Here is a 72089-nt window from a genome sequence, read left to right on the forward strand (position 1 = left end):
TACCATGGACTGCCAGCTAGAATGTGGTTGGTGTCTTGCATAAACCAAATGGTAATACCCTATATGCATAGGTACCCCATGGACATGTGAATGTAGTGATTTCCTGGTCCTCTGGAGCTATCCTAATCTGATTGTACCTATTGAACCCATCTAGGAAGGAAAATTATTTTTTTTCCTACTAAAGTGTCCAGCACTTGGTCTATAAAAGGAAAGGGAAAGTGATCTTTCAAGGTAGCCTTATTTAGTTCCATGTAATCCACACACACTCACCATTTACCATTCTTTTTGGGAACAATAACCAATGGATATACCCACTGGTTATCCGAGCTAGGATAGATGAACCCTACATTTAAAATTTTTTTGTAATTCATCTTTCACAATTTCCTTTAAGGTGGGGTTCATCCTCCTTCGTGGTTGTCTCATAGGCCTAGCTTTCTCTTCTATTTAAATATGATGAATGCATGTGTCTGGGTGAATGCCTCTCATATATGTGTATTCCCAAGCAAAAGTGTCTGAAAAGTTTTTCAATGCTTGAACTAACTATTTTTCATGTTCAGAGGGAAGGAAGAATTAATATTCAAGAATTTTCCAGGAAATATCTCAACTACCTTACTCCCCCATTCAGTCATGGAATATGTAGGAAATGCAGATAATAGGGTTGAATGTAATTCGACTGTTGTACTATGCTCATGAAAATCCTGTAGATTAGTAATGATATATAAATTATGACTAGACTTCCCCTTTTCTTGCTTTAAAAAGTTAGGATTAGAAATAGAACAATTTATCAAATTCTCTTCTGAATTTTCTTTAAGGCTCATAGCTTGGGCTATTCTCAAAACTAGTTGGGTACATTTTGAATCATGGTCTTCTTCTTCAACCCAATATGTATCTTTTGATCTTAAGAAAGGTTCAGCAGGGGGATACAAATTAATGTGCTTTGTTTCAGCTCCATGAGTGATGGTCATGTTTCCAGACCTACACCCTATATAAGCATCTACCGTGGCTAACCATGGTCCCCCCAAGATCAAAGGATGCCCTCCTAAGTTCGTTTTGGGTTGAAGAATGTAAATTTTTTTAGGGTACTTCCAAGAATCTAATGAGATGACAATGACTTCTAATACCCCCTCTACATTTATCTTAGACCTATCAGCTAGCTTTAACATGGTAGGAGTAGGCAATAAGTCAAAGGTTCCTACTCGAGATAAGGTCTCCATAGTCATCACATTAATGGTCTGCATATTTTTTAGTAACAAATCTAGTAGGCATTAAATTTGCAATATTTCCACCTACTTGAACTGTTGAGAGTTCTCTCTTTTGTCTTCCTGGTCTCTTGGTACATAGCTCCCTTACTATTTTGGCATAGATTGGAATATCCTTAATTGCTTGTAGCAACAAGATCTTAGTGCATAAATTTCTCAGTTCAGACATAAGATCAAACTCAAGTTGTTTTAGTTTCATTTCCAACCTCTCTGGAAAAGGAGGTGGGACCGTATGGGATGAGGAAGGTTCTTGTCACCTTGAAGTAGGTTGTTCTACTAGTTCAGGTGTGGTTTCAACTTCAGGAATTTCTAGAGTGTCTTCCTCCACAATCTCTTCAATTCTTCCAGGTTGAGTCACCACTTTTCTGGATCTAACCTGGATTTCCTACAATGACACAGGAAATTCCTGTAACACAGGAACAAAAATTTCCTGTAGCGACTATGGTGCAATACAATAGGTAGGAAAATTGGGATAAGTGACCAATCCAATGTTGTGAGCGGATTTGATGGTTTTATTATTGGGTTTAGACACTGGCTGGGCAGGAAGTTGCATAGGACGAGGTTGATTCGGTGGGGCAGGTAACTGAAGTTGCCGCTGTTGTGGTTGAACCATTTTCTGTTGTGTGTGCTATGGTGGATAATGTTATACAACAAAATGACCTCCTCATCAACTCAGAGGTGAAAGACATGATGACTGAAGCAAAGACCACAATTGCAGGCCTTGATTCCACACTAACGCTGGTTGCACACTGAAAACCTGCTTTATAAAGCTTGTTACCAAGCCTAAGGGAGTGTTAGTGACCCCACTAACTCATGTTACTAGTGAAGGGGCAGCGTTAGTGAAACTAAGGGAAGTTCAATGGGTCAAGCCAACGAATTGACTCACAAATATCTAGATATTTATCCCTAAATTTGCTCAAGAAAAGCAAGGAAACATCCAAAATCAAGATATTTGGAGGATTTCTAATCTAAGAAAAGAAGGCAAATGGGAAAGAGCTGAAAAGTAGAGCAAGTTCATTACTTTTTCCCTAGTGAACTCTAGGAGGAGCTTGGCAACCCTAACTTGATTGCTATATAAGCAAAGTGAGGGTTATTGTGAAAGAGGTCAAAGCATTTGAAAGGATAGCCCACTAAGTTTTTGTGAACTGTCATACACTTGAAGAAGCGAGCTGAAAGAGAGAGAGAGATAAGAAGAAGAAGAAGGGGCAAGGGAAGACTAATACAATGGATGGTTGTAATCACTCTTTGATTATTAATATAGAACTGCAGTCGTGTTCCCTACTCCATAGTGTCGGTAACATTGTTCATTGAGTTGTTCATTTTGATACTTGTTTAGATGAGTGGTTTAGTTGTATGCAAATAGATGTTCATTGTGCATTCTTATATTAGTTTTCAAGGTTGTATGCTGTGATTGTGTTTGCCTTTCCTTTGTGCAAGAATTGATTTGGAGCGGGCTTTGAGGGAGTTCTTCTTGGCTGCATAGCGATCTCCAAACAAATCTAGAAGGAGACTTGAGGTAATCCTCTTCCCATACTTTGTTAACTTATATTTGATAGATGAATATGTGTATAAATTGGTAGCTTCTGTAGATAATCTGTCTATCGAAGGTCTCGGGAAGGCCTTTGAGGGTAGTTTTCATTCTCCATACACCGTGCATTTTACCGCATGGCAGAATTGGTGACTCCACTAGGGATTATACATCTAGTTCCCGGTTTACCCAAAATCTTCTTTGTTCTCTCTTCCTTCTAAGAGCTCCCTATTCTTCAGAAATCCTTTTCTGATCCACCAAATAACTTGCTGCATCCTACTAGTATAGATTCATCTCAGAAACTGATCTTGGAAACCCTTGTTGTGAAATATTTCCCACACTAACGCATGTTACCAGGCTACACAAAGCTTTATGAAGCACTGTGCCTATGTACAGGGAGCGTTAGTGACCCTACTAACTCTCTGTAACCATTGTTACAGAGCATTAGTCTCCCTTTTCCTTCATTTCCAGTATTATCTGTGGACCAAAAGGGATGGAAAATCTTCTCATGGGCTGAAATAAGATCTATAACTATATTATTTCAGCAAAATTGGTGTCCTAGAAATTTATTTTTAGGAAAAAGTTTTGGTTTTTCTCTCTTAAAAAACATTTTTCCTGAAAGAAAGACTGATATTTTGTATTCATCCTTCTATTTTAAATATTCGTGAGTTGCTTCATTTTGGTTTTCAGTAGTTGTTAGGAAATATTGGAAAAGAATCTTTTGGTTATGCATGTGTTGAAAGACTATAGATGCACAGACAAAACTATGAATATGTGAAAAATATGAATATGTAGAATAAAAGCTTTTTTGCATCAAATTGAAAAAATTTTGAGATATTTTATTGCTCTTTAAAAAATATAAACATCTCCGAGTATTTATTGTTGAGCTCGTTAAATCTATGCGACGATAGTTAGAGAACTTTTTGTGATATTTTATTGCTCTTTAAAAAATAGAAACATCTCCGAGATTTCATCGTTGCACGAAGTTAAATCCATACAAAAATGCTTTGAGCAACTCTTTTTTGATCTTTTTCTAGCTCATAAACTAAAAAAGACCAAAAGAACATTCTTTTTAGGCGCTTTTTTCTCGCTCTTTAAACTGAACAAAAAAAAAAAAATCCCGAGCTTAGTCTTTCTACTCGTTAAACTTGATGAAGATGACCTGAGCATTATTTTAGGTACTTTTCTCGCTCATTAAAACCGAAAAATCCTGATTTTTTGTTACCGGGCTCGTTAAAAATATACGGCAGCAGTAAGAGCACTTTCTTTTTTGGGACCGTTTCTCTCTCTTAAATCGAAAAATCCCCAAGTTTTTCCCCTCCTTCAAGCTTGTAAAACTATGAAGAAGGGATGAGCCATTCTTTTCCCTCTTTTTATCACTCACTAAACTGAAAAAGATACCCTACGTTTTCTTCATTTGAATCATTAAAAATTTTGATGAAGGTATTGAGTTTGTCGTCGTGTGACTCATTAAAAATTCACGACGAAAAACGAGTTTAGTCCGTCGCTTCGTACTCACAACAAAATGAGGTCAACATCTATTGAAAATAGGTTTCTCTTTATCCAAGTTCAATAGATTAACTTACAGAAAAGTAACTGATCTGGGTATACTATTAACCTTTTGTCACACCTGGTTAACAACTATGACAAAGGGACCACCATGGAGTCTCTCTTTATTATATTTTCAGACTCTCTAAATTTTGATGAAGGTATCGAGTTTGTCATTGTGTGACTCATTAAAATTCACGATGAAAAATGAGTTTAGTCCATCGCTTCGTACTCATAACAAAATGAGGTCAACATCTATCGAAAATAGGTTTCTCTTTATCCGGGTTCAATAGATTAACTTACAGAAAAGTAATCGATCCGGGTATACTATTAACCTTTTGTCACACCCGGTTAACAACTATGACAAAGGGACCACCATGGAGTCCCTCTTTACGATCTTTTCAGATTCTCTAAATATAAATATGAATATGCATGTGTTGAAAGACTATAGATGCACAAACGAAACTATGAATATGTGAAAAATATGAATATGTAGAATAAAAGCTTGTTTGCATCAAATTGAAAAAAAATTTCAAAGCATTGTTTTTGCATGATTTATTGAGTCAAGAGTCTCACCATATTTCATACATCAACACCCCTACCGAAGAAAAATAATCAAGTACACATAAAATTTACATTAAAATCAATCAGTTACTCTTTTGAGCAAACCAACATTAGCTAGGCTAGGATCTTGGGATAAGCATGTGAGTGAACTACCCAAGGTTGAAAACCAAAACTAATGTCGTTAATGAGCGAAAAATTCCTTCTGCACTCATATTACTTGGACCACTCCACTAACAACGGAGCAAAATATGAGACAACATCAGACTGTAATTGAAGGTAGCCCGCCTTGTCTTACAAATCCTTGGGCATTTTGTGTACTGGGGGTCCCTTCAAGGATTTCGAAACTGAATTGGGGACTCAGGTATCCTGCCCACACAGCATGCTGTCTACGACTATGTCCCCCTCGGTGATGTCTGTGATCTAAGGTATCTCTAGTGGCCAAACTTATAGGGACTTACACAAGGTGACTGGGACGGGCTGTCCTGGTACCTAACATAGACAAACCTACTTTATCTTCAGTTTTTTGGAGGGTGCTTGTCTTCACGAGAGTACTTGGCCCCTCAATCTGAGGTTTGGGCGAAGCTCTAAAGTAACTATAACTGTACATCTAGCCATCCTTCTTTGTTATTCATTAAAATACCAGGTTTCATCTCTGGTGATCGGTGCTTATCAGATGAGGTATTTTCCCTCTGATTGCTAATTGATAGACTTAGTGTATTTTTTATATTAGGTACCTAAGCGTTATCATTTTGAGACTTTAATGAACATCACGATAAAATTTATTGATAAAATTAATAGTCACCGTGACTACATCCGGCCCTCGTCGTCACTCTAGATGATTGTTAGGACTTCCTCCACTCATTGTGGAGAATCCGCTGAGCTTCAGTGAACCGAATTCCCCATCTTTGGGGAATCAGTCTCCCAGATCTCACACGAGATCTATTTGGACAACTGACAATTCAAGTTTGCCAGAGGATTTCTTCATGAAAGGATTTCTTCCTCATTTTAACCCTCCACTCACAAGTTAGTTGGACCCACTCTTGATTCTAGTGGCACCAGTACTTCCTGCTTCGATAGTTGGAACATTTCCATCTATCCAGTTGACGACTAATGGGTTGTGGAACTTTAGGGGCACTTTTGGTCCCTCACCACTCCCCCAGTCGACAGTCTCCACAACACTGGTAATGGCAAATCCCACTATCCTGTTTGTCCCAGGTATAACCACTCACATGACACCCTCTATGAGTGGAACCCAGTAGATGCCAGGTTCCACCCCTATGGTGCCACACTGCATACCTTCGACAAGTGCCACATATAGTGCTCCTTATAACACTCAATGCGGCACTATGGGCATGGTTCCTATTTACCAACAATATGGTCAGCCGCCAATGTATAGTTCAAACCCCCAGACTCATATACCTGGGTGGGTTCCCAATATGCACATGCCAGTAGCAAACGTAACAGTTCCCCCTTCGTTCTCAAGCATGCATGGTCAGTCACTAATTGACATGAGCATTTCCTCTGTCAATCAAGGACAAATGGGGGGCACCCTACTCACATACTCAAGGGGTTCCCAACCAGTCCATGGGGACACCCTACTCACATACTAAAATGGGTTAAGGGGGCACCACTTATACTGGGGGAAATTTCATACCCCAGTATCAAAATCCTCATGGAAGTCCACTCTACAACACCATACTGCAAAGCAACTGCTACACCATGCAACCCATGTACACTATGGGGAACCAAACGATGGGAGAAGCGCAAAGCTCGTCAAGTCATCTGTCATCACCATGGTCCGAGTCAGGGGCACCTAACTCTTTGCCTTTATTGGCAACGTTGGATATACCTAACTTATACAAGTTGACAAACGACCCCATCTATCACAACTTACAATGGCCACCGATCCTGCATAAAATACTAATGGACATCCAAAAGTTCGATGGAAAACAAGTGGAGGATCTGGGCACCCACATCACCACCTACCATCTCTAGTGTTTTTCAAACTCTATGGTGGATGATAGTGTCTGGTTACATGTTTTTCCCTACACCCTCACTGGCAACACAATGAAATGGTATATTGAGTTACCATGCACGTCAGTAAACACCTTTGACAATTTAGCGATGGAATTCCTAAAGCACTTCCAGTTACCTATCCACTATGAGATTGGGACAGAGCTCCTCACTTCATTTCATCAAGATACTGCCACCCACATCTCCAATCATATACATGAATGGAGACATAGGTGGAGGTTAGTCAAAGCTCCCCTCCCAGACTTTCTCTTAACGGACTGGTTCTGCAGGTCCTTACTTCCTCAAATCGCTAGATATGTCGCTCTAGGTGGTGCGGTCACAAAAGACCAATCCATACATCATGCCCAACACTTAGATTTGATATATTCATAGTCTGGCACTCTTTACGACATAATCCCCAATGCTCCTAGTAACCCCAATGCTTCCGCCACTCAGCACCCCGGAGTGCATGCCGACGAGATTGTCGACGCAACCTCTAGGGCCACTATAAAACAACTCAATGGTTCCATTGCCAAGATGGTAGTGGACCCCTCTACCAATACGACTTCTCTTCCTGCCACTATGATGAACTCTGTGCAGTCTACACAAAATCCCAGTGGTAAGAAAAACAAGAATAAGAAAAAGACCGCTCCTTCTGAGGAGCAATCAACAAAGCAGCCCAACCCAAAACAGAAGGTCGTTGTGCCTACTGCTGATGAAAAGGATACACCTACCAGATTTCCTTGCAAACTCTATGTTGAAGACCATGTAATCTGGCATTGTCCATGGCTTCAGGAATGCATAGATTACCTTGCAAGAAGGGATACTGGTAAGAACCCTTGCTGTCCTTAGGAATCCTTTTCCCACTCAGCAGCAGCAAAATCTTATTGAAAACGAACAACAACCCATGCCAGGGGGCAATGATGGTTCACAACATCCTTCAGCTGGTGAAGGATCTTCTACCATTTACACATTTGAAACGGTAGATCTCACCACAAGAACCAAATCTTATGGAGCTCCTGTCGCTCATGCAGTAGAACCATCCTCAGGTCAAAGCCCACCGCCACCTAACGATTTTCATATCGAAAGGTCGGTTGAGGACTTTGTAATTCAACCCCCAAAAGGGGCACTTCGATGCACAATGCACAATACAACTACACATGCAGCCCAACACTACAACATTGTAGAATATTTGGCACAAGTGCCATCGGCTATGTCGGTGCTCGATGTATTACAAACACGCCCAACACAATGAAAGGCTTTTCTTTTGGCCATTGGTGGTATCAACCCAAAGGATTCCACGCTTGCTATTTTTGACATGGACAAGTGTAAACCTCCCCTTTCTGACCAGCTTGAATTCCAGGTGCATATAACTTCGAAAGGTAAAGGTATACACAGAACTGTCATCGACGAAGGTACTTCGACCTACGTCATGTCAGCTTCATGTTGGCTCGCCCTGGGTTCTCCAACCCTAACCCCACTGTCGAACTCCCTGAAAGCTTTTGAAAGCCACACCTTTATCCCAAAAGGATACCTAGCCAGTTTCCCCATCAATGTTTGTGGGAAAACCGTAATGGTGGACGTAGAAGTCGTAGACAAAAAACTTGACTATAATCTCTTGCTGGGTCACAGTTGGACATATGCCATGGTGGTTGTCGTATCTACTGTCTTTCACATCATCCAATTCCCAGCGGATGGAAAGGTAGTTACAGTAGATTAGTTTTCTTTCTGCACCCATGATTATTCACCATTACCAAGTGGCTTCGTACCCATAGTAGGAGGTGGAACTGACTCTTATGTCAGTTTAGGTATCGGCCTACTAAAGGATTCTTCCCTCATGGGTTGTTTTCCTCTTCAGCTGCCGAAGGTTTCATAGATGGTCAATATGCTTTCATCTATTCCTCATGAATAGACCGATCCATGGATCCTACCAGCTCCTTCAGACATTGACACATACGGAGAGAAAATGTCACTGTCACCAGCTGAATTGGCTTACCAAGCCATTCAATTTGCATTTGAATCTCCAGTCACTTTGGTTTCAGCCAACAGTACCACTACCCCTCCCATAACCGCTCCTTCTTTCGATCCACTCAATCATGTCCTACCTAAGGATGAAGCTATTAAAGAGATCATGAGTTTAGAAGAGCGACCTTGGGAGGACTCGCACCATCATGTTTCGATATCTGATTCAGACATGATGCCTAATCAAATCATGTTACCCAATGCACATGAAATTGTTTCCTCAACCTATACGATCCTCCGAACTTTGGAGGTGGAAGGAAACATGGGAACTATTTCAAAAACATTGCTCACTAATATTTCCATCATGACAGGCATCATGGAAAACATACAGATTGGAGCCACTCACAATCCTGAGGAAACTGTGAGCTTCACCTACCTGTTTAGGGACTTCCGTGATGTTTTTCCTTGGTCTTATGAGGAAATGCATGGCATATACCCTTCTATTGTCAAGCATGAGATCAAGGAAGGTCGAGTGTTCTTTTTATGGTATTCTTGCTCATTAATCCGAAAAATCCTTAAGTCTTCTTCTTTAGGCTCGTTAAACTACCATGAAGAAGATTGAGTGTTCTTTTTATGGTATTTTTCTTGCTCGTCAATCTGAAAAACCCCAAGTCTCCTTCTTTGGGCTCGTTAAACTACTACAATGAAGAATAGAATAGAACACTTTTTGAGATATTTTATTGCTCTTTAAAAAATATAAACATCTACGATTTTTTATCGTTGAGCTCGTTAAATCTATGCGATGATAGTTAGAGCACTTTTTGTGATATTTTATTTCTCTTTAAAAAATATAAACATCTCCAAGTTTTCATTGTTGTGCTCGTTAAATCCATACAATGATGCTATGAGCAACTCTTTTTTGATCTTTTTCCAACTCATAAACTAAAAAAGACCAAAGGAGCATTCTTTTTAAGCGCTTTTTTCTCGCTCTATAAACTAAAAAAATCTTGAGCTTAGTCTTTCTGCTCGTCAAAATTGATGAAAATGACCCGAGCATTCTTTTAGGTACTTTTCTCACTCGTTAAAACCAAAAAATCCTAAGTTTTTGTTACCGGGCTCGTTAAAAATATATGGCAGCAACAAGAGCACTTTCTTTTTTGGGACCGTTTCTCGCTCTTAAATCGAAAAATTCCCGAGTTTTTCCCCTCCTTCGAGCTCATAAAACTATGAAGAAGGGATGAGCCGTTCTTTTCCCTCTTTTTCTCGCTCACTAAACTGAATAAGATACCATGAGTTTTCTTCATTTGACTCATTAAAAATTTTGATGAAGATATTGAGTTTGTCATCGCGTGACTCATTAAAAATTCACGATGCAAAACGAGTTTAGTCCATCGCTTCGTACTCATAACAAAATGAGGTCAACATATATTGAAAATAGGTTTCTCTTTATCCGGACTCAATAGATTAACTTACGGAAAAGTAACTGATCCGGGTATACTATTAACCTTTTGTCGCACCCCGTTAACAACTATGACAAAGGGACCACCACGTAGTCTCTCTTTATGATCTTTTCACACTCTCTAAATATGAAAAGACCACTGAGTTTTCTAGTTTGGACTCTTTAAATTACACAGACAAGATATAGAGTCGTTCTTTTTATGATACTTTTTAGACTCGTAAAACATGAAAAAATCGACGAGTTTGCCTGTCTGGACTCATTAAACTAATCAGATAGGGAAAAGAGTTGTTCATTTTGCGATCCTTTTCAGACTCTTTAAACATTAAAAGATCAATGATTTTACCTGTCTAGACTCATTAAATTAATCAGAAGGGGAAAGTGGACAATACAACTATATTTTGTATTAGAAAGAGTGGTTTGGCAACAGTGGTTCCCTTGAACATGGCACTCCCTCAGATAAACCTTCCTTTTGATGGCCTCTCAATATGAACCCTAAAATTCTATGAGTTTTAGCCTATATACCTTGATGTAATTGTGTCTCTGTATCCTAACACTCTGTAGTGTTCATGAGTCTAGTGATTTCTAGTTAAAACCGTTGTCGTGCCTTCTATTGTTCAAGGGTTACCCATTTGTTTCCTCCATCAACCGATCAAACATATCCTTTCATCATGCCCTTCATTGTTTAGACCCAAATGCTCAAAAGATTCCTAAAAAAGAAATCGTTCTTGTTTTGTTTCGTGTTGATTGATGTAGGACACATCATTGCCTACCTTTCGACAGGTTGCTTCCTATCGACTTCAACACTCTATCTAGGAAGATAACCCAGAAACACATTCAGTGCCTTGGTACTTGCAGCCATTAGTGGCAGGTTACCTTGTGTTTGATCAAGGGTTCTCATTATTGGCTCCTGGTTAAGCAATTCTACAGGTGTTCGATGACAAAGGAATATTTCACACTCACTAGTTTGTACTGTGCATCTTGGAGACCATCACCATTATCGGTGGCCTTCCTTGCATCTGTTAATGGTCACCATTATTGACTGGTAATCAGATGATTTCGTGCATGTTCGACATCAACACATATTTTTCACATGTATCGATCTAGGCTATTCATTGAAGCGGAAATCAAGACCTTGCCTAGAGGCTTGCATCATTCAGCCTTGTTTCCTCTCCCAAGCTGCGGATATAGTTTTATGGAGACAATTGTTTCAAGATGATTCTATTATGACACTGGATCTGCATTGTTCTTATCGGTGGCCAGCCTTGTTATATCTCTTTGGAGAAAATTACTCTAACAGAGCTACTGAGCATGGGAATGCCCAACTCGGGACATGATTTTAGCAGTTTTACATATATGTTTTGTATCAGGTTTTCCTTGCCACCCGAAGCTTCTTTGATAGGAAAAATTACAGTTTTGGTAAATTATTTCGGCCATCATCTATACCTCTGATCTCATACTTTAGGGGGCATCTATTATACAACAAAATGACCTCCTCATCAACTCAGAGGTGAAAGACATGATGACTGAAGCAAAGACCACAATTGCAAGCTTTGATTCCACACTAACGTTGGTTGCACACTAAAAACCTGCTTTATAAAGCTTGTTACCAAGCCTAAGGGAGTGTTAGTGATCCCACTAACTCATGTTACTAGTGAAGGGGCAGTGTTAGTGAATGTAAGGGAAGTTAAATGGGTCAAGCCAATGAATTGACTCACAAATATCTAGATATTTATCCCTAAATTTTCTCAATAAAAGCAAGGAAACATCAAAAATCAAGATATTTGGAGGATTTCTAATCTAATAAAAGAAGGCAAATGGGAAAGAGCTGAAAAGTGGAGCAAGTTCATTGCTTTTTCCCTAGTGAACTCTAGGAGGAGCTTGGAAACCCTAACTCGATTGCTATATAAGCAAAGTGAGGGTTATTGTGAAAGAGGTCAGAGCATTTGAAAGGATAGCCCACTAAGTTGTTGTGAATTGTCATACACTTGAAGAAGCAAGCTAAAGGAGAGAGAGAGAGAGAGAGAGAAGAAGAAGGGGCAAGGGAAGACTGATACAATGGATGGTTGTAATCACTCTTCCATTATTAATATAGAACTGCAGTTGTGTTCCCTACTCCATAGTGTCGGTAACATTGTTCATTGAGTTGTTCATTTCGATACTTGTTTAGATGAGTGGTTTAGTTGTATGCAAATAGATGTTCATTGTGCATTCTTATATTAGTTTTCAAGATTGTATGTTGTGATTGTGTTTGCCTTTCCTTTTCGGAGGAATTGATTTGGAGCTGGCTTTAAGGGAGTTCTTCTTGGATGCATAGCGATCTCCAAACAAATCTAGAAGGAGACTTGAGGTAATCCTCTTTCCATACTTTGTTAACTTATATTTGATAGATGAACATGTGTATAACTTGGTAGCCTCTGCAGATAATCTTACAGTTTGTCAAAGGTCCTGGGAAGGCCTTTGAGGGTATTTTTCATTCTCCATACATCGTGCATTTTACCCCATAGCAGATAAAAGTTTTGAGAAGGAAAATTATGTATGGTAGGGTAAGAAAAGTTCCCCTACCAAGGCTGTTGTGGAAGCCAAGACTGCCAAGGCATTGGAATATTCCACATCTGATTTTGAGTATAAGGAAATTGATAATGCAACTGAGACATACCTATAGCACGTGGTTTCCATGGTCTTTGAGGTGCCATTGAGTAAAGTGCATTGTCAACTCCTTGATATACTAGATATGTTGCTTGAATTTTAGGAAGTCAAAGACATTGAACAGTGGAATTCTTAGCTTCACAAATTTAGCATACCTCTATACTATCTGTAGGACATTCCCTAAAGGCATGCTTCTTCCTGAATTTCGAAGAGAACAGGGCCAGGGCTTTCTCTAGTTCCTCCTATTTTTCCTATTTTTTCTTAGCCTGCAAAGCATCTAATTGTGAAGATAACGTGCTAATAATATCAGTTTTAAAATTTTTAAATAAATTACCCATTTCAACTTTGGTTACTCCAGCTCCAGCAACTAACTTGACAAGCCTGGAAGAAGTATCTCTTGTTCCTCCTCCAACTTTAGAATTTCCTCTTGAATATCGTCAACATATCTCACATACCTCATCATAGCCCAACTTTGATATGTCACCTCCTCCCATTAAGTTCAAAATATCCAGAGATTCTAGTCTGATTTCTCTGAGAAAAAATGTTCTTTTAGTATTCTTGCTCAGTTGATTCATATTGGATATCTATATATTATACTAAAATATCTCCACCAAGTCCTCAAGACTCTCCCCCTCCTTCTGAGTCATGCCAAATATTTCTTCTCTGAGGTCCCTAGTCTTGCAATAATCTTGATATTTCTTCAAGAATACCTTTTTCATTTCATCCCAAGTTGTAATGGAGTTTGAAGCTAACCCCATAAATGACCTAAGAGTTGCATCCTTCAATGCTGCAGGAAACAACTTCAGCTTCTAAGCATTAGAAGAATAGTCATAGCTCCTGTATAACACATCGAACTCGAACAAAAAGGCATCAGGATCTTAATTGGGAACCCCACGAAAGTTAGGCAAGGCTTAGGGAGTAATATTCTTCATCTGAGTAGCTCCACCAGCCACCCTGATAGGGAATTTGAATGTAACCGGTTCTTCTTCCTTCGCATCATATCCATCTATGTCACCAATCCCCTCCTCATGAGCCATTCTAGACTAAAAGGAAATGGGGCTTTTGTAAACTACAAATTCTGTGGAATCAATGGTTTGAAATTCTAGTTCTTGAATAGGATTGACAAGGAATTCGTTTTCAGGCTGACCACTGAGAAAAGATGTTGTCTTTCTTGTGAGAGGATATTCAAAATGGGCAACAACATAATACTTTCCTGCAGAAGTTTCTCCTGTAGAAGTAGGAATATCTTCTGGCCTCTTTTCAGGACCACAGACCTCCTGTCCGGACTCTTCTTCCCTTGTTACCTTATATCTTGCAGACTTCTTTTTCCTTGCCAGTGTATTAGTAAGTGAAGTGGTGCTCACACCACCACAAAATACATTTGTAGATGTTGGACCCTATCATCTACTATACCAACAAATTCAAAGAAAATTACTTACCAAACAACCAGGACATGGCTTTGGCGAATTTTTGACCTCCACAGGTGCGTAGGCTTTGCCCTTCATCTTACCGCTTCGACTCCCCCAATCCTGAAAATTCCAAACAATACATGTGATACAAAAACACTTCAGTATTATCCCTTAGCACACCCCCAGAAACAATGCCAAAATGTTGAGTCAAATTATAGACTTATAATTTGATTAACATAAATCATCAACCTAAGGCAGGTAAGCTTGTGAGATGTTGCACAAAATATATGTAGGCTTAACATTGTGAGTGATGATTAATCTAACTAGTCAATCATACAAACTAATGCCTCTTTTTTGCATCAACATTTAGAAGCAAAGGCTATGGAGTGGATTGAAACATCCCTCTATAGCTCTTAGTATTGCTGATGTTGATTAGGAAAAGATAGAAAAATAAAACTTACAACAAATTAAGAAATTTACTCAACATTATAAATAAAATCTTGATTAAATGAAATCCACACATTCATATGAAATTTATTCATTCAATCATTTGCTCTTGATATATTAGAAAGATTATATTAGCTGTAAGAATAGGTTATTACTACATAATAGAAATAAAATTCATAAACACTAAACTACGGGAGTTGTGAGCAAAGGGGACCCTCCCTTACTCACAACCCCTTCAAATTAAAAGAGCTTGGACAGAACATATAATATTGTATTAATCTGAAAATGTAACAGTCAAGTACAATCTGATATACAATATCAGCTGAAGCCAACCCAACAACCCCCTACCATATAAACTAGAACCGAGTTTATACAAATATAAAGGCCCATATGTGGCTCAAAGTAAGGAAAACTGCTAATCTGAGCCATTGGCTAACAATCCTGTTACAAAATATCAAATTTAGTTATACTGAGTCTAATCCATGACTGAAAGCATGCATTAGATGAAATTCATTACATGGATGCAGCTTTCCTCCATACGGCCAATGAGAGGAGGTCTGCAAATATGGGCAGTTTCGTTGGCGGATTTGAAATGGCCAATAGGATAACATCCATATGTGATATATTCCCCACAAAACCCATGTTCTCATTTGATTTAGGAATTGATGGAACATAGTTAACCACCGATTTTGCTATAGGAAATCTGGGTGATTGTAGGAAATCCGCATCTGCAGGAATTCCGGAGCATCTACAGGAAATAGGATCACACAAGTTGTCTACAAGAAATGCGGCCCTGTTTCGAATCAAAACAAATCTACATAAGAAATCTAGATTAGTTGGCATGATAATTCAACAAATAACAACTAGCTTTAAGGAATGCTTAAGGTTAGGGTAAAATAGGCTTTTTCATGTTAATTTACAGACCTTCAGCATATGGTACACTTTTGGAAAAAAACCTAGGTATTATAACTGAAATAGGCATAATAGGGGTTAAAGATAGTTCAAAATGGGAGAGGTAAAGTCTAGAAAGGGTGTCAAAATTGGGCAAAACCAAGCCCCAACAATAACCAACTGAAAAATGAGGTTGAGAAGCTATAAGGTTTTCCAACACTTTCGAGGCTTCATCCATATAATGAAAAAGGTGAATAAGATGATTCCCTTCACATAGCTTACAGGGAAACTTTACTTTACCCTTTTTCCCATGGACCTTACTATCACTAGTGGATGTTTTATCACCAACATGATCTCTAGAGGCTGATGACAAAGGCCGAAGTGAGCCTGTGGGCCACACTTCTAATACCTTGGGAATACTAGGACAATATCTAAAAAGGAGATCACCCTTACAAAACATGAAAAGGAATTTAGCTTTGCAGGGCTAATTGGAAGGTTCCTCCATCCTAGTTGCATTCATAACAATGGTTTCTTGGTTGCTCCCCTGCTTATTTTTCTTCTTCTTAATCTTCCTTGTCTTCTTCTTCTTATCCAACTCGTTACTAACCTTGAGGATTTCACTAGAAAAAGAGGAAAACGAGGAACAAGAATGAACAGGTAAAGAAGGCAAAGGGTCAATTTTAGGATAAACTTGAGGTTGATGTTGTTCAGGTGGAGAAAAACTTTGTTGAGAAGCATTTTGGACATTTAGAACCAAATAGGTCAAAAATAACCAAACTGGTAAACCAATGGTAAATCCAGGAAGGGACAATGTTGCCATATAAGGGGGCAACAATATTTCCAAAAGAAGGAAAAGGGCTAGGATTCCCATCAGAGGGGTTTCCATGACTAGTAGAGTTTGGAAATGTTGCCATTAGTCTCAACCTAAGATCTACTAAGGAGTTGTTAGGTCCCTATAATACTAGTGATTACCCCATTACTATTGTAGTTATATCCCTTATTAATATTGTTGTACCCCTATTGTCCCCATATTGTTATTACCATGCCCCATAGAATCCCTCTATTGTTATTTTTGTGCCTTTATATTATTATTGTTAGGTCGACTAGGTTATATTGTGACTCCTTAGACTCTTGTATATAGTAAGGAGGTTTTGTCATTTGAATCATCAAAGAATCATTCATTTGTGTAATGTAAAGGAGGTTGCCCCTTCGCAGAGGCTGAATTCTAAGGCGTTGATCTATCTTTTCTATATTTTTGTGAGTTGGTTTCATAACATTTGGTATCAGAGCTTTGGATTCTAGGGTTTCGCTGCTCCAAATAGGTCATCGTGTCATTTTCACTATAACTTGTTTTATGTGATGTTTCAGAAGTGAAAAAAAAAAACCCCATTTGAGACAAAATTGCACTAAACCCTGGATCCAAATTTTAGAGCTTTTCGCGCTATATTTGCAAAGATATGATCTGAAGAAGTTGGTCTTTTTGCAAACTCCTGAATTACATTCCAAACAGGTGACCTGGGGAAGATCGTCGTAACTTTCACTCTGAGCATCAGATTGAAGTTTCGTAAAAAGGTACAAAAAAAAGATGGACTGTAGTTTCTTGTATATATTTGTTAGAGCCAAAGGTGGAAACAGGGACACGTGGCATGTCATACAAGTTCGCTCTACTGAACTAGTCTATAATCAGGTCACTGTGGGAGATTTGGCATAACTCTTCCTTGGAGAATACAATTTGGATCAGAATAGCGGTATTGGAAAGAGGACACAGAGCGCTACTGCAGGTGACAATTTTAGAACTAGATGATCTGAAATTACAGAGATACATCAAAGGCAATATCGAGCTCCTACAAAGTGAAAAAAGGTGTGTAGATTTTTTTAAATTTTTTCTTAAGCTTGGTTTGAAAAATTATTTTGAAGGAATTCAAAGGCAATAGTAAAGAATTATTATCGATAACTAATGCCCTGAGGAAAGAAAATGCAAACACCTAGTAAGCAACCTAAAAGCTCTAGCATGATTCATGAAGAAGAGGAAGAAATGCTACATGATATATCAAAATTACAAGACCAAGTGCAACAAATGTCACTCTCACAAAAGCTAATAGAAGCTAAGATAAATGGCATGGAATCTAAGATAAATGCCATGGAAGCAAAGATGAATGGCGTGGAAGCTAAGATTGATGATTTGAGGATAGATTTGAAGACAGATTTGAAGAGAGACATGGCAGATTTGAAGAGAGACATGGCAGATTTGAAGATAGATTTGACAAATTTTCTACAAGAAATACTTAGAAATGGTGAAAGGGTAGTAAAGGAAACTCATGATGCGAACAAAAGAAATGTTAATCATGATTTCATAGACTCTAATGCTAGATCAAAGACCCACCATATTCCAAACATCGATATGAGGAAGTTTGATGGCAAGGATCCCGCAACATGGATATTACAGATGGAGCAATTTTTCGATCTCAATAATGTGAAAAACTCACAAAAGGTACGTATTGCAACTTTATATTTGGAACCAAATCAATTTGTATGGTATCAATGACTTTGTTCTCGTAAAAAAATTATAACTTGGGCAATTTTTATGGAAGAATTGACAACACATTATGAGGATACAAAAAGCAACACTTTTTTTAGCCAATTGATAAGTCTCAAACAAAAGGGTTCAATAATGGAGCACATTGAAGAGTTCCAAAAATTGAACATAAGGGTAAATAATATTCCAGAGGAGCATAGGATTGATGTGTTCATAGGGACTTTAAAGGATAATATCCAACATGATGTTCACATTTGGGAACCTAATTCATTAGAGAAGGCATTTAGGTTAGCAAGAAAAATGGAAAGCAAAATTATGGAAACCAAGAAGCATACCACTCACAACTATAAAGATGGAAGTGTTGTTGCCCCTACTCTTCCACAACCTACAAGGTTGACACCACAATAATTGGAAGAAAAAAGAGCAAAAGGGCCTTGTTACAGTTGTGATAGCAAATACAATAAAGGTCATAAGTGTGCTGAGAAGAAATTATTCTACATAGATTGTGAAGAGGAAGAAGAAAAGGAGCAAGAAAGGTCAAAAGAAGAGGATATACTCCAGGAACAAAGCCTAGATAAAGAAGAGATGAATCCGACCATATCTTGTAATGCATTGGAGAGAATTACCACTCCTCAAACCATCAAGATAGAAGGACAAATCAAGAAGAAAAAGGTAATAGTGTTGATTGATTCAGGAAGTACCCACAATTTTATTCATTGTAAGGTAGCAAAAGAATTGAATTGCTTCCTATATCCAGCACTAGAGTGTCAAGTGATGGTTGCAAATGGAGGAACAATAAATTGCTCTGGAAAGTACCATAATATCAAGTTATCCATAGGAGAATATGTATTGACTAGCCCAATGCTTTCCATTCCAATGGGAGGTGCTGATGTTGTACTAGGAGTCCAATGGCTACAATCCTTGGGTACAATAGCTTTTAATTTTCACGAACTTTTCATGAAATTTTTTGTAGAAGGAAAGGAAGTTGAATTAAGGGGTATTGCAGGGAAACCGGGAAAGATAATCAGCTCTAAGGGTATGACAAAGCTTCTAAAAAAGGAACAAAGAGGTGTAATTGCACAATTATGGTCGCTAGATGTTTCCACATTGAAATCATCTATTTCTCCAGATCTCCAAAAAGTTTTGGACAATCATTCCAAGGTATTTGAGACTCCCAAAGGTCTCCCACCTATTCATGATCATGATCATGCTATTCATCTGATTCTAGGAAGTGTTCCTCCAAGGATCAGGCCGTACAGATATCCCTATGCCCAAAAGAGTGAAATTGAACGTATGGTTGCAGAAATGCTAGAGGCTAGTATAATTCAACCTAGTCAAAGTTCTTTCTCTGCTCCATTAGTATTGGTGCACAAGAAGGATGGATCATGGCGCATGTGTCCAGATTATAGGGAGCTAAACAAGCTCACTATTAAAGATAAGTTTCCCATTCCTGTCATTGATGAATTACTAGATGAATGGCATAGATCAATTTACTTCACCAAGTTGTATCTTCGTTCAGGATATCATCAAATCAGAATGAAGACTGAAGACATTCCAAAAATAGCATTTAGAACTCATGAGGGTCATTATGAATTTTTGGTCATGCTTTGGCCTTACCAATGCACCTTCTACATTTCAAGGTTTGATGAATTCCATTTTCAAACCCTTCCTTAGAAAATTTGTGTTAGTATTTTTTAATGATATACTAATCTACAGCAAGTCTTGGAAGGATCATGTTGAACATGTTGACAGGGTGCTACAACTATTGGAGGAGAAACAATTATATGCAAAAGGATCCAAATTTTTCTTTGGAGTACAAGAGGTGGAATATCTGGGTCATATTGTATCTCATGAAGGAGTTAAGGTAGACCCTAGCAAAATTAAAGCCATTAAGGAATGGAAAATCCCCACATCCATAAAGCATCTGCGAGGATTTCTCGGGTTGACAGGGTATTATTGCAAGTTTGTTAAAAATTATGGGAGAATAGCAGCACCTCTAACAACATTATTGAAGAAAGATGCATTTTCATGGACTCTGGAAGCAACAAAGGCCTTCGAACATATTAAAGAGGCAATGTGCCAAGCACCGGTCTTAGCTACACCAGACTTCACAAAACCCTTTATTTTGGAATGTGATGCTTCAGGAAATGGAATTGGTGCTATTTTAATGCAAGATGAAAGACCCATTGCTTTTGAAAGTCGTCCAATCAAGGGAAAGTTTTTACACAACGCCATTTATGAGAAGGAAATGTTGACAATACTACATGCACTTAAGAAATGGCGACCCTACCTAATGGGAAGACACTTCAAGGTTAAAACGGATCATGATAGCCTTAAATACTTTTTAGAACAAATATTATCCTCTGAAGAGAAACAAAAGTGGGTCACAAAGATGTTGGGTTATGACTTTGAAATCATCTACAAAAAAGGGAAGCAAAATGTGGTGGCAGATGCACTCTCAAGAAAGGATGAGGATGTGGAAGCATTGTTGTGTGCCATTTCTATTATCCAACCAGATTGGATAAATGAAGCAAGGGAGGAATGGAAGAATGATGAAGAAGTGTGGGCACTTATTCAAAAGTTACAACAAGATTCCAGTACATCTGATACATTTAGCTGGAAAAATGATTCGTTATGGTACAAAGATCTCTTATACCTCTGTAAGAATTCCCAACTCAAACAAAGTATTCTTATGGAATTGTGCACTTCTCCCTTAGGAGGGCACTCAGGATTTTTAAAAACTTACCACAGGGTTAAGAAGGAATTTTTCTGGGATGGCCTTAAATCGGATATTCAAAATTTTGTGGCAGAATGTTTGGTTTTCCAACAAAATAAAGTTGAAACAATTAAGACCCCGGGTCTATTACAAGCTTTATCCATTCCAAGCCAACATTGGGAGGAGGTTTCAATGGATTTTATCATAAGTTTACCTAAGTCTGAGGGAAAGAGTGTCATCATGGTGGTAGTTGACAGACTTACCAAGTATGCATTCTTTTGTGCATTATCACATCCATTTAAAGCCAGTACAGTTTCTGCTGCATTTATGGAAACAATTCAAAAGCTACATGGAAACCCAGAGATTATTGTAAGTGACAGAGGTCCCATTTTCACTGGAAATTTTTGGACATAATTACTTTCTTGTCTCGGTACTCAGTTAGCTCATATCTCATCTTATCATTCTCAATCTGATGGGAAAACTAAGATAGTAAGCAAATGTTTGGAAGGATATCTTCGTTTCTTTGTATCTGATAAACAGACACAATGGGTCAAATGGTTGCCTCTGGCTGAATGGTGGTATAACACATCCTTCCATACAGCAACAAAAATGACCCAATTTATGGCACTTTATGGATATCAGCCACCATCCATTACATCATATTTAAGAGAAAATTCTCAGGTTCAAGTAGTGGAACATCACATCGAGCATCAACAACAAGTCCTCCAACTCTTAAAGGATAACCTTGTGTTGGCGTAGAATAGAATGAAGCAACAGGAAAATCAACATCGTAGCAAAAGAAGTTTTAATGTAGGTGATTGGGTATTCCTACGGCTACAACCATATAAACAAATGTCCCTCAAGCAAGCTAAGAAGGATAGTAAATTATCACCAAAGTATTACGGTCCGTACAAGGTGTTGCAAAAGATTGGTACTATGGCATACAAATTGGAGCTTCTTGTAGCTTCTCGAGTGCACCCAGTTTTCCATGTTTCATGTTTAAAGAAGGTTATAGGTGACAAGCTCCTAGTTCAAACAATATTGCTAGAACTTGACGAGGAAGGAAAAATTTCATTGGATCCGGAAGTAGTCACAGAAACAAGAACTCCACAGCTACGAAATTGATCAATTTCAGAGTATCTCATCAAGTGGAAGAACTTATTCGCTGAAGATTCCACATGGGAGGATAAGAATTTTATACAGAAGCATCCAGAACTACTCAAGCGTTGAGGACAACACTTTTTTGAAGCAGAGGGGCATGTTAGGTCCCTATAATACTAGTGATTACCCCATTACTATTGTAGTTATATCCCTTATTAATATTGTTGTGCCCCTATTGTCCCCATATTGTTATTACTCTGCCCCATAGAATCCCTCTATTGTTATGTTAGTGCCTTTATATTACTATTGTTAGGTCGGCTAGGTTATATTGTGACTCCTTAGACTCCTATATATAGTAAGGAGGTTTTGTCATTTGAATCATCAAAGAATCATTCGTTTGTGTAATGTAAAGGAGGTTGCCCCCTCGAAGAGGCTGAATTCTATGACGTTGATCTATCTTTTCTATCTTTTTGTGAGCTGGTTTCATAACAACTAACCTTGGGGATTTCACTAGACAAAGAGGAAAAACAGGAACAAGATCGAACAGGTGAAGAAGGCAAAGGGTCAATTTTAGGATAATCTTAAGGTTGATGTTGGTTAGGTGGAGAAAAACTTTGTTGAGAAGCATTTTGGACATTCAGAACCAAAGAGGTCAAAAATAACCAAACTGGTAAACCAATGGTAAATCCAGGAAGGGACAACGTTGCCATATAAGGGGAAACAGTATTTCCAAAAGAAGGAAAAGGGCTAGGATTCCCATCAGAGGGTTTTCCATGACCAGTAGAGTTTGGAAATGTTTCCATTAGTCTCAACCTAAGATCTACTAAGGAGTTGTTCCATGGGGAGGATGTTGTTCTATGATCAATTAATTGATTTAGAAATTAATAACAAAAAAACAAACAAAGTGGTAACTAGGAAAAAGGGTTTACCAAGCAACTGTGAACTGCAATATGCACTTTCGTGAAACAAGGACTAATGTATGTGTAGGAAATCTCCCTGAATGTTGTGTTTGGTGTATCACGATATACAAGGCAGCCGACTCAATTACCTATGGCTAGGATAGAAACATATAGGGGACTTCCAAAATATTCTTGATGGTATGTGGAGGTGTAGTCTATAGTAGTGCTATCAAATGCATAATCATTTGATGAGAACATTCCCATATACTTTATTTGTCTAGAGCACCATCCAATATACCCAAAGGTACATGGAGAAATATCCTATACATTCACGTACATGAAATGAGATTTCACCCGTGGGATACAATGCTGGAAAACAACGATAGCTTCTACATTTAGCAACACCAAAACACGTCTCTAACCTAGACCTCTAGATGTTTTCATTCACTTTCAAATGCTCCTTAGGTTAATTGAGGTGAATTTTAAAGTTTATCTTGAATTATGTTTCAATTTCAAGGTTCAAAACTCAATGTCACCTGAACATGCCTATGATGCAACTAATATGACAAAAAATAACTATTTTGATTTTCGATGAAAGCTATCTAGTGTAGGGAAGAGGTGCAAACAATGATGCAACAACCCCACCTTACCTTCAGTCCCTAAAAGAACTTTTAGTAAGGATAAATTCCAATAACTTTATTCCTCGGTTAACATTAAATTTAGGAAAATCCTCAACAATTTATCTTAAAAATGATTGATTTATAAAAATTCAATTAGTAATATTTAGAAGACCCATTTAGTTTTATTATTATATCACATGTTTTAAGTATTTTGCATTATTTATAACATTAATGTTAATACATAATATATTTAACATTATTAATCTTAATATTAGCAAAATTAATTAATACAAAAACTTTTACTAATGAACAAATAACATTATATCATTTAAAACATTATAATACTATAATGTCACATAAAATCATATTAGAATAGTAACATTAGGTATTAATTAATGTTATTAAAAATAACTAATACTAAAACTTTTAATTAATAACATTTTAACATTATAATATTACATGGTATTTTAAAAAAAATAAAATTATTAATTATTAATTAAACTAAATTCATTTCTTAACAAAATCAAAATTGTCGGCTACTTACATTACCAACCCATTTTTTCCTATATTTATTGCCCCAGCATTATCTGACTTCTTCACACATCTGATCCTGATGATGAACCACAGAGGTTGGTTCGAAACGTCGATACAATAAAACATGAATACGATAACTCCGTAAGACATCAATACACAAAATGATGCATCAATCAAATATGCAGCAAATGAAATCTTCCTAACTAGATATTTCAATTTCACTATTCCAAGTCAATTCAAATGAGCAAATGTAATCTATGCACTATCCCGTGAAAACTATGCAAATGTAATCTATGCACAATTTCCTTTGCTGTAGTGAAAATGAAAATTCTAACTACACAAATGTGATATATGCAAGATAATTCTTCAAAACAAACAAAAGAGGATTCCAATGAAATTAAATGTAATCTGATATTGCATGAATACATGGCTTAAACTGAGATTCGGTGAAATTTTCAAAACTCAAAAGAGATGACACTCAAAGGCAATTAACTCTCATACACAATTCATGCAATTTCATAATAGAGAATTTCACACTAGGGAATTCCAATTTCACACACAAAACCCTAGATGCAAATGCAAGCATATTTTTATTTTCAATTTTCTCATAATTTTCAAAATGAGAGAAAACTAAGATGCATGTCTGATCATTGATAAAAACAAGCTTTTCATAATGATGACTGGAACACCAATTCTTTCAAGTACTCGATGACCAAGAAAAATCATGTTTATAATGACCTGATGACAAGAACAAAGGAAAATCTAAACAAATTCTTGTCAAATGCAATCAAAACCACAAGAAAACCAAATGGAGGCTACAGAGATACCATAAGACACTCAAAGACTCAAGGAAGAGTAGCTGGAACAAGGTTGATCAGGGAGAAAATCAAGACATAAGAAAGTTTGTGCATGAACAGATGCCAACGTAGGTGAAAATGAGGCACCAGTGTTATGCAACGCAAGCATAGAGAAGGCTCAATTGAGTTGAAATTATTTGTCACAAGACCATAGGGTGTGTTGGTCTAGGGATGCAAAGTTCTGACACAAGGATTGTAATTGAGACTCAATGAAAGGTCTTCCTAGGAGCGTTCTTGATTGAACAAGATAGTAAAGGTCTGAAGAAGAGGTAAGACAAGCACAATGGACAAATAAACCACTAAGGGAATACACTATTCGCCGATATGGTTGCCAATCTGTTATGCAGAATCTACAACTGCGAACAAAAGTATCTTCCCTAGGCCTGGTGGACTAACCTAGAACAGCAAAAAGACAAAGGGACTAATGTTTTCCTTAAAGTAAATAGATAATAGGATGAAGCCTACTTGGAATCTATCATATGTTACGCTCTTTCTTTAGCTCGAGTGCTCCAATCACTATTATTAGAACCTACAAATTCAAATAACACAAGGCAATGATCCATAGAATCTATGTTGCATCATCTAATCACTTTATTCAATATATCAACATGGTATTGAAATATATGAAACCATGACATCATACATAGGAAAAAAAGAACTATTCATATTGATAGAAATGGAGTGAGTTACAACCAAAAATAGGTGTTGATCTTGTACAAGAGCTCCTCCAAGTTGACTTGTCCTTTCCTTGTCACAAACTTCACCTCTAATCACCCTAATGAATGGAAATATATCTCTCACATCACCGACATAAGGGTAGAATCACTCTCCAAAATCCAACTTGTTGCCTATGGATGGCAGTAAATATATAGGTGGCGATGGTAGTTCATGAATTTTTATCCTTTATTAATCTAGGCTTGAGATCCACTCTTGATGGGAGGATTATCTCAAGGAATAAGGTATGAAAAATCCAAGGTAGTATAGGATAGGATTCGAGACTTTTATTTGAGGTAAATGGTTACAACAGATCCCAAAAACTTCTAGAAGAGGAAGCTTTGGGATTCTTTCTCTTTTTCCTGGATTTCTAGAATCATTGCACCCCCAACATTGAGCAACCTATTGGTGATCAGCGCAGGTGCAGAGTAGGGAAACCTGGTAGCCAACGTTGGCTAGTAAGAGACCAGGGTGTGTTGGTCCTTAAAATGATAGAAACAAAGGTGTTTTTAGGCAGAAACTCAGGGTTTAGAATGAGTCATGCTTAGGGATTTGTACAGGGATGATGAAAAGGAGGTCACGGGATGTTGATTGATCTAGTTGAAGGCCTATTGACCAGATGTGACAAAATGGCCTATAACAAGAATGAAGTGCATAATGAAAGTGTTTCTACTCTTAGAAAAAGGAACCTATCTTCGACAAAAAGCAATCTCGTTCAAGAAAGGATGGCTAGATGATTACATGGAAGAAAAGTTATGCATATTTGAAGTAGCTCTTCTACAGGGTAAGGTTCATATCTACAAGAACCTTGGAGGAACAGTTGGATATAAAAGTGTGCTTGGTAAGTCTTGCATATGGATGCATGATTCTCAAAAGAGGAAATTTGACATGATTTGGAAAGGCTAGTGATTAAGAACCTCACACAAGATTTCATGACATAAATATAAAAATATTGATTAACATGAAGTACAGTATCTGGACGAAAGAAAGTGAGTTAACAATGACAACTCCAAGAAAGATATTATGGCTTGGTAATCAAGTTTGATCCATTGGCACCTAGATTAGGATGAATGCATGGAGAAGGATTCTTGTACAATATGGAGATGGATCATGCGAAAAGATATTAATATTGAAAGAATCAAGTAAGTTAATACTTTGATGAGAGCGCCATCATGCTAAGGTAAGTTTGAAATTAATATTTTAATATTGGTTGTTTGGTTGACATATTATTTTTCTACTTGAAGGATATTGCATAAATGCATAATGGCAGTTGAGGAAAGATCAACTATTCATATTGAACTCGATTCAAGGAACATATGGCTTGTGTGAATGATTTTTCTCATGTAGTCAAGATGTTTATATTATCATCTTGGAATTGAAAGGTGTAAGTATAACAAGGTAATCTTATGTTCATGAAGATCACTTTCATGTTTAAGAGGTATCTATGGTTAACTCTAATTTAGAAGGCTCAATACAGTGCCTTCATTAATTATGACTAGAGGAAAGTGATATGAAAGTTTGATGACCTCAATATTGTCACAAGATTGAATGAAAAGGATGGCTCTATAACATCCAGGAAGAAATAAGCGCAATATGATGAGATACAAAGGAAAGAAGGATCCATGCAACTATCTCCATGAAGAAGTAGTAGTTGATACATATGGAAAAAAGATAGAAAGTTTGTGTTTACGGGTTCCCAATTGAAAGGAAGTGAAAGTATCTCCTCTATACTTTTGATAGAGTATGAAGTCTCCTTAATATTTCTGAAGGAGAAAGGATCTATTCCCTAAATCAATTGGGAATATGGATATCCTCTCTAGTGGAGAGGGATTGATTATAAACATCACATTTGTATTCCCTTCTTCATGTCATGCACTAGGCCAGGACTAACAACTGTATGCCTAAGTGAAGGCCATGGAGAAAGAATGGTGGATGAACAATTTCATAAGAATATGTGATTTCCTTGAGGATAGAAAATCCAAGATAGGAAGTGGACCAACACTCTTTGAGGATTGGACAGGTATCCAAGACAAGGGTGGTCAAAGAGGACCAATATTCTTTGAGGATTGGGATTCCTAGACAAGAATATTCATAAAAGGACATACCTAGTGAACATCCAGATGGGGTATGTGCCTTGTAGAGGTAATGTGGTATCTAACGTAAATCCTCCTAATGTTGTGCTCTTGTATAATAAATAGCTTCTCAAGTTAAGGTCTACTATGTTGACAATGTTGGTCATGATGTTGATGCTTAAAGATGGCTTACCAATCTGAATCTTCTTATGAGAACTCTTCAATTTGAGAATAACCTTGTACCAGTTGTATAATTATGAATACCTCCCTAGTTAAAAGGTAGTGTTGGAAAATGTAACTAGTTTCGGTCTTCATAATTGTCAATGTACTCAAGTCATTATGTATGTTTTATGTTACAAGAAAAAGAAGAAAGAAAAATATTATTTTAAGCTTGGGTTTCATGCCCCATTCTGATGGTCAGCTAGGTCAAGCATGTTCTTCATGATTATAAGGTTTTTCATGTCAAAATAATATTTTTCTTGAGTCAAGAAAGTTCTTGTCAATTGTATAAGACCCTATTGGGCAAGTTGTAACATGTAAAAGATATTAATTATGATTCTAGAAAGTACTTTGTGCTGCCAAGCACAATTCAGCCATGTCAGTGAAAAATTGGCCTAAAAGAGGATATTCAACCTCATGAAAAGGCTATAAATGCAAGTAGCTTCGACCTAATTTCACACCAATTTTATCATATCCAGAAGGAAGTTTGATTTTAGACAAGGAACAAGGAAGAAGCTAGAGAGAAGATCAAGGAAGAAAGAATGAGTCAAGAAAGATTGTTGTTGGGCTTTATTCTCTCACACGTGTGAAGGTTAGGGTTTTTGTACCTTCTAGGAGGCCAAGGATTGCAAGTCCGAATTGCAGGAAGCCAAATTGTAGATCTAAGTTGAAAGAGGGATGAATACTTTGAGTTGACCTAGTTTGACTCTCGCTGACCTTGGAGATATTGACTTGCTTAGAGGAAGAACTCTTGAAGGATAGACACATTCCAAAAATTAGGGTTTCTACAACTATTACAGGGTTGAATATTGCAGGTCGAAGCTGCAGGATCAAAGCTGGGGGTTGAAGTTGAAGGTAGAAGCTAGTTGAAAAAGGAGTGTCCTTTGTTGACTTCATGAACATTTGATCTAATTAGAAATTTCTCTTGAAGGGTTGACTTGGTCCTTGGAGGAGGAATTTGTCTAGGGTTTTGGGTCTTTGTTTTCTCATTTGAAGTAGATTCTATAAGAAGTCAAGAGGTTCTTTCTGGGTTTTCCCCTTGGAGGGGTTTTGCACTGGCATGGAGCCTATATCTTGTGTTCATTGTCTTTATTGTTTTTCTCTTGATAATTGTTTGATGAAAATATCTAATAAAGAAACATAAGAAGATAAAAAAAGTTCACAAGAAATTATTAAGGTTAAGGAGAATTTGTTTTAATAGTTTCTCTATTGCATTCTCCAACATGCAAGAGAAAGCAAGCGAAGCATATGCGGAGGAGTGGAAGCTTTTAGGAGAAACAATGTTACAGAAAGCCTTTGTTGTTTGATTGAAAAATTATTCCTGGTGTTATAGTGTGACCCAATGCATGTATCAAAGTTGAAATTAGCTGAGAAGACCAAATTGAGATATTGATTCACTTGATGCTTTCCTTAGGGCTAAGAAACTGCCCTTGGAGTTAGATCATACTCCTAGGTTGAGAAAACCTTCATTGAACCTTGGGTGAATCCCTGTGATTGATTTCTAAGAGATAGAGAGATTCAATTGCAAAACTTCTTACTACCTTAGAGTATTGGATAAACTACCTAGATAGTGGAATTCTCTTCTTGATTATATGTCTGACTAATTATTGGTGTGAATTCCCTTTAGCACTCAACTCCTCAAAATATGAATCCAAATCAGGGCTAGTCAACTGCAAGAAAGGTTGCAGTATAGCTAACCTATGATTGGGTGGAGAGATGAAGTCCCTCTAGTTTCCGTCCAGTTCAATCTATTTAGATAAGTATTCTTGGTTGTGCTTGTTATACTATAGGTTGTGATATGCCTCATTGTACTTATGGACAATGATTAATCTTGTGCCATTTACGTAAGAATGCCTAATTCACTATCTAATCAAGGTTGAGTAGCTAATTGGTATTTTTATTATTATTGTGAGTTGTTTGAGTTATCAGGGTAGAGCCAAGAGAAATTAGAAGAAGAAGAAACACGGTGAAGCTAAGAGAAGCGAATAGAGGGAGATATACTCTTCTCTTAAAATGTTTCATTTTTCTCATTTTTTAACATAAGGAAATTACTCACTGTAATGTTATTGTTGAAAAGACAATAACCATATCACAAGAATCCCAAATCAAAACTCATAATGAAAATTTGAGATAAATGGTATTGTGCAACAATTAATTAATGTTGCAAAGTAGACAGCTCTTGAAGTAATTATGATATTTGGAAACACTCAATTAATGTTTCAAAGTAGATGGTATTTGGAAGTAATTTAATTAATTCTACAAAGGTTTCACATACAAGGCCACTAATACCCACCTTGTTAGACAAAATTTAATACTACTAGAAGGTGGATATGTATCATCAGATTATTAGTAAAATGTTGCCTAAAGGTGAATGTTGATATTTTTTCAAGAGAGAAAAATCAAATAGGAATTTATATTAAAGAAAGGTCATGTTTACATATGACTAATATACATGATATATCAAAAATTTTGATCATCCATAGGAAAAGCAATATTAGCATATCAAGAGAAAAAAAAATATGTCTCATATGTTCATCAAAATAAATAGATATAAGCCAAAAATACCTATGAATTAAGATTCACTTAATCATAACCTTATGTTTTAGTAGCAACAACCACCCTCCAAGATTTTGGCCTACACCAATTTCGGAGCCTCCCTTGAAGAGTTTCACTTGATGACTGCACACACTCGGGTTCACTCCGTGAGCTTGTGTGAATCTTTACATTCACCTTGATTGTTTATTGCACTCAAGTCTCTGCATGTTGATGTCTAAGTTATGATTGTGACCGTGTTTTGGTTATGTTCAAAGCCTTTGCTTCGTATGTGTTTGTTGTGTTTGCCATGAAAGCATCTGTCGCACTCACACACGGAGTCACATTCACTATCACGCAAGTGTCATCTCAATCATGAATGGTCAATCACGAGTGTCACCCTTGTCACTTGCATCATCAGTCAGTCATGTTGAACATGTGTGTTTGGATGGTTTGGTCGATTTGTTGTAAAGTCATGTGAGTGTGTGTTCATATGATCACCTATGCATCTTTCAACTATTCATGCACTTAGTCATTTTTGTTGAAATTCTGACGACCAGACTCATCACTAACAACTAGACCATTAACCTACTTTCGACTTGATCGACTGTCAACCAGAACAGCACAAAAGCACCAAGCTACTTCTTTCAAGCTACATTGCCTGCAAGCAACTCAAGCAGCACTCATGCTGGGCACCCAGACAGTCGATTGGCTGTTCATCTCAGAAATTGTGCAGGGCTCATGAGCAGGCCTCCTGCTACCCATCAGTCATTTCAGCTCAAAAATTGTGCAAAGATGATTAGCAGGTCGACCTCCTGGCCTTAGTGCACTTTTCCCATCTAGCAGCTCCCTGCAATAGACTGCCTATTCCCTCTAGGAATTGCGCAGTTTCTACTACCAGTAAATGAGAAGCCAAGTGGCAGTTCCCTCTGGGGTTTACACAATTTTGGATGCCAGTGACTGAGTAGCCAACTGGAAATTCCCTCTATGAATTGCACAGTTCTGGCTACTAGTGACTGAGCAGCCAACTGGCAATTCCCTCTAGGAATTATGCAGTTTTGGCTACCAGTGACCCCAGCAGCCAACTGGAAGTTCCCTCTGGGAATTGCACAGTTCTGGTTGCCTATGACCCTAGCAGCCAACTGGAAGTTCCCTCTAGGAATTGTGTAGTTCTGGCTGCCAGTCTCCTAGGCAATTCCCCAGAAAAATTGTACAATCGCTGCCTGCTGGCCCTTCATGCAGCCTAGCCCATTCCTCTGTAAAACTGCACAAATCTGGCTATCTAGCCCTTGCTGACTGTCTATTTTGGGAAATGTGCAGAGCATGCCTACCTTGCCCTCCTACAACCCAAACTGTCCCTCCCAAAATTTGCACAATTTTTCCTCCCAGCCGAGCCTGACCTTGCAGACAGTCATTGTTGACTCCAATTGTTTGACTCCATCTCTCAGTGACTCTTGTGCAGTTTTCATCAGTAGTTGCCCAGAACCATCATCCCACATCACAACCATGCTGCCTCTCCTGGTCACCTACATCTGAATGATCATATATCATGGTAGACTAGGAGCTTTTGGATTTGATGTCGTCTCATCATGAGTGACTATAGGTACGGGTACACCAACAAACATGTCAAGACAATGAACAGGATGAACGAAGGGAGCACATGTAGATGGACAGGTTCACCAACAGACAAATGAACGAAGCATGCGAAGCGGATGAACACGATGAACATGCACCTTCATGAACAAGAGAGCATGTCAAGCCTTCCAGCATGAAAGTAAGGAACAACATGCTAAATCTTCATCAAGCGAACCAAGGACCATCAAAGACTCTGCACACTTCACCATGCAAAGGTGAAGCTATGATACACCATGAAGACATCCATCACTCAGCAACACTATAGCTCGACATGCACTGCAGTAGCAGCACAAATGCACTAGGATTGTCTTTTCAAGTCATGTCGATTCAAGTCATGAGTCATGTTTCCCACATCTCCATTATGGGCTTGTTGTCAATTAACGTGATGTAATGTGGAAGTCCAAGAGACCCACTTGTTGAACAGAGATTCATGTAAGTCGGAAAGTCATGGAAGTCGAACGGTCATGAGGGTAGTCGAACATCCAGAAGAGTTAGTTTCACCCTTGGCTATAAATACCCCCCTCATTTGCACATGAAAGGACTTTTCACCTCAACTCCTCCCACATAGCCAAAAGAGCCTGTAATATTTTCTTTGAGGAGTAAGTAGTGGCTCCAATGCCCCGCTGACGGGGTTAGTGATGTATGGTGTAATGATGTGTCTTGGAACTTTCACTTAATTCAGAAGCATGTTAATAGGCCAACACATATTCACACATGTATTGTATTTGTTGTAACACTGATCTTTAACACTTGTAATGCATGTTGCTTTAACCATGTGTTCTACATCTAAACTAATTCATTTGTTGTAATGCATAATCTATTAATGGAAATGTGTTGTATATGTTGTTAATTTGTCTCGTGCATGTCGACTAATCTATAAAACATTAGATAGACCTTTCACATGAACCTTGCTGTAACAACCATTGCACTCATTTCGCACTTATCCGTGAGCGTTGTATGTGTTATCTTACCTTGTATGTTGTGACTGCCGCATCCGAGTGGACTGCTCCACCAAAAGTTGTGTATGTCCTTTTGTGTTATGTATTCCTATCCGAGTTGGGACTGATCTCTTTCAACTTGGAACTCATCTTCACTCTCTTCCCCTCACAATGAAAGAACCATTGACACAAGTACACTTACACTCACCAAACATGTGAACCTCACTTCCCGAAGACAAAGAATACCACTCTCCTATGCTGACAAGTAAGAGTTGAGGCAAATCCTTAAGACAATGGCAATCGGGCCATCATACCAGATGGGACTCACACACCAAATGGTGTGAGGTCTAGTTGGGACTTCATACCAAGCTGATCCCCTTAATGTTGGTGGTGTTAGAGTCAGTTTGTTTAGCCCTCCGTGAAAGATCAAAATCTCGTTTATTGTATTTCATCTTAGGTGTCTCATTCAGTCCTATCATCTACATTCCATTAGGAGCATCAATCTTCTGATGGAAGGGTCTTGTCTCCATATTTCCCTCATGTAATGTACCTGTTGGTTCGTGTCTGATCATCAAAGTTCATCAAAGTCAATTTTACAGTCATTAGGGATGGTCTTTGGTCAGCCAAGAGTCATATCAGTCATTAGGTCTAGGGTTTCGCAAATTTTTGTCTTCAAAGTGTCCAATAATGCCAGCAGGCACATGAGGATGTTCTTAATAAGTTTTCATTCCAAAATTTTCATTATTAATCATGCTTGAAAATGATTCTTCTTCAAAACTCTGTTTTGAAGAAGAAATCGTCAAATTTATTGTTTGTAATAAATATGTAATTTTTAAAGTTTTTCAGTCAAGGAGTATTTCAAGCATAGCCCTGGTCATCCCTTGCCGAAATCCAATGCCAAACATCCCTGCAAAAATTGACAAAGTTTCATCATTTAAGTCAAAAAGTCAAAATGGAAACAAAAAAAAAAATTGTATTAAAGGTGAAAAGTGCTAAACTCAAAACATAAGAAAGTGGGTTGTTGCAAAACAAAAATCAAATCCGTGACCATACAATATATTTTCACCATTCAAATGTCATTTGCACACAAGAAGTTGACAAAGACCCAAAGGAAAATCGTGGAGGAGTGAAAATTTGTGTTTGAGGCTGGGACTGTGTATTGGAGTGTTGCACGGCACGTTGGGAGGTAGTCGCGGCGCACTGGGTTATGCGCGCGGCGCACAGAGTCAACAACCAGTTTTGTCATTGCCTTCGCTCCCATTTGCCCCGAGTAAGTTCGATTGACCTTGCAATTGCTATTGAATAGTGTTTGGTGTGGTTTTGAAGTTTGACTTGGAGAATTTAAATGTTGAAATTCAAACCCTATCCTCTTATGAAAACTGCTCTTAGGGTTTGAATTTGAGTTTTGAAATTTGACTTTGGTGCCAAAATAATCTATCCCCTGTTTCCCTTTCCTATCACTGTAATCATATTATCATTTCCAATCCCCTATTCCCTTATGATCCCAAGTCACTCATTCCCCACTTGTCCCTATCCCTAAACCCTACAATTTCACTTTTCCATATCAAACCCCAGATTCCTAAATACAGTCAAGTGACTGTTATTACTTTGACTGTAATTACATACACCCGTTGTCCATATTTCCCACAGTCCTTTCCTATTTGGCACACATTTGGCAATTGGAAACAAAGCACCAAATTCTCATTTTCAACAAGTCAAACATTCACTTGGCATAGACTTGTAACACCATGACAGACACTGAGTCATCATATGAACAAGACAGTGATTCTACCATAGAACTTCATGCACCGAGGAGGCCTCGTAAGGGTGGCAGACATGTCAGAGAAGAGCCCACCTCATTGACTGAATTGCAGGCCTACCCACTTGCCATGGCTTGTTTCCAACAGCAGTCATGCTTTCAGTATTGTGAAATGATTGCTCAGATTCAGCATCATTATGAGTTGGCTCGGTTGTTTGTTTTACATTTGCATAATGGTCAGGTAACTCTTGCTAGTGTAAATTTCACCTTGACACCAGAGACCATTTCTCAAGCAACCGGAATACCGAATGTAGGTGAGGAGTGGAACAAAAGACAGTAGGTAGAAAAAGTACATTATGAACCATACATCAGGCCCAGCTATGTGAAACAGCTCAGCAGGGTGTTCCCATTCCAGTTTTTGAAAGAATCCTATGTGCCGTTGATGAGACTCATTATCAGATGCTTCAATTGTGAGTGCCGCTTATCATGCCTCTATGCATACCATATCATATTATTGATGCATTTCACGAGAGTGAAGATGATGAACATTCCATATTTCATGTGCCGAAACATCGAGAGGATGACTACTCTTGTGTAGAAGAAGACTCCTGAACAACAGTACAATAGCATTTACCATTATGTGCTCATTAAGATCATTGTTGTACATTAGCTTGGCTTGCAGGGTATCACATGGGAAGAATTTATTTCCCGTGAGTTCTTCACAGCTTCAGCAACTCATTAGGAGGTTGTCCATGATGCGGGTGAACCTTCACACCAGCATGGAGGTCGGGAGTCAAAGACTACTAGTGTGCCGACATATGTCTCCTATCAGAGAGGCATGAGAGGATTGTTTGCAGCAACCCAACAAGTACTATCTCCACCTGGGGTGGAAGGGGTCTCGTTGCCATCATCAGCAGCACAGGTACATGTAAAGGACAAAGGAAAGAAGCCTATGCAAGATGAGGGCCCTTCAGGAGGCCTAGACACTGATTTCATACTCATTGATGATGATGTGAGCTCTCCTTGCTCAAAGCTGAGGGAGATTATTCAGGAGCAGAAGGTCGAGATAGATGCATTGACCAACAAGTTGTAGAGAGCTCAATGGGTCATAAACTATTTCGAGCAATGAAACAAAAAACTGGAGGATCAGCATACAGTCATGGAGTTACAAAACATTCGGCAAAACCGCCAAGCTGCCCAAAGGAGGAGGATAGAGTTCACTTCATTGGAGCAGGAGATAGAGGCTGATCGAGAGATTTGGCTTGAGAGGGTCAATATTCATCTTGAGAAGCTATTGGTGAAGGCAAACAAAGACAAGGACATGCTCAGGCACATGAAAAATCATTATTGGGCATGAACTCATGTTTGCAAAGCAAGGATCAAAATCCTGAAGGCAAGACTAAGGAAGGCACTAAAACGACGCAAAAGGCATGATAGGCTCCAAATCTTGGCCAAAGCTTCTTTGGCTGAGCATGATACTTGATGATGGACCTTCAGTCCAAATTTCAACAAATTTGGAGAAAATTTTGTCAATTTTGAATTTTTGGCTTCAAAACAGATTTTCCTGCCCAACGCGTAGCGCCACTTGGCGCGCGCTTATAATTTTGAGATCCTCTGGAGGAAAACTTTGCATTTATGGATTTTTTATAAAAATTTATGCATGCTCATGAATTACCTAAGGATTTCATCAAGTTCTGGGTTGCCTAAAGGGTCAAAAACACACAAAAAATGACCTCTCTGCCACCTTTTGCACCCACAGGAAGTAGTGTTGGAAGATTGGATTTTTGAAGGGGCAAATGGACACCAAATCCAGAAATTCCACTTGGGTTGGAAATTAGACAGGCAGGGATTTCCAACGAGCTATCTTGAGCTCAATTTGGACTTCAAGAAGACCCTCAAAATAAGCCTCAAATTTGTGCTACGCATATAGGTTTCAGGCGTAGCGCATAGGGGAATTTGACCTATTTTTCACTCAGCAGCTCAGAATTTCGCCCAGTTTTGACTAGTTTCACTTTTTCATGTAACTTTTGACTTATCTTGATGTAAATTCATGACTTTGATGTAATTTTGGCACATTTATACTCATCCATGTAGATTCATTCACTAAAAGGTGAAAAGATAATGAATGAATTAGTTTCCTTTTATTTAGAGGCAAGTTGTTTCATTGCCTATTTTTTAGTTCCTTGTTTAGATATGGTTGAAACAACTCCTAGAATGATGAGCTCGACCCCTAGAAGCATGGGAAGGAGTTAGGCTTGTCTATATCATGTAATTTCTCAATCATTTTCAGGGTTGGATACTTGGGATTGCTTGGAACTCCATTGTACATTTGATTTCTGCATTTTTGGTAAAGGAAAGACAAGGGTTTGCAGTACTTTTTGGGATCCCTGTGGCTCTGTGTTTGGATGGGGTTTTCTCTATGTAATTTGTAAGCTCACTGATATTTGTGTGTACCATTTCCTTTCTATTTTGCTTCTGAAATTAAACAAATGAGTGAACAAAGGTAGAATTCATTAGATTACTGTGCTCTGCCTTTCGGTTTTGTTTAATTTTCAATGTTTTCTTCAGTTTGAAAAGGATTCTTGATGCCCTCTTTCCCTCTTTAGCTTCTCACTGATATGAACTCTCCACCTTTGCAAATCAAAGCATCAAAACGATTTCCTTTCTTGCCCCAATCAGAACTCTGCAAAACTGGCCTTCATCCCCGGACCCAAATTTGCCTTTCCCTTGATTCCAACAAAACTCCCAAAAAATCAAATCAAATTCTTGCATTTCATGCCTAGCCTAACATTAGAAGAAATTTCATTCATCTCAAGCCCCATAGATCATCATTTGCTGAGATTGACCCGGAGAGAGCCCTCTCCTGTCCTCGTAGGGCTAGCTACGAGGCTGAGCGTGGTTTGATGTTGGTCCTGGATCCTACCTTTTCAGCCTGAGGTAAATCTAGGCACTAATAGGTGGGTTCAGCACCATCAACATTTCTAGCACTAGAAGGAGGGCCTAATGACAAGTTGTGTCCTCTCATCTAGTTTTGAACCTTTTCATATCCTTCATGGAGTCTTGCACTCTTCTTCCCCAGTGATGTTTTTCGAATCATGAAGATGTCTCCATCTCGGGGAATATTTTCAATTTCTTGTCCACTTTCACATATGATGGTGAAGGTGAAGTGGCCTGGCCTGAGAACTTACATAACTTTCTTTCCATGATTCACGAGGAAGATGATTTTTCTGACGGACAGGCTGGTTTGTTGCTTGCATACACACTTCGTGAATCTCCATTTTGTTGGGTGCTCAGCCTACCAACTAACACCCTGCACTCATTTGAGTACTTATGTGATCTTACTGAAGACACATTCGATCATTTTGATCCAAACCATCTTGACTAAAAATTGTTACAACAATGGAGGGCTCCGCAGGAATTTGTTATTGATTTTTGACAGCGCTTCTGTGACTTGTAGTTTCAAGCTCCGGGGAGCTAGATGAAATTTGCTTATCTTTGGGACCAGTTTGAGTATTGCCTTAAGAAATCTTCTTGTCCAAAGAGAAAGTTTGAGATCAAGCCTCGCCCAACATTCTTCACTGATGGAGCTACAAAATCTCATGTGGATGTAGTCACTGTCTCTACTAATTGTCTGCCTCCCTCTCATTTAACAGCTCCACCACTGCCCAGTGATGTTGAGTCATGCTCACACACCAGTTCATCTTTCACACTCTCCTAACATCACTTCACTCAATTTTCACATAGATTTGGTTGTGAGTCCTTTGAGTCCTCATATGCATTCTTTTCTACAACCTCCGTCTTTGCACTCGGGTGCTCCTCCGAATGATGTTAAACACAACCAAGATTTGATAATGGGTGGGCATAGGTAGGGGTTTTGACTACTTACCCATTTTCCTTATGTTGAAGAAGGAGGATCACAAACCTCCTATGCCATTCTGTTAAGCCCTATATAAGCCCCATGTTTACCCTAAAACACCTTATAAAACCCTAGATATTGAGTGATTACATTTTTATTGTTATATTATTATGTAGGATATAACCTCTCATGGTCCTAGTTTATTATAATTGTAGCCTTTGTTTCTTCTATATATATATATATATATATATATATATATATATATATATATATATATATATATATATATATATATATATATATATATATAGATTGAGGAGACCTAGTGTTAAAATCATCAAATATTGTCTTACACATTGTATTCACTATAAAAGGAGGTTTTCCCCTTTAAGAGGACTATAATTATTGTTTTCTTATCATTTTTATGGCATAAGGTTCATAACATTTCATTGCAGAGCTCATGGCCCAAGGGTTTTGTTTCTTCAAACAAGTCATCGTAAAATTTTCTCTATAACTTTTATATCAGAGGTTTGAGAAGGTGAAACTTGGATAATATTGAGGAGAAATATGGATAATATATGACTCAAATTTTAAATATTGTTTCACTATATTTTTAGAGATATCCTCCAAGGAAGTTAGGGTTCTCAAATTCTCCTGAATTCAATCTCAAATAGGCCAGTTCAACATTTTTGCTATAACTTTTTTTTTGGAAGGTTTTAGATGGTGAAACTTAGGTAAAATTGAGGTGAAATCTCAATGAACATCTTGTTCAAATTTCAGATCCTGGTTATGTATAATTTCAAATATACCCTTCAAAAAAAATTTGGTTCCTTAATGCTCCTAAAATCATTTCCAACCATGTTAGTTTGGAATTTTTGCAATATAATTTTTTCTTGGAGGTTTAAGATAATGAAGCTTGGATCATCTTAAGGGGAAATCTTGAGGAACATCTAGTACAAATTTCAGAATTTGGTTAGATATACTTTTAGACTTATACCCTATGGAAGTTATGGTTTGTGAATAATCCCAAAATAAATTTTAAACATGTTAGCTTGATATTTTTGCTATATCTTATTTTCTTGGAATTTCCAGACAGTGAAATATTTAGGTATTTGAGTAGAGATACAAAAGTACATCATGTAAAAATTTCATAATTATATTTAAAGAATTGGAGGCGTGGAACACTATACAAGTTTGCTCGTGGGAAGAAGCAAAAAATAAGCAAGTTTTGGGAAAGTTACCATAACTTTCACTTGGCACACCAAATTATGTTCACACACTTGGAATTGCAAAAAAATACATATTAGAGTATTACAAACCAGCATTTTAGGTCCAAAAGGACTCAAATATCAAAGGTACAATGAAAAATACTGTAACCAGTGAGGTATTCTCTAGATTAAGGTACATAACTTTGAAGTGACCAAATTGTTGATTAGTGTAGAAATTCCACCTGTAGATCAACTGATAATACAATGTACTAAAGCAATATAATAGATCTACTTCTACAACAAACTTTGCAGAAGCTTAATCGATTATGAGCAAGATCAATCGGAACACATATAACAAAGAAAAAGAAATCATACACATGAAACAAAGAAGAATACTCTGGGGAAAGCCTCAGCCTAAAACCCCAATCTCTGTATTATCATACAAGTGGAAAACACTCTGGATTACACAAAGCCTTAGCTCGGAAGCTATTCATCTCTCAGTACAATCCCTCTGTTGCTCATAGTCAGTCAAAGGCTTCTCATAAACCTTCTCCTCTACCCTCCAAGCCTCCTATTTCCTTGCGCAGTTTTTCTTGGGGTCCAGTACTTCCACTTGTGTGAATTCCCACCTCACACTGCTCACTTGGCTCAGTAGTAACTGTGCAATCCTGAAGGAGATAATTCCTTCTGCATGGATGAGTTTCCTATATAGGAAAAATCCTCCAACTGATAGTACACTGTCCCTTCCTCTGATCTCAACTGGGTCTCTGACTGAACTGACATGCATGAGTTATTTATGAGAGAATATTCAGTTATCTGAAGTGCAGTAGTTACATCCATGCAAGCATTAACTAACTGAACTCATAATTAATTCTACAAACTGTTAGAACTAATCTAACTGGACTTAACTCAGTTAACTGAGCTAATTAATTACAACTCAAGGTACAACTCATCCTCATCTCCTTAACTAAGGGATAAATTCCTCAATCAATGGAGAAACTGTTGCATGTCTTCACATAGACTTCATGTTTGATTTTCTCCAACTAAATAACTCAATATGAATTAATTAATTATTTTTAAAACAAATGCTAAGATCAAATTCGAATTTTACTTCTCTATTTTAGTTCAGGGACTAACTAAAATAGGAAAGTATCTCGAAATGATATTTTAGCACTTCTATATTTAGCATTTCTTGTTGCTATGTCCAACACTGGTACCTGAACTACTACTTATAGCAACGTTATTTTTAGCATTTATTGTTTCCATTTTCAACACTCCCTCTCAATAATAAAGGCATTCAACTTGAACCCAATCCTGAACCTTTGGAATGTTTTGCATGCAACACTTCTCCCAAGTGTTGTTGCTCCAGCAACTCTAGGAACAAAAAAAACTCCCAACTGACCTCCATGTTGGGCTAGAAACAACCTCTAATGCTGAAGCTCCCTTTTCCACTGACAAGTGCTCCCTCTCTGACCTTTGAGCTTCTGCAACACTCCATGCATCTCGCACCATTGCACTCCTCTCTGTGCCATCTTGCACTGGTGCAACACTCCCATGCCTCTCGCATTGCTGCAGCTTGCTAGCTCTGCACAGTCTTGGGACTCCTGCACTGTAGCTTTCTCTGCCGCTCCATCTGCATCCATCTCTACCCACTCAGCTAGTCCTGCTACTCCTTGTTGAGGCTCTTGTAGCAAGGTCTAATCCCAAAGGCTAGGTACCTCGACGATCCTACCCCTATTTTAGCCTTCATGAGACTATCACTCCACATCGCCCCACCTCTCACCTGGAGGTATGGATGCATGTGATCCCTATGTCCACATGTCTCGAAATTTCCCCCTACTGGAGGTCTCTACATGAGTAGATGCCTCCACTCAGTCTCCTCTCAGCATCTCCAGTTGTGGTTGCACCACAACTTCCTGAAGCTGCTTCACCAATTGTGGCTCCTTCATAATTGTCTGAGACTTCTTCTGGGACTGCATGTTGAGAGGTAATTTACTCTCCCTCTCAACCACCAAGTCTCCAACAGTTGCCTTACTCCTCAAGGTTTTGCATGCATCTTGAACCTCAAGAGCATGCAGTTTCTTGACTCGTGAACCGATCTGCTTCACCTGTCTCGTGGTGATGTGTTGAAGGAAAACCTTTCCTTACTGAAGACTGCATCATAGCCCTTGTCTTACAGCATTGCAATCGAAACCAAATTTTTCCTCAGTCTTGGTACATACTTGACATCAGTCAAGGTAATGCAAGCTCCATGCTCCCTCTGAAAACCAACCGTGCCTACACCTGAGACACTATACTTTTCATCATTACCTATCGCTATGAGTATCTGGAGATCTTTCTCCTCCAAGGTACTGAACAAACTCTTGTTGCCGGTCAAGTGGAAAGAAGCTATACTGTCAAGAAAACAACCACATCCAACCATGGATGAAACCATGCATGCGATGAGTGTGAAATTCAACTCTAACTATGAGGCTAGTGCCTCACCTTCTGATCCTTCCAAGGATCCCTTCTTGGATTTAATTTGTGGACAATTCGTAGCATAATGGACCACCTCATGACAATGAAAGCATCACACTTTCGATTTGTGAAGCTTCTTCCCACCATGGAAATAACTGGATTTGGGATGAGAATCCTTCTCCTTCCCTTTCTTTGCCTTACTCTCTAAGGCACAATTTTCTTCATCCTCCTTGGATGGAGAAGATCCATATCTGGTGCTTCTCCATATCTCCTCCTGCATCAGATCTGACCAAGGTCATTCCCAATCTAGCAGTTTCTCTCTTCCATTTACCGAGTCTTGGTATATATGCTAGCTGTTAGGAAGACCGAGGAGAGCTAGACTCACCATGTCATCATCGGTTGTCATGATTCCTACACTTCCAAGCTCATCCCTACAAGTGGTGAGCTTATTCAAGAACGTAGAGATCGTGTCGCCCTTTTCACACTTGATTTTCTTAATCTTGTCTTTCAGCACCAGCTTCCTCTGATCACTGCTATTCTGATATAGATCTTTTAATGTTTTCCACATCAAAAACAGTGTCTCATTCCCATGGAGGCTTGAGACAATGTGGTTTGAAACTCCCTCCAAGAGGATTCTCCTTGCTCTAGCCACACATTTCTTTCATTCCGCCAATTCTTGGGCACTAGTTGCTATAGGCTTGGGGACTTCTTAATCAATGAAGTCCTTTAACCTGTTGTCCTTTAATACCACTTCCATGAGATCCTTCTAGGCTATATAATTTGAGATGCCATCAAGTGCATACTCAAGTCTCAAACTGTTGACCACCATTGATGAAATTGAGATGTGATAAGAACTCGATTTCTATAATCAGGAACTCTAAACTTCATACTTCTCCCTTCTTGTATACTATTCTTCGCTTTGATCAACTTTGCTCTGATACCATGTAGAAATTCCACCTGTAGATCAACTGATAATGCAATGTACTAAAGCAATATACTAGATCTACTTCTACAACAAACTTTGTGGAAGCTTAATCGATTATGAGCAAGATCAATCAAAACACATATAACAGAGAAGAAGAAATCATACACATGAAACACATAAGAATACTTCGGGGAAAGCCTCAACCTAAAACCCTAATCTATGTATTATCATACAAGTGGAAATTGTCTGGAGTACACAAAGCCTTAGCTCGGAAGCTATCCAACTCTCAGTACAATCCCTCTATTGCTCATAGATAGTCAAAGGCTTCTCACAAACCTTCTCCTCTGCCCTCCAAGCCTCCTATTTCCTTGCGCAGTTTTTCTTGGGGTCTAGTGCTACCACTTGTGTGAATTCCCACCTCACACTGCTCACTTGGCTTAGTGGTAACTGTGAAATCCTGAAGGAGATAATTTCTTCTGCATGGATGAGTTTCCTATATAGAAAAAATCCTCCAACTGATAGTACACTGTCCCTTCCTCTGATCTCAACTAGGTCTCTGACTGAAATGACATGCATGAGTTATTTATGAGAGAATATTCAGTTATCTAAAGTGCAATAGTTACATGCATGCAAGCATTAACTAAATGAACTCACAATTAACTCTACAAACTGTTAGAACTAATCTAACTGGACTTAAGTCAGTTAATTGAGCTAACTAATTACAACCCAGCATACAACTCATCCTCATCTCCTTAACTAAGGGATAAATTCCTCAATCAATGGAGAAATTGTTGCATGTCTTCACATAGACTTCATGTTTGATTTTCTCCAACTAATTAACTCAAGATGAATTAATTAATTATTTTTCAAACAACTGCTAAGATCAAATTTGAATTTTACTTCTCTATTTTAGTTCAGGGACTAACTAAAATAGGATGGTATCCCGAAATGCTATTTATAGCAATGCTATTTTTAGCATTTCTTGTTGCCATTTTCAACAATTAGAAGACCCTTTTTTTTGGTGACTCAAATTAGTGATAAAGAGGAATAATATTAATAGTTTCCAATATGCCTCCAAAGAAAGCTACTGCACTAATTAAATTCATTGACAACTCATCCTTATTTCATGAAGAAAGTGAAGACTTAGAATTTAGGTTGTCTCAACTAGAGAATAAAGTCAATGAAATGGATGGTAGTATGTTGAAAAATATGGTTTTATCAGGTTCTAAAGAAAGACATAAAATATAATTAGAAAAGAAGATGAATGAAGATAAGGACGAAATATAAAATAAGATGGATGCAAATAAGGAAGAAATGTAAAAATCCATCAAGGAAGAAATACAAGAATTACAAAACATTCCATTAAATGATCTCCCTAAAAGGGATGTGGAGATACAAGGAAAGCATGGACATAAGGAGAAGCATGGTTTTGAACATCAATCTCATATGGGGAGTATGATATCATAATTGGAGGGCACAAATATTGAATCACAGAACCATAATCATGATGTTTCAATCCAATATCCACAATATTAGGGCTTTTAGTCAACACCAAGGAACTACTATATTCTAAAGATCGATATGAGGAAGTTTTATGGTAATGATTCTATAACATGGATGTTTTAGATGGAGCAATATTTTGATCTACCCCAAGTGGCATCCTTAAATAAGGTAAATATTTCATCCACGGTTTTAGAACAAGACCAACATGTATGGTAGCAATGGGTTTGTGAAAGGAAAAATGATTTTTTCTTTTTTTATGTATTGGTCCATGTTTATATAGGAATTGATAGCACATTGTGGGGATATTAAGATAAATACATTCTTTAGTCAATTGTTAAATCCTCAATAAGAAGGTCCAATTATAGAACACATCCAATAATTCCAAAAGTTGATTCTCATAGTAAAGAATATTTCAAAGGATAATTTGTTAGACCTATTTAAGGTAACTTTAAAGGAAATCATCCAACATGAGGTGTGTCTCTTTGAAAATAAATATCTAGAGTATGATTTCATTCTAGCAAGGAAAATTGAAAGTAAAATTATGGTCACTAGAAAATTGGTCAGTAATAACTATAGAGAAAATTGTGCCCCCTCTCCTCAATCGACAAGGTTGACTCCTCAATAAATGGATGAAAGAAGAGCAAAGGGACTATGTTTAAACTATGAAAACAAGTATATCAAGGAGCATAAAGGAAATGAGAAGAATATGTTTCACATATATTGTGAAGATGAAGAAGTGGAAACTTCGCAAAATCGAGAGTTAGAATTGACTAGTCCAACAATCTCTTATCATGCACTGATTCACATCAATACTCCACAAAACCTCAAGATAGAAGGATATATCAAAAATAAAAAGGTAAGAATATTGATTGATTTAGGTTGTACCCATAACTTCATCAATTAAATATTGGAAAAACTTCTTAATTACTTTTTATATATGGCATTGAAATTTCGAGTAACAATTGTAGATGGCGGTACCATGCCATAATATTAAGTTGAATATTGGGGACTATTTGTTGGTTAGTACCATGATTGCAATCAAATGGATGGTGTTGATGTTGTGTTAGGGGTCCAATGGTTACAAACAATGGGAACAATGACCCTTAATTTTCAATATCTTTTCATAATATTTTTCTTGGAAGGATAGAAAATCGAACTTAGAGGAATTCATAGGAAATCTAGTAAAGTCATAAGTTCTAATGTTATGATAAAATTTCTAAAAAAGGGACACCAAGGTGTAATTGCAAAATTGTGTTCATTATACGTTCAAACATCTATATAATTTTCTCCAGTGGATGTCCAAAGAGTTATCAACAATCATTTTAAGGTATTTGGATAGATCCTAAGGGTCTTCCACATGCCAAGATCATGACCATGCTATTCATTTATAACTTGGAATTGTACCACCTAACGTTAGGACTTACAGGTATCCACATGCACAAAAGAGTGAGATTGAGCATATGATTCAAGAAATGTTAGAGGTGGGCATCATCCAACCTAACTATAGTGCTTTCTTTTCACTAGTGGTGATTTTTATTAAAAAATATGGTTCATGGCATATGTTTCCAGATTACAGACAACTCAAAAAAATGATAATCAAAGATAAGGTTCCTATTCTTGACATTAATGATTATTAGATGAATTGCATGAAGCAATTATATTTACTAATTTAGATCTTTGTTCAGGATATCATCACATCAAAATGAAGCAAGAAGACATTTCTGAAATACACTTTGGAACACATGAAGGTCATTATGTGTTTTTGGCTATGCCATTTGGACTTACAAACTCACCTTAAACATTTCAAGGCCTAATGAATTCTATTTTCATCATTACTTAGAAAATTCGTGTTAGTATTTTTTTTATGACTTACTTATCTACAACAAATCTTGAGAAGAGCATGTACACCATGTTGACAAGGTCTTAACTCTGTTGGAAGAGCAACAACCATATGCAAAGCCTTCCAAGTTTTCCTTTGGGGTTCAAGAAGTGGAATATTTGGGTCATATCATATCACATGAGGGTCATGTCAAGGTGGATCCTATCAAAACCAAAGCTATTAGGGAGTGTCCAATTCCTAATACCTTGAAGAAACTAGGAGTATTCTTAAGCTTGATAGCATATTAGTGCAATTTTGTAAAGAATTATGGTCAAATGGTAACACCTCTAACAAAATTATTGAATAAGGAAGAATTTTATTGGACTAAAGAAGAAATCAAATATTTTGAAGAAATTAAAGAGGCTATGAGTATAATTCTTGTCATTACAACATCTTACTTCATAAAAACCTTCATTATGGAGTATGATGCCCTAGGCCATGACATTGGTGTAATTTTGATGCAAGAAGGAAGGCCCCTTTCCTTTTAAAGTAGATAATTAAAGGAAATAACTTATTCAGACCCATCTATGAAGAAGAAATGTTGGATTGTAACAACTTCGGGTTAAAGTTCATGTAATAAAGGATAATGAAGGAAAAATAATACCATGGTCATGGGACATGTATTCCAAGTTTAATGTCAGGAAATCACTATAGTGGGCATCACTTTTAGTTTATTTATGGCTATGGAAATTGGAAAAGGGACTGGCAAAGGGAAAGAGGCAACAATTGACATTTAATTATGAGAAATAAGGAAAATATGAGAAAAGGAGGGTGAAGAGACACAAATCTAAATGCTAAGAAAATTAGAGGAAAAATGAAGAAAAATGAGACATCAATAATAAAAAGGCATCAAAGAAATAGTTCACAACTTTTGCTAGTTTAGATTTTTTAGTTTTTTCTTTAGAATATTTTTAGAGAGAGAAAAATATCCAAGAAGAGAAAGAAAACAAGCAAGCAAGTAAGAAACCAAAGGAGAGGAAGGAGAAGGTTGGATCAACAACTTCAACATGAGGGTTTTGCAAGTAACAGGTTGCATGTGTGATTTCCTAGCTAAGGTGTGAATGCATGGTTCATGCATTTGTTTATTTGGTTCATTTGTTGTCATTGGCTTGAGTTTTTCCTGGTTTGATAGTGGTTTAAGACTTACCTTACCATTTCCTGGATAGCCATGGTGTGATGGGATTTATTCTCAGTTGATATTTGGGTTGTTGAAAGTTTTTGGAACCAGGCGAGGTGGTCTTAGGAAAATTCCGAAGGGTTGGGGGTGGAGATGGTTTTCTTCGGGAAGCCCTTGATAGGTGGGTGGAGATAGGAAAATTCATCGAGGTATGGTGAAGAAATTCTAAGGCATCAAAGATTGGTTTGGTTTGTTATCTCGGGACTAGTTTAGGTGAGATCACGGTAGTTTGAGGGTGGAGGTGGTTTAACCTCTAGAGTCCTTGGTTGATTATGTCTTGGTTTATTCCATGAGATACCACATTCATGCTTGGAATATGACACGAGTGTGTTTGGATGAAAGAAATATTTGGTTTAGCTCAATCTATGGTTGGGTGGTAAGTGGAAGTCCCTAACTTGGTTGGCTTTTACATATATTAATAAGATTTATTTTCCTATTGTTATCTATGAGAACTTGCACTTGTTATTATGTTGATTTGATGGCTATTTTTTCATGGTTAATATTATGGTTATAAGCATGGTTCTATGATGTGCTCTAGATATGGATCTTATTCATGATTTAATAAGTAATTGAATGGCTAATGAATGCATGAGATAACAAGTGTTGCAACTACTTGAGAGAGAATTAGACCTTCTCGGTGATTTTCAAAGATTTATAATCAAATATGCATTCGTGACCTGCAACTTACATGTTTACCATATGTTTGACGAAATGTCTAGTGTGTTCTAGGCAGTCTATGTCAAGTTTCTGATTCAAGTTTGAAGGTTTAACATTGTTTCTATGTCAAGAATGATTTTGGAAAGTTACAATAAGTTTTGGATAGTGGTCTGGAGGCTAGCCTAGAAAATTGGCTAAGATATTGAGACCCTTGGCACATAACATGGGAAGTTAGGTCATAACCCCAAGTAAGCAAGCCTATTCATGCAGTTGGAGGCCTATAACCACACCCTTGCCTTGTTGTATGTGCGGTTGGGGTGTTATGTTAGTGAAAAAAGGTTCTGACTTAGGGATTGGCCACTTGGGGTGGTTTGCATCCTTCTGAGTGATCTATGGTCTTTTTGGGATGTCAATAAAGTTGTCAGTTTGTCAGCCCCACTTCCATAACTGGAACTTGGAGGTCAGGTCATGTCATGGTAGAAAGCCACTTCACATTTATCTGGAGGGCTTGTAAAAGCAGGTAAATGTGGGGAGGGGTGTGTTACAAATTGGTATAGGAGCTTCCAAGTTTAAACACTTGGACTAGATGGGCTAGATGTGATTGTTATGCATGCATGTCAGTAATATGTATGCATTGTAGTGGTTATGGTTGTCATGTCTATCATTGGTGCTACAATTTGAGTTATCATGCATGATGTCAATAGGTTGATATGTTGGTGTCATTATGAGTATATACATATATATCATGCTAATATGGAATGACTTGTGGAGACAATATAACCTCCCCTTAAATTCACTAAGGTATGGTTTTAATTATGTTTCTATTTAGTTTATCTAACATGACATATTTGCAGGGAGAAGAAGATCAAAGGTGACAAGTAGAATGGTGGATTACAGATCATGTGACTCCCCTTATAGATTATGTGAGCAACAAGGAGATGAGTACTCTCTTGAAATATCAGATACACTGAGAAGCTTGAAGGCATAAATTAGAAGTTGCAAGGCAGATAATGACATGATAATTTAGTCATAAGAAAGGCTTGCCAGAGCTCAAGAAAAGCATGTTGAGATTTGTAGAGACAAGGAAAAATGAGGATTTGTTGTGGACAAGAGGAAAGGACTAATGGGGCATATGGTAGCAGGTCTTGATCAGGGCACAAGTTGGATAAGGATGACATGGTCAGAGGTGGTAGAAGTTTGGCTACACTTGAGAGGAGAGGTAGTGTTTATGGGTTCTATTATAGTTCTGGTTTAGAGAGATATCATGGTCATCATCACCAACATCCTTATAAGAGGAGTGAGAGGGGGTAATTTCCAGTTGAGTTCAAGAAAGGCAAGCCTCCTAACTTTGATGGAGATTTGAAGAAATTGAAATATGCAAAAGCATGACTACTTGGGATGAAAATATTCTTCGAGTTGAATGATTATACAGAGATCATGAGGGTTAGGATAACTATTTTCAGTGTCAAGAGAAAGGAACACATTTGGTAGGAACATGTGAAGCATGTTAGAGGCATCATGATAAAGGAGTTGAGTTGGAATGAGTTTAGGAGACTCTTTAGAAAGAAGTACTTTTCTGATAGATATTAAGATGGAAAGGATAAGGAGTTCTATGAGATGAAGATGGGGTTTGTGATAGATGAATAGTACACGACTAAGTTTCCAGAGTTGTTTAGGTATGTGCCTTACCTCAAGGAAGAGAAGATGAAGGTCCAAGTATTCATCAATGGATTTCTATTAGCATCTAAATATCGTATTGAGTATGATGATCCTTTGTCATTAGAGAAAGTCATTGGGAAATTGAAGCATTGTATGAGAAGTTGAAGCATAAGATTGAGCCTAAGCGTGATTGGAAAGGTAGTGAGAAGACTAAAGGAAAATGGCCTCTGAAGCGGGAAAGGCCTCAGGATGCAGGTAAGAAATAAAATGTGGCTCCTTACAACAAGTTCAGTGTAACTGAGAAGGGACATGGATCTCAGCCTGAAGAGAAACATAATAAAAGTAGTGGCAGAGAATGATTACACTATTGGATTTGTGGTAAGGATGATTGCAAGAAGGATTGTCCATTGTATCAGAGTAGCAGACCTTAGATTTATAGTGCTAAGGAGGCACAGATAGTTGGGGATGTTGGTAAGAGAATTCCTCGGATTTAGGTAGCACTTGATAACAGGAAGGCAGACCATCAGGCATCCATTCATAAGATGGAAGGTAAGCTCTATGATCGAGTTGTTTCCATTTTGATTGACCTTGGATATAATTATAGTTATGTTAGTACTGACTTGGTGGATAAGTGTGGCTTGAGTAAAGAAGTGCATGTCGAGTCTTGGTTGGTGCAGTTGGCTACATGGACTAAGAATAGAGTTCATCATTGGGTGAGAGCTTGTGCATTTGAGCTGATTGGTATGCCTACGTCAACACATCTAAATGTGCTTCCATTGGGTTCCTACAATATCAATTTGGGCATGGATCTGTTGTTCACTCACAGGACTAAGGTAGATTGTTATGAGAAGGCTATTGAGTGTTTGGATGATGATGGAGAGAATATAATATTGTAGGGAAAGAAGTCTACATCAATGAGGATGGTTACAACTAAGTAGGCTAAGCATAGTTGTAGGAAAGGGTGTGTATTATTTGCAGTGCATATTTCTAGTGACAAGGGGAAGGATGTTGAGGATGATGAAGTCGTGAAGAGGTATCCTATTTTGTAGTAGTTTAGGATGTGTTTCCAATGAATATTTCATAGTTACCACCTCATAGGGAAGTGTATTTCTCTATTGAGTTAGTACTAGGAGAAACACTAGCATCAAAGGCACCTTATAGGATGAGAACTCCAAAGTTAGTGCAATTGAAGTTGTAGCTTAAGGAAATTCTTGATAAGGAATATATAAGGCAAAGTGTGTCACCTTGGGGTGAACCAATATTGTTTGTGAAGAAGAAGGATGGTACTCTTAAATTGTGCATTGATTACAGATAGCTAAATAAAGTTACTATGAAGAACGCGTATCCATTTTCGTGGATTGATGACTAGTTTGATCAGCCAAAGGGAGCAATAGTGTTCTCAAAGATTGACTTGAGATAAAGATATCATCAGGCGTGCATCAAAGAAGAATATATTTACAAGACCACATTCCATACCAGGCATGGGCATTATGAGTTCGTAGTGGTTCCTTTTGTTCTTACTAATGCTCAAAGCACTTTTATGTGTTTGATGAATAATGTGTTGTGTCCTTATTTGGACAAGTTTGTGATAGTATTAATTGATGACATATTGATATATTCTAAGAATTAGGAAGAGCATGCAGAGCACCTTGTAGCAGTATTGAGATTTATGACAGAGCATCAGTTGTAACCCAAGCTTAGCATGTGAATTTTATTTTAGACTAAAGTTCACTACACGAGGCATGTTATTTCCAAGGAAGGTATACCACTGGACTCAGAAAAGATTAGAGCTATCATGTAGTGGTCAGCTCTTAGGAATGTGGATGATGTCAGATCATTCATGGGATTAACAAGTTGTTACAGGAGGTTCACTAAGAACTTCTCACAGATTTCCTATCCTATTATATCATTATGATGAAAAGGGAAGAAGTTTGAATGGACATAGGTGTGTGTAGCTAGCTTTGAGAAGTTGAATTATTTGCTTACAAATGCTCCAGTTTTGAAGATTGCAGATCTAGATAAAGAGTTTGTGCTATGTATAGATGCTTGCAAGAGAGGAATTGGTGGAGTCCTGATGTAGGAAGGATAGGTGGTATTCTATGAGTCAAGGAAGTTGAATGAGAACAAGAAAAATTATGTGACTTATGATCTTGAGTTAGCAACTATAATTCATGCCTTGAAGATGTGGAGGAATAATCTTCTTAGCAGGAGGTTTATTTTGATGAGTGATCACAATGGATTGAGGTACTTGTTTGATCAACTTAATATGAATGCTAGGTAAGCTAGATGGTTGGCTACCCTCAGTGATTTTTACTTCGAGATCAAGTACATCAAGGGAAAGGAGAACATGGTTGCAGATGCTCTCAATAAGAGAGTGCATTTGAATCAAATTGTAGCAGTGAGTTCTTGTGGGGCAGATTTGCAGGAGTGGACCTTGCCAACAAGATAACATGATGACATGTATCAGTAGTTGAGGCACAGGTTACAACAACATGGTGAAGCTGAGAGGGTTGAGGAATATCATCTCATAGCAGATGAATTGGTCAGATTCAATAACAATATTTATGTGCCGGATGACAGTGAGCTCAAGAAGCTTATTTTGAGGGATTTTCATGTTAAGTCGTATTCAGGTCACCTAGGGTATCATAAGACTTTGACAATAGTTAAGAAGTTCTATCATTGGCAAAATTTGAAGAAAGTGGTGACTGAGTTTGTTGCTAGATGTTTGGACTGTCAATAGGTAAAAGCAGAGTGTAAGCATCCAATTGGTATACTATAACCAATTCCGATTCTAGAGTGGAAATGGGAGGTCATTTCCATGGAGTTCACTACCGATTTTCATAAGACATAAAAGTAGCATGATTCCATCATTATTGTGGTTGAAAGGTTAAGTAAGGTATCTCACTTCATTACAGTTAAGTCTACGAATTCAACTAGTGAGGTAACTCATATCTTCATGAGGGAGATAGTGACATTGCATGGTTTTCCCAAGAAGATCATATCTTAAAGAGATTCCAAGTTCACTTCCAAGTTTTGGAAGGAGTTGTTTGCAGGTTTGGGGATAGAGTTGGATTTTAGTACAACTTATCATCCATAGACAAATGGTCAGACAGAGAGGGTGAACATGACATTTGAGGACATGTTGAGGATGTACGCCATGCATCTTTAGAGGAAATGGGAGGAGTATCTTCCACTGGTAGAGTTTGCTTATAATAATGGGTATCATGAGTCCTTGAAGATTAGTTCATTTGAGGCTCTCTATTAGCGGAGTGTTAATACTCCCATCAACTAAAGTGATCCAGTTAATAGGGTGTTGATTGGACCAAACATGTTGGCAGAGATGGAACATGAAATGGAGGCTATTAAGAGGAATTTGAAGGCAACACAAGACAAGAATAAGAGCTATGTAGATCAACACAAGGCATTTAAGGAGTTCTAGGTTAGGGAGCAAGTGTACTTGCACATCAAGCCCAAGAGGAGCTCCTTGAGGATTGGGTTAGGTGCCAAGTTGGCACCTCAATATTGTAGGCCTTTTGACATCCTTAAGAGGATTGGACTAGTGGCCTACAAATTTGTACTACTGCCAAAAATGAAATTCCATGATGTTCATGTTTCATTGCTTAAGAGATATGTGCAGGATGTTGATCATGTGATTGATTGGTCTGTATTGTAGGTAGAACTAGAGGGATAATTTCAGCCATAACCTCAATGCCTATTGCAGCGGAAACAACTCATGCTCTAGAATAGAGCAATCAAGCAAGTTAAAGTGTAGTGGAAGCACTTTGGGCCTAATGAAGCTACATGGGAGATGGTTGATAAGATGCGGGGTTTGTATCCTTCATTATTTGCTCGTTCAAGCAAATGATATTTTGGTATATATATGTGTGTGTGTGTGGTTGTAAATACCTCAATGAGCTAAGTTATAAATCTCCAATAATTGGTATGTTTGTTTTTCTTTCAACAAGATTTCATTGTAAATATTGTATCGAGCTATGTTATAAAGCTCCGTGGGTAGTATGTTTTTTTTTAGCGGTTTTTTGGTCATAGGTGTTATAGAACAATGAGGATGATGTTCCCTTAAGGGGAAGGGGTTTCTAACAACCCCAGGTTAAATTTCATGTAATAAGGGGCAATAAATATAAGACAAAGCTCATGGGACACATATTCCAAGTTGAATATCCGGAAAGCACCTTAGTGGGCATCACCTTTGGTTTATTTATGGCTATGGAATTTGGAAAAGGAATTGGTAATGGAAAAAGAGGTGATAATTGGCATTTAATTATGAGAAATAAGGAAAATAGGAGAAAAGGAAGGTGAAGAGACACATATTTGAATGCTAAGGAAATTAGAGGAAAAATGAAGGAAATGAAGAAAAAGAAGACATCAATAATAAAAAGGTATTATAGAAACAATTCAATACTTTTGCTGGTTTAGCTTTTGTCATTTTCTGCTTGAGAATAATGTTAGAGAGATAAAGAGCTCCAAGAAGAGAAAGAAAACAAGCAAAGGAAGGAAAAACAAAGGAGAGCAAGGAGAAGGTTGGATCAACAACTTCAACAGGGGGATTTTACAAATAATAGGTTGCATGTGTGATTTGCTAGCTGAGGTGTGAATGCATGGTTCATGCATTTGTTTCTTTGGTTTATTTGTTATCGTTGGCATGAGTTTTTCCTGGTTTGACAATGGTTTCAACCTTGCCTTACCATTTCCTAGATAGCGATGGTGTGATGGGATTTATTCTTAGTTGATATTTTTGTTGCCAAAAGGTTTTGGAACCATGTGAGGTGGTCTTAGGAAAATTACCAAAAGTTGGGGGTGGAGATGGTTTTCTTTGGTATGCCCATGATAAGTGGGCAGAGACAAAAAAATTTCCTCAAGGTTTAGGTTTGGTTTGGTTTGTGATGTTGGGACTGGTTTAGGTGAGATCACGATAGTTTGAGGGTGGAGGTGGTTTAACCTCTAGAGTCACTAGTTGATTATGTCTTAGTTTATCCCATGGGATTTCACATTCACGCCTGGAATATAGCACAAGGGTGATTCAATGAAAGAAATATTTGGTTCATATCAATCTATGGCAGGGTGGTACATGGAAGTCCCTAACTTGGTTGGATTTTTCATATTTTAATAAGAGTTATTTTCCTATTGTTATATATGAGCACTTGTACTTGTTATTATGTTGATTGGATGGCTATTTTGTCATGGTTAATATTCTGGTTATATGTTGGTTATAAGCATGGTTCTATGATGTGCTCTAGTTATGGCTCTTATTCATGATTTGATAAGTAATTGAATGGTTGATGAATGCATGGGCTAACAAGTGTTTTTGCAACTGCTTGAGAGGGAATTAGACCTTATCGGTGATTTTCATATGAAGCTTAGAGATTTATAATTAGATATGCATTCATGACCTATAGCTTACATGTTTACCATATGTTTGATGAAAAGTCTAGTGTGATTTAGGCAGCTTAGGTCAAGTTTCTGATTCAATTTTGATGGTTTAGCATTGTTTCTATGTCAAATACGATTCTGGAAAGGTACATGAAGTTATGAGCAGTTGTTTGGAGGCTATCTTGGAAAAGTTCCTCAGATCTCGGGACTAGTGATACATAATGGGGGAAATTAGGTCATAACCACATGGAAGTAAGCCTATGTGTGTAGCTGGAGGCCTATAACCACACTCTTTCCTTGTTGTGCATGAGATTGGGGTGTTAGGTCACTGAAAAAGGGTTCCAGCTTAAGGATTGATCACCTAGGGTGGTTTTTAGCCTTCTGAGTGGTCTGTGGTCTTTGAGAGATGTCAGTAAAGTTGTCGGTTTGTCAGCCCCACTTACATAACTGGAACCTTGAGGTCAGGTCATGTCATGGTAGCACTCTTCTTCACATTTACCCAGAGGGCTTGTAAAAGCGAGTAAAAGTGAGGAGGGGTGTGTTACATGGATATACTACATGCAATTAAGAAATGATGTCTATACCTAATAGGAAGACACTTCAAAGTAAAAATAGATCATGATAATATGAAGTATTTATTTGAGCAAAGGCTATCTTTAAAATAAAAACAAAAATGGGTGAGAAATATATTGGATTAACATTGAAATTATCTACAAAAGGGAAAACAAAATATTGTGGCTAATGCACTCTAAAGGAAAGAGTAAGACACAAATGGTTTACTATGCACAATTTTTGTTCCACAATTTGACTGGGTGGAAGAAGTAAGGATAGAATGGGAGAAAGGTGAGAAGATTTGCAAGATAATTGAACAACTACAAGAGAACTGAGATGCAGTAAAATTATTTGTTATGTATCAAGATCACTTATACTTATGTAAGAATTCTCAACTCAAATAACATGTCCTTTAATAATTACAAGAAATTTAGGGTTCTTGAAGACATACAATATGATCAATAAATAATTTTTTTGGGAAGGTATTAAAGAAAATGTGTGAAATGTTTTGGTGGAATGTGTGGTATGCTGGTCCATAATCTACTATGGATATTCCACTCGATAGTTTGTCACAAACAATCTAATAGAATTATAATTAAAATCTAAAATTCCACACTATTAAAATTTTATTTCCTTTTAGATTCCTAGATCTGTAAATTACTATTAATAGTGTATGCATGCAAATTGAAATTATGCAGAAAATAGAGAACAACAAAATAAAATCTCACACATACATCTGACACAAGATATGACCTGGGAAACCCTTTTGGGAGAAAATCCCAGCTAGAAGGTTAGGTTGCTCTGCTCTCTTTCTCTGAATAGAAAATGTCCATGAGTATAAAGAAGTATGGCCTATGGCCTATGCGCTACTACAAGGTACAAATCCTCTCTATCTCCTATCCCTATTGGATATTTTTTCTTAGATATGAAACCAATGCACTCAAAAGAATTGAATCCCTTTTCCTCCTCGAGGCCTGGTTATAACACAACTAGACAACCTTCTAGTGGTTAGGTTTGACTACATAAATCTTAACCAGATCTAGAATATAGACTCTTCTAGAGTCTTCTACATCATAATGACATGGATAGCCAAATTTCCATGAATATTAGGGTCTGGCATGGCATCCTCTCGAATTATGGTGGTGAAAATAGGAAGGTCAACTTCTGAGTGACATAACTTTTGTATACATAATCCGATTGGTACGATTATTGTGCCATTGGAAAGGTATTTGTGTGTAGAATAGGAAACAAAGGTGAAGCACTAAAGAAACAAATCCCCCCCCCCCCTTAAAATTTCATTCGATGCCTCAAAATACTCCCAGAAGGTTTTAGACCCCAATTTTCCAAACAGGGTCTCTCCGGTAAAAATGGTCCTAAGCGTTGCTTCCTCCATTTTTTCCACTTTGAAAGCATCAAGATGGATGACAAAGAATATAATGATCTAATCCAGATGAAATATACCCATTTTGGGAGACTTTTGGTCCCCAAAATATTCTACTAGATGAGGCAATTTTTTTTTCCTCCACCTTCTCTCTCATGTACCATTTAGCTTTTCCTGGAAGTTGTCCTTTCAACCTAATCTGCCAAAGGTTATGCTGCCCCTATCTTGTAGTTCTAGTTCTAAACAAGGCTATGAATTTCCTCAAGTATTGTGCTGCCTCAATGAAACTCTTTACCTCAAAAACATTAGTAGGCACCAACCATTTCATGATAGCCTTCATCTTATCAGGATCTTATAACTTCATCTCTCCTCCACCTATCAGATACCCCATATACACCAAAGACTACGTTGCAAACTCACACTTCCTGATATTTGCTAGCAATTTGTGCTTCTTTAATGTCTCTAGAACCTATGTCAAATGTGAGATGTGCTCCTCCAAGGTAGCACTGTATACCAGTATATCATCCAAATAGACAATAACAAATGAATTTTTAAAATGGAACAATACATCATTCATTAATCTCATAAATGTAGCTGGTGCATTATATATAACAAATGGCGTGAATAACCACTCATACAAACCTTTCCTGGTTTTGAAGGTGATCTTCCAGATATCTTCTTCTCTGACTCGAACCTAGTGATATGTAAACTTTAAGTCTAGCTTGGTGAAGTATTTTGCTTGTCGTAACTAATCCAACAAATTATCTATCCTGGGTAGGGGGTACCTATTATTGTGCATGACATTGTTCAACACCCTGTAATCTATACACATCTTCCAAGTCCCATCCTTTTTTCGGACAAGGATGATGGGTGGCCCACATGGTGATGTACTTGGTTGAATACATCACCACGAGGACTCAGTGGTGTTCTTTGGCACATAGATGTTGCAACGTTTTCTTCACCTCACTTGATTTTATAATGAACTACCTATACAACTAAATGTTTGCAATGGGGAGTCTGACATTAGTTGGATCTTATGGTCCACTTCCATCTTAGGTGGTAACCCTTTAGGCTCTCGAAACACATCCTTATATCCCTATAAAAACTCTTCCACTTGTTTTTTTTCTGTTTATTTTTACACCCCTCTAGGGATTCCTTGCCTCTTACTAACTCTTCTATAGATTGGTTTTCTCTTAAAAACAATAAAACATACTTCTTAGAGGAAATGATCAAATTCTTGGCATGGTTGGGACTTACCACCGAAATTTTTGACTTGCATTTGTGCACATTGATGGTGAGCAATTTTCAATCCTTGACGAGACAATACTAGTTGGCTCTCTATATGAATATTTCATCTCACATGTACATGTAAGGACTCCCAAACATGACTCCACATACATCAAAGGGAATCACATCTAGTTCTACTTCATCAATAAAATCAACATTGATGGAAAATATAATTTTGCAATATTTTGTTACCTTAAGCTCTACATTCTTAGTTAGCCATTTCAGTTGATATGGGCTTGGATGATCATGAACTTCCAATCCTATTTTCTTGACCAACTCTACTATAACGATATTTTCTTGTGATCCTTAGTCAAATAGAGCATCAACCTTTGTCTTATTGACTTGTATCTTTATATGGAAGAGTTTGGTCATTTATTTCTCTTCATGTTGCTGAAGGCTACTCAGATTCACCTCCTTCTTCAATGATTTACAAAGCACCTTGTCATCCATGTCTGAGATTCTCTCAACTTGGTTGCTTGAATCAGTGGCCATGAGATTCTTCTTCTTATTGCCTTTCTTTTTGTTCTTTGGGTCAAGCTCTTGATGCAAATTCCATCATTTCTCCTCTTTATGGATGTCAATGTCGTAGTGGTTGTTGGGATCTTTGTGTTGATGTGCCATGGTTTCAATATTTTTATCTTTTCTCCCTTTTTTCTTCTTCTTCCCCTCCTTAGAAGCATCCTGTTGCTCCTTCTGCTTCGATCCACTTGATAGTGCTCTCTTTAGGCCTATGTTCTCTAGCTATTGTGCCTATACACAAGCCTTGTGCACTGATTTGGGCTTGAAAAACATAACTTGTTCCCACAGATGGCTGTGTAGACCCCCCAAATACTTGAGGAGTACATTTGGGTTCTTTGAGGAGATACCCAACATTATGGACATCTTTCTGAACTCTGTGGTGTACTCCTACACACTTTGCCTCAACTTTTGTTTGAGTAGTGCCACCAGATCCATGGGTCCTCTATGTACCCAATAGGGTCAAAATACAACTTAATGAGGGCTTTGAAGTCCTCCCACTTAGTCACTAGAGGCTTTCCCTCCAATATTAGGGTCTCTGTGTGGGTTTCCCACCAAGTTTTGGCATGGCCCTCTAATTTCAACTATGCAAATGAAATCATATGTTCTTCCTCAATTTGATGGAAACTTCAATACACTTCCAGTTGCTGTAACCATTGATTTAGCTTCAAAGTATCGATCTCACCATGGTATGACTTGAAATCAACCTTCACTCCCATTTTGAATATGATTTAGATTGATTCACGACACTTGAATTGGGTTGATCTTTTTCAGGTCCTTCTTCTACTAGTTGTTTGTTTCTTCTCGATCATCTGATCCCCCTTCTGATTTTTCCTTTGGCTTTGAATCCCCATCTTCTCTTAATATCCAAAGCTTAATTCTCAAGGCCACCATGAAGTTATTTACATTACAATTTATACCCGCCACTTGTTGTTCTACCTATGAAAATCTTTCCTTTGCAAGATCACAAGGGTTATTCATATATTTTTCACCCTTGATTAAGGTTTTACAACTTTTGGGCCAGTCGATCTAGATACCCTACAAATATCCAAATTATACCCAAAGAAACATGCTATGATACCAATATGATCCATAAATTGTAGTGGATATTCCACTGGATAGTTCGTCACAACATATCTAATAAGATTATATTTAAAATATGAAATTCTACACTTTTACAGTTTTATTTCCTTTCAGTTATCGATATGTAGATTATTACTAATAGTGTATGCATGCACATTGAAATTATGCAGAAAATAGAGAACAAAATAATAAAATATCACGCATAAATTGACACAGGATATGACTTGAGAAACCCTTTTGGGAGAAAAACCCAACTGGAAGGTGGGGTTGCTTGGCTCTCTTTCTCTGAATAAAAAATGTGTGTGAGTACAAAGAAATATGGTCTGTGGCCTCCCTCTCGGCTATTTTTTCTCAAAAATGGAACAAATATACTCGAAATAATGGAACCCCTTTTCGTCCTAGTGGCCCAATTATAATAGAGCCTTGTAGCCTTATAGTGGTTAGGTTTGGCTACATTGACTCTTAACAAAAGTTACAATAAATACTCTCCTAGAGTCTTATACATCATAATCACATGACTATCCCCTTTTTTATTGAGAAGAGTTTCCGCGAAAATCACATCATAATTCATTTGTCAATGTGTTTCAAACCAACATGTGTGGTTCATTGTCAGGACAAGTTAAAGAACCAGATCATGGCTGCATGTTAAATGAAGAGAGCAGATCATCCAATGGTTATATTTGATTGGGAAATGGCTATTAAGAAACGACTATGTTTGACTGGGCAACAAGACCAAGGGATAGGGAAAGGAAAAAAATAACTAGTTAATTAATTTGTAAGTTAGTTTAGTTATATTTATTACCATATTTGAATAAAGGAAATGCTAGTAATTAATTATTAAGAGTATGAATCAATTAGCTATTAATAGGCCTTTTTTCTTATTAAAACTAAATAGACAAATAGTTAGTTAATTAATTTAAGAGTTAGTTTTGTTATATTTATTACCCTAAAAAGTAAATGTTTGTATTTAATTACCAAGATCCATAACCTATTAATAGATCCATTTATTATTATTAAAACTATCTAAATAAATAAAACATATATCATTAAATTTATATGAAATAATAAGAAAAATTAAAATAGATAACCTATTAAATTAGTTAAATAATGACCTCATACTAACTATAAGGAATCCAACAGCATTGAATATTTATCAATTTTATCCTAATTAAAATAACATGGAAATTAAATTAAAAACATTGAAGAACTAAATAGAAAGAATATAGCTTTTTCTAATTGGTTAGTTAATTCAATATTAATTTTATTTAATTATATCTAAAGGGTTGGTAAGATAAAAAGTTCATATCTTTGAAATTCCTTCATCAATGTTTAGGAACATAAAATTCTTATTTCATTTGTTTATTATGTTAATTAAAAGGATTTTATTACCTATTCAAACATTTTGTTCTAATTTTTAATCTAGAAGGAGTGAAAGAGAACTAGTCAAATTAAAATAAAATCCTAAAATTGCATAAAAACCAAAGAGATGAGAAGGAAAAAAGGAAAACAGACGATCCAAAAAACGAGGGGGAAAAAACAAAGAAGACCTCATAGAAAAGAAAAATACAAGGGTAGGGGTGGGAGGGGGAAAGGGGCGGCTAGGAAAAAAGGGCAGGGATCCAACAGTTGCTAATTTTCTAATCATCATCCTTATTGAGATTCCTAGGCCCTTTTTCAATTTCTATGGCCTCCCTAATTCCGGTGATGAAAAGGAGCAATCTTGGCAATGACACAGGCCTCCTCAATGCATATGTGATGCTTGGTTTTTTCCGCGTGCTTTGCCAAGGCAGAAGATCGGGTCCTCCCATGTTTAATGTCAGTTGAGTGTTCATGAAACATTTGATTAATAGAACACCCCATCTCACCAACATATGGGGTCCCACAGGAGCAAGGAATAACACAGACACCTTTCATGTCCTTGGGGTCAATAGGGTCTTTTACATATCTAAGGACATTCTTGTGAGTTTCAATGTGGTTTCCCTACTATTAATAGCTAATTGATTCATACTCTTAATAATTAATTACTAGCATTTCCTTTATTCAAATATGGTAATAAATATAACTAAACTAACTTACAAATTAATTAACTAATTATTTTTTTCCTTTCCCTATCCCTTGGTCTTGTTTCCCAATCAAACATAGCCATTTCTTAGTAGCCATTGCCTAGTACAATATATCCATTTCCTAGTCAAATATAACCATTGGATGATCTTCTCTCTCTATTTAACATGCAACCATGATCTGGTTCTTCAACTTGTCCTGAAGATGAACCACACTCGTTGGTTCGAAACATGTCGACAAATGAATTATGATGTGATTTTCGCTGAAAACTCTTCTCAATAAACTTGATATGGTTCACAAAAGCCTAAATTCAACAATTATCCCCTTTTTTCATGAATAATAGGGGCTGACATGGCATCCTCTCGAATTATGGTGGTGAAAACAAAAAGGTCAACTTCAGAGTGGCATAACTTTCGCATACAGACTTTGATTGACACGATTTTTGTGTCATTGGAAAGGTATTAGTGTGTAGGATAGGTAGAAAATATGAAACACTAAAGCAACAAATTTTTAGCCCCAAAAAAATGTTGTTTGATGCCTCAAAACACTCCTAGAAGGTTTCAAACCCCAATTTGCCAAACTAGGTCCCGTTGGTAAAAATGGTTGTGAGCTCCGATTCCTCCACTTTTTACACTATGAAATCATCAAGATGGATGAAAAAAATATAATGATCCAATATAGATCATTATGATTATGCAAATGATTTTCTCTTACAAAAAAAACTTATAAGAGCAATGGAAAATTAAAGATGTACAAATTCTTCAATTATTCCAGTTGAAAAGCATGAACAACTTTTAGAAATGTGATTTCAATGCAAAATAAACACTCCAAGTTCAATTATTTTTACTTTTTTCTTTTTCTTTTCAGAAACTTGAAATGAAAACCCTACTTAACAACTAACCTAAAGAAAATGCAACTCAAGTAGACTTCAAAAATACACAAACAAGCAATGAAAAGAGAAAACACCTAGATTTCTTTTCCTTTTTACAATCATAAATTCAAGATGCAACGAAGTGAACAAAAATAAACTATTAACAATTGCAAATAGACATTCAAGAGTTAGAATTAAGAAAATGTTGAGAAAAACATGATAAAAACAAAGGTGAGAAAAAGCAGTTGCTGCTTCTATGAAGGCAAGGTGTGATCATTCACACCTTTCACAAGGGAAACAAGTGAGAACTTGTTATATTCTTCGAGGAAACAAATGATTAGATCCAATTATAGGAAAAAAAAAAAAAAAAACCAGAAAACACTCTTGAATCCTTACCTAATTGGACTACAAGTAGGAAAACAAGTTGAAAGATATCAAGAGAAATAAAAAGCTAAACCAAGGAAAAATATGGAAAACACTATAGAGAACAAATATAGGAGTTACACCATGTTGAAGTCACTAGTTCTACTATAGATAAATAAATATAATTCCATGACAAGGGTGAATGACAATAGATCAAAAATTTTGAAGACAACACTTTACTTTTCTTATATTAGCTTACAATAACTTAAAAATAACTACCAATTGGTTGGAGGACTTATTAGCTCAAATTGAAGGTTGGAGATTAATTTCACTAGCTATCCTCACTCCAATCCCCTTGCTCCTTGAAATTTGCATACCTACAAACATGGAAAAAAATAATATTCCTAAAAAATTTGACAATAATAATTTAGTTATACAATAATTAATATAACTAACTTTAGTCATGTGAGTTAGAACAAATACTAGAAACCAAAAGGTAACCATGACATGCAATTATTTAGTATCTAGGGGAAGGAAAGAAGAGAGATATTATTTTATTTTTAATGAAAATTGGTACAACAATTTTTTTACTTGACTTTGCTGTCGATATTGTTCATAACCATTGTTTGGATTCTTCTTGCCTTGAGCTACTAAGGACTAATTCACTTCCAATGTTCTACTTCATGGAAGAAAGAAGGAAAAAAGTGTATCTTAGGTATCTATGTCATGAAATAGGAGATGAAAATAATTGAAAATGGGAATTATATAGGAGATTGTTAGGTCCCTATAATACTAGTGTAACCCCCACATTGTTATTGCTGTGCCCCATAGAAGCTCACTATTGTCATTGTTGTGCCCCATAAAAGCCCACTATTATTATTGTTGTGCCCTTACATTATTATTGTTATGTAGGCCCCAATTATATTTTGATCCCTTAGTCCCCTATATGTACCAAGGAGGTCTTTCCATTTGAATCATCCAAGAATTGTTCATTTATGTGATGTAAACGAGGTTTCCCCCTTGAAGAGGTTTATTTTGAAGTTGTTGAACTATATTTTCTTATGTTTTTGTGATTTGGCTATATAAAATTTGGTATCAGAGCTTTGGATCCTAGGGTTTTGTTTCTTCAAACATGTCATTTTGGAATTTTCTCTATAAAATTTCTTATGTGAGGATTCAAAAGCTGAAAATTTACCATGTGGATTTGATATTGTGATGAACTTCATGTAAAAATTTCATACTTTGTTCACTATATTTTCAGATATATGGTCCAAGGAATTTAGGGTTTCTACATGCTCCAGAATTCAGTCTCAAATAGGTGACCTAGGGAAAATCATCATAACTTTCTTTTTGAGCATTAGATTTGAAATCCATAAAAAGTGACTGAAGTGCATGAATGATATTTTCTTGGGGAGGAATTTCAAGGCCAAAGGTTGAAACAATGACACATAGCAATCCATACTAATTCATTATATGGAACTAATCCATAATCAGACCATCATGGGAGATTTGGTATAAATTTCTCTTGAAGAATCCAATTCCAGTCTAACTTGTGGGGTTGGAAAGAAGACTCAAAAATCTACAGTAGGACAAAGTTTCAAAGGTACAACAATTTCAATATCAAGCTCCAAAAAGAAAGAAAAAATGTGTGTAATTTTAAAAAGTTTCTTAACTTTTGTTTGAAAATTAGTTTGAATTGATTCAAAGGGCATAGTGAAGCATATATATCATTATTGGCTTCCAATATGCCTAGAAACAAAAAAAATGAAAACACTAGTAAGCTAACAAAAAACTATACTATGATGCTTGAAGAAGAGGAAGAAATGCAACATGATATATCAAAATTATATGACCAAGTGCAACAAATTTCACTCTCACAAGGAGCAACCAAAAATGAATTAGATGGTTTAAAAGAAACAATAAAAGGGGACATGAGAGTTTTGAAGGATGGTTTAAAAGTAGACATGGAAGCAATGATGAATATCAATATGGAAGGGTTGAAGGAAGGTTTGAAAAAGTTGCTGCAAGAAAGGCTTCCTAGTGGTGACAAACGTATTCCGTGAAAATAAGGATGAGGAAAAAAGGAATATGAATTATGATTTTAGAGACTCCAATGGTGGGTTGAAGACTAACCACATCCAAAGATCAATATGAGGAATTTTGATTTCAAGGATCCAGTAACATGGGTACTAAAGATGGAGTTGTTCTTTGATGTACATGATGTGCAACACACACAAAAGGTACGCACTGCGTCTTTATATTTAGAACCCAATCAATTTGTATGGTATCAATGGATTTGTTCTTGTAAAGAACTAGTCACTTGGGAAATTTTAATAGAGGAATTGATAGCAAATTGTGAGGATTCGAAGAGAAATACCTTATTTAGCCAAATGATAAATCTCAAATAAAATGGTTTAGTTGGGGAGATGTTGTAGCAGCTACAACCACCCTCCAAAATTTCACCTTAGCTTAGTTTTGGAGCCTCCATTCCAACCTTCACTGCAACATGTCTTGCTTTGTCAAGTACACAAGCTTCAGTGTTTTTATTGCACAAAGGCAGCCTGTCAATCATAGCTCGATGCATTCCCCCCACAAGCTGATAACCTGGACTTGGTACAGGTACAGGCTGAGCAAGTCCCCCAATAAATTGTGCAATTTTGGAGGGAAACCAGCCTTCCCTCTAGAAATTGCACAATCCTGACTAGCAGCCTGTTGGGCTCTAGAATTGTGCAATTCTAGCAGTCAACACTCATAGTGAAAATTGCATAATTTTCCCCAGCAGCGCTGCTTAGCCCATAATTTGCCCAGATCTGGGTAGCAGTCAGCTGCTTTGCCCAGAAATTGCACAAATATCCTAGACAGCCAACCCAGCTCCCAGCTAGAAATGCACATTTTCTCCCAACAATCGAGCAATGTCTTGCATGTGCAGCTGAGTGTACCGGTTCCCTCCAGGATCAAGAAAAATGGACTTGCATGCATGGGCTGCTTCTTCTAAGGCAGCATGCAAGGCATCCCCCTTTTCAAGGATCTATTTTTGGCAATTAGAGGTTACATGCAAGGATCATTTCAAAAACCTCCCACCAAATGTCGCTTTCCCTAGATTTGTAGCATGCACATAAAAAACTAGATGTTATCAAAACTCATCAACTGAATGCCGCAGATCTCATTCCTCACATTAATCTTGCAATTCTGGCATCTCACATTGCATCTAGGAGCTGTCGGCACATTTAACTCAGCTGTATTGGGGTAAGCTCTCTTTCCATGCCTTGTGTTGCATTTTTGGTGCATTTTGTGTTTCTCTTCGTATGAATGTTGTCTGCTTGATTTCAGTGAATGCTTGATGTTGTTTTGATACATACTAGCTTGTACTAGCATCATTTCAGTTTTCATCAACATCTCATTGCTGTCGCATGCATGAAACTATTTTTCATGAATGATCATCGATTCAATGACTTGCCTCACCCACTTGCATGTTGTTCCATTTTCTAAATCTGTCATTCACCATTTGCATGCATGATCATTCACTTATCCTTACACTTAGTGTCATCATGTATTCACTTCAACATTTTCTTTCAGTTGCCCGTCAATGAGTCTGGGTAGCCTTGGCCCGGACTCTGCCTCACCAAGAGCCTCACCAAGACAACATTTCATGATCCTGAGAGGGAAGGCTTTGTCTTCCTCTCAAGAAATGTACATTTCTACCCAGGCACTGTCTGCCAGGACTGTTTTGCACATTTCTGAGGGAAGTGACTATTGGCCTAGAAAATTACATAATGCAGTCACTGAGCCTGCAACCATTTCCAACTGAGATTGTGCAATGCGCAATTCTAGTAGTCAGCAACTAGACTGGACAGTGCATTGCATAGTTCCAGCAGTTAGTCAGTCTCCCAGTAGCCTAGATTGTGCCTTGTGTAGTCTTGGCAGTTAGTCTTCCGACCTCCCGGCCGAAATTGCGAACCTTCATAATCAGTAACACATGTATGTTGCAAGTTAGTTCTCAAGTTCATTTTCGTTTTCGACTGATAGATTGCTTGCCATGAGTGTTTCCATGTATCCAGGTATTACAGGCGTTCATCTGCATCTCAGTAGTACAGGTACAATGGTTTCCAAGAGAGAAGAGTTGAAGACACCATTCAAAGGACACTTGGCGATGCAGTCGATCAAATGTCTATGAGCTTTCCTACTCACGAAGATATCAAGTTGTTCATAGACAAGGACATCAAGATATGACAACAGTAAAATCACAATGAGAAACATCATGAAAAACAATTGAAGGCAGCATATCGAATGCAAAAAATGCAACAAATGCAACGAATGCAAGAGGAAGGTTGTTGACAAAATAGAGGCGGAACAAAGTTGCAAGCTCAAGTAGATACAAAGATGATGAAAGCAACTTTGGAGACTCAGGCTATGAGGAAATGGTGAGACATGAAGATCGCATGAAGACAAAGAATGGAACAAAGAAGGAGTTGCATGTGCTAAAGCAACAACTCAGGGAAGAACATGGAGCTACATAGACAAATGAATGAGTTGCAATAGGAACATGAACAACAGTGGGCGCAACATGCAATCACAAATGAAACTGCGCCATTACAAGTTATAGATCTATCCCAACAGCTAGCAAGGTTAGCCATGGTGGGCAGTGTTGTTGATCGCAAGCAAGGGATTCAACAACATGCATGTCATTGGGTGCATACATGCGATCCAACCCATTCAACACACTCACTAAGGTGAAGACAAGAAGCTAGTCCAATTGGAGCTGAACATGTTCTATGGCAAGTTGATGCTCATCACCACCGATACACCCTTGAAGATCAACATGGACACTGTGCATCAGTGTGTTGCTGGTTCAACCGCACCCAAGAAGACCATGTGCATGTTAGTAGATTAGTTGGATGAAGGAGCCAAACCAGTGCACCAGTTGCAATAGAGGGAAGAGTTCGCTTCAACAAGATGTCACCATGGGGTGCATGCACACCATCACGGATGACCAAGCTTAGCATCAGCTCACCACCTTTGCCATCACAAGCATGTCAAAGAGTTGGTCTCATCACAATGAACGAAGTGTCAGTGATGTCTTGCATGGCTTTCTGAAGCCATTTCGTCTTACATGAGCACATATGCAATGTAATGTAACATCACGTCAAATGGAAGTTCAAGTGTCAATAGTTGGATGTAACAATCATAGAGTAGATGAATTTTCATGAGGGTAGATGAACTATCACAAAGGGGAATGTCAAGGGTCACCCCACCCTTTGCTATAAATAGAACCTCATAACTCATTGTAAAGGCTTTTGGTCAGCCAAGCTTCCAATAAGACTATCTTAGAGAGAGCTTAGACAACATTGTAATGCACCTGGGCTTCTCCATTGCACGAAGTTAGTATATCTCTTTAGAGGAGCAGGCGGATGTGGCTACAACATTCCACTGTTGGGGCTAGTGGGTGTACATGGATGTATTGTATGACTATAACTTACACTTCTTTATATAATAAGAGTCAACACGTTTCATGCAGATGTTGTATTGTGTTCCAGCTGTATTGTTTACTCTACATGGCATATGTATTTTCTTTCTTATGCACACATGTATGGACTGTTATGTATGAGCATGTATGAATCCTTCTAAAATGTGTTGATTGGTTTAACCATCACTTTGGATTGCCAGCTGACTTGATTCTAGCTTGTGATGCATCTTCGCTCGTGTGTTCCCTTCCCATTCTAGTACTATTATAGGTTTCCAAGGGGCACACTCATCTCAACCCACATGTGTTAGAAACTCTCATGCACCTTCCTTGGCTCACCATAGCAGTCACACCCTTGCTACCAATAGAGTTATCTTACTTGCCTTTGTGCGAAATCACAGTCAAGGCATTACTATACGACCCACTGCTAGGACTCCTACACCAAACAGTCTGAGGTCTAATTGGGATTTCTTACCGAGGAGATCCCCTTGACATGTTGGCAGGTCCAACACCATCAACATTTGGCACTAGAAGGAGGGCCATATGACAAGCTGAGTCCTCACATCTGTTTTGAATCTCTACATATCTATCATGACTAACTACCGAGTTGCTCTTTCGGAATGTATGTCTTATGGAAACAATTTCATCATCTCGGAAAAGCTCTCGGATAACTTGTCTCATAAAAAATTTGATGGTGGAGGCTATGTAGCCTTGGTTGGGCACGTGGTTTGCATTGTAGGCTCATGCAAAAGAGATGGATTCTTTGAAGAATACATGAGCTACGCGCTATTCATCTACACGCTTTGAGGGCACCTAATTCACTAGTGTGCCACGCTTCCCGAAAAATCTATTCATTCTCTTGCTCATCTAGTCACAGAGATAGACCATGCTTTCAATCACTTTAACTGGGAAGCACTTGATCAAGAAATTCTAAAATTACAAAAATCACCTGATGAATCTGTTGATCAGTTTTATAGATGCTTTTGTAATCTTGCATACCAATTCCTTGAAGATGAAATTGATTGGGAATCTATTTATGGAATATTTGAGTATCTTCTTCACATGTCGAACCCCGCTCAACACAATTCAGTGATGGAGTTGCACAATCACAGGCAGGCACAGTCCCTGTCACAAGTGACTATCCACCTTCACCTCATCAAACAACTCCACAATCGCAGAGTGATGTGGGATATCATGCACATGGCTCTGTTCAATTGTCACACTCTCCCACCCCACTTGCTCTTGAGATTTACGCATATTTGGCTTGCAAGCCTGTTGGTTATCACATGGACTCTTTCCCTCAACCTCCCTTCTCAAATTCTATTGATCATCCAAATTGTACTGTCTTATGTTCTCCCACTCTGGACTCCTCACCTATTGTGAACAAGGATCAAGCTGTTGATGGAGTTGGTGTTATGCAGCCAACCTGTGCCATCATTCATGATGAGTGTGTGTGGGAATTTAAAGAAGAGACCATGATGAAGGATGAATCCCTTCCAGCCACGCCTCATCCGCTTCATCCTAACATCCCTTGTGATTCTGCCACTGCTGATTTCCCCTGTGAAAACCCATTTCTGGATGTTTCTACTTCCGATCATTCACAGGACACCTCAGATGTTAGTCTATCATTACAATGCAAAGAGGACACATCTTCCTGGGAAAATACATTCAATCTATCATTTACCTTTCTTGAAAACACAGAGGGTGAACATCTTTGCTTCTCATCTACCCCTCTACCCAATTCATTAAATCATGAGGATGTCGGTAAACATCCTGAATTTTCTGATCTTGGTTGTCGTAATTTATTCACTTCCTCATCTAATAACGATGTTGATTCAACTATTGTTAATATATCCAAGACACTAGTCTATGGTGATTTATCTGTTAATGAGGTCGAAACCCCCTAGATTTTCGAGGCACTTTAGACCAAGCTGATGGTTATGTTAGGTCCTCGCTATCCTGAGGTTTTTTTCACTTTCGGTCAAGAAATTGTTGAAACACTCAAGGCTCCTTATCACTCTCTGCTTTGCATTTTAGATCAACCAAACACCCAGATTTCACTTCCTCCACTCGAACTGCACGATCCCATCGCTCATGCATTGGAGGAATCTTACATAGCAAGCACACATGCACAACACAAGTTGTCTACCTTTCTCATGTTTGCTTGCATATCACAGTAAAGAGAATGCATACACTCAACATTTACATGCAGTGTAGCATAACATCATGGTAGCTCCACAGAATGCATGTCATGCACTTTCACTCATCCTTGTTCTGTGGTCACTTGTAAGCTTGGAGTGTGTTTGTCTTCACTGTTACATCTTTCTTGTTTGTTGGTTCACATAGTTATATTGTTCGTGAACCATGCCTTTACCAACATGGTTCAACCAATGAGTTGATCACTGCATTGGAAGTATCACTTCACGTGAGATGACCAATGCACTGTTAGCTTAAGAGTAGGAGTAGTGTTTTCTTTTGAGTTGTTTGCTTGCATGCTTGTTTGCTTACTTTGTTTGCTTATTTGTTTGTCTGCTTGCTTGTTTTCTTACTTGCTTTCCTTTCAATGTTGCTTATGTTCTTGCTTTGCTTTGATTGTTTGTTAGTTCACTTGTTTCGTTTCATAGGATAGTTTCACATGAAACCTGTATGACTCTTGAAACAAGTTGGGTAAAGTACAAGAGGCCTTGTGCAGCTATCACTACTTGGTTATCTGTCATCCTGCCTTTGTATGAATAACTTGTTACTTTCTTTCCATGATACGTAGATGGAAAATACGTACTGTTTGAAGTGAACCTTGGTGAAAACACAACGCTTACGTGCTAACTAGTGTCACCTACTCTAGTCGGTTGTTTTTGGGTTAACACTTGTTAGCTCAATCAAGTAGAGTAAGGTGAGGGGAAAAATCTTAACAGGCACGTCAAAGGTATAATAAACTACTTCTCTACAG

Source organism: Pinus tabuliformis, chromosome 3_2 (assembly GCF_031772625.1).
Source record: "Pinus tabuliformis cultivar Carrire ecotype Pingquan chromosome 3_2, CPIR1, whole genome shotgun sequence".
In the NCBI taxonomy this organism is placed as follows: Eukaryota; Viridiplantae; Streptophyta; class Pinopsida; order Pinales; family Pinaceae; genus Pinus; species Pinus tabuliformis.